Source organism: Hemiscyllium ocellatum, chromosome 27 (genome assembly GCF_020745735.1).
Source record: "Hemiscyllium ocellatum isolate sHemOce1 chromosome 27, sHemOce1.pat.X.cur, whole genome shotgun sequence".
Lineage (NCBI taxonomy): Eukaryota > Metazoa > Chordata > Chondrichthyes > Orectolobiformes > Hemiscylliidae > Hemiscyllium > Hemiscyllium ocellatum.
In genome coordinates, this window is record NC_083427.1 from 5,427,957 (window position 1) to 5,500,045 (window position 72,089).

Sequence of the window (72,089 nt, forward strand, 5' to 3'; positions counted from 1 at the left end):
AGATCATGTTGTGGTTGTACACGACATTGATTCAGCCAGTTTTGGAGTATTGTGTGCAATTCTGTTATATACGGTCGCGCACTGACACACGATAAACCAGAGATCGTAATTAAAATTGACTGGGACACCAGGTAGATGAACTCGTCAAAAAAGAAGAAACAACTGACGAAGGATGACTGAAGGGAAAAAAAGCAGAGAAAGCGAAACAGGTTGCAGTACATCAAAGAAAGGATAAACAGTTTTGAGAAGTATGGGAAAGGAAGGAATCAGAGGAATGTTTCCATTAAAGGATTTTTATTAAGAGACATATTGTGCAAGCATTTATTCAAATCTAAATATCATTCCCTAAGAGTGAAGGACATCTGTTATTTTTAACAGATCTGTGCTATATGTTAATGCTCAGGCACTTCAATGTATTGGCGGTCAAAGATCCTATGAGCAATTAGAAATCGTCAAGCAATGTCGTCCAGTCCAATTTCTTATGGTGCTGAGATAACAAATGCCTGTGGCTATTTCAGCATGTTGTGAAATTGGCTTCATTAACTATATATGAATTTATGACCTGATCTAGTCTGAGTAAAAAAAAACACAATAATGAGCCACAGAACGTGAGATTGAAGCAATCAATTCCAATCATATGCCTCAGGGGTGAAAATTTTCATTCTCCTAGCTATTATCTACATGAGATTCCGTTTACAAATTACAAGTTTGTTATTTAACGATCTCAGCTATGATTACACCACGCATCTCAGCAAGTGCACGTCTGACCTTAGTGTCATACCTGCGGGGAATTCCATTGTATAACATCGCACATCTCACCGCAATTAAGTATTGTACAAACTGACAAATTCGTAAAATTCGATCTTAGTACCTGTATTCCAATCTGACTGCACTTTGGGCGGCAGTAGCAATTGCTTTCTTTCCTGCATATTGTAACAATATAAAGATCCAGGTGCCACTGTCAGGGATGTCTGACAGTGAGATTACAGCATTCATAAGGAGTAGGGTGAACAGCCAGGAGACATCGTACACACTGGTACTGATGACGTTGGTGAGAAATAGATGAGGACCAGAAAAGTGAATATATGGAGTTAGGTTGGAATTTAAAAGTCAGGTTGCACTAAGTAATAATCTCCGGATTGCTACTGCTGCCACTGGCAACTGGTGGGAGTGTGAAGGAACTTTGGATGACAAGACGTGTGAAACATCTTGTCAAGAGGAAGAAGGAAGCCCTTTTGGTTTAAGGAAAGAAGGATGAGACAGGGCTCTAGATGGTTAGAAATTCGCAAGTTAGGAACTGAAGAAGGGACTTAGAACACTTAGAAGTGAACATGAAAAGGTCGAGATGGATATGAAAATGAAAACCCCAAGGCATTCTGCACTAATATGCGGAACAAGAGGATGATCAGAGTCAGGGTAAGACCAATCAGGGATAGTGGAGGGGGATTCTACCTGGAGTCAGAGAAAGTCAGAGAGGTCATGAACAAATACTTTGCTTCAGTATTCACGGTGAGAGGGACTTAGTCGTTTGTAAGAACACGGTGAAGCAGAGGCTGATATGCTCAAACAGGTTGATGTTAAGAAGGAGCATGGAAAGTTCAAAAGACACGAGGATAGATAAGTTCCATGGGTTGGATGGGAGATACCCCTCGTCTTTGGGAAACGAGGGCAGAAATTGCTGTGCATTTGGCGATGAACTCTGCGGCTTCACTTTCCACTGTAATCCTGCCAGATGATTCGAGGTTGCAAAAGTCAATCCCTTGTTCAATGAAGGGAACGAGGACAAACCTCGAAATTCTATAATGTACACAACGTCTGCTTGATAGATCTGGTGTTTGGATCGTGCATTATTGGCGGCCAACTTGGTTTTATTAAGTTCAATCAAATGATTTCAAATCAGAGAGTCGTCCAAAAGGAAACAGGCCCTTCAGTCCAACAAGTCCAGGTCGATAAAAATTCCAAACTAAACTAAACTGGTTCCAACTGCCCGCACATGGTCCCATATCCCTCTAAGCCTTTTTATTCACGTATTTAATTAAATATATTTTAGACATTTTACTGCACCTGCATCCACCACGACCTCTAGAAATTCATTCCATACAAGAATCAGTCTCTGAAAAAACCAATTGCCTCTGATATCTGTTTCAGTCTTTCTCCTCTCACCTTAAATCTATGGCGCCTATTCTTGAAATCCCACCCGAGGGAAAAGACACTCACGAATCACCAGATTTGTGCCTTTCATTACTTTCTAAATCACACAGAGGCCACCTACTAATCTCCTGCGGTCCCATGGTAATGTCACAATCTCTCCACCTTACATTCATAACTCAAATCCTGCATTCCCGGAAAAATCCTGGGAAATTGCATCTGTACCATCTCTCACTTAATAATATCCTTCTTATGACAGGGAGACCAGAACTGGACACAGTACACCAAAAGAGGTCTCACTAACGTCTCCAACACTGCCCAAGGTTGCACCTTTACACGAGCAGGTTTTGTCTTTGTAAGTTTTCCAAAATTACCTACATCTCACTTATCCAAATCATCTCCATCTGCTACTCTTCAGCCCATTGACCTAAGTAATCAAGATCTCTTTGTAATCTTAGATAACTTTCTTCAATGTTCACTGGACCATCAATCTTAGTGTCGTTCACAAATTTACCGAACATGCTTCTTATATTCTCATTTGATATAATTTATATAAATGAGAAATAAAAGTGGGCCAGCATTGTTCCCCATTGTGCATGTTAAATCAATCTTTCTAGAAGCATGGACCCATAACCTAAAATTGAGGATGCATTGTTATCATTCAATACCTTCTTCCTAATCAAATTAAGTGGACTATTAATATGATTACTTGAAATCTAATTGAATGGACAAAGTTCAGTTGAATGACTTGGAGAATCTCTGGTAGAAAATGAAAAATCTAACCTCTGCCCTGATCCTTTGGGTATTCGTCACATTATGCCTTAAACATGCCTTTGAGACTTTGAGGGTCCCTCTCCAAAGTTAAATGTGCTTGTGTATAATTCATAGTTATTTCAAACATTTTATGCACGAAATGGTCATGATTTCCACGAACATTATATCGCTGATCTGAACATATTTCACCTGCAGTCTATATTTAAAAAATCATGTTCTAATGTTTCCAATACTGTGCTAATTGTAATCATCTTTGAAGGAATATCTTCTGACAATTGGTATCATGCCCACAGTGGTAAGGCAACTTTGTTGGTCTGCTTTTGCTAGTGATAATCGCCTGAAACATTCTACTAACACCAGAACGAATTGTAATTCTGAAACAGCAATGGGTAGAAACAGAGTAAACGTAATTATGCATGTGGGTCCCTATAAGAAATACCGAAAGTTGTTTTTTATTAATATAGTGTACAACAAAGGCAAGGTCTTGTTACACTTTGCCATTTTCTCTGTGCAATTTTAAATTCTTCCAACAAACGGCAACAAAGCAATCAAACGTGGAAGTATTGCTATCAAGAACGGCATAGATTATGGCAGAACAAATACGAGACAAGGAACTGGATGGGAAGAATAATCACAACAATGCAACGTTTGCACTTAATGAGCAGTCGGAGTTGGCGAGTTCCACAGATTCACAACTCTCTGTTTAAACCAGAAATCTGAAAGAGCTGACAAAACACAGCCAGACATGCTTGCCACATCAGATAATCTTTTTTTTGTAAACCACAAACTGAACTACAGGGAATTGTGTATATATGAGAGAGATTTTTGACTCGGTCATCTTTTATTGTGAGTGAGTATCTTTTCACCGGGAGCATACACACAACAGCTATGCTGAAGTCTAGTTATCCGGTTTGGCAGATGGCTTGAATGATTCTGGTGACATATGAATTCTCTGAATTAATATGAATTAATCTGAGGATGTGAATGTGGAATATAACTTTACTGAGCAAAAAGAAAATCACTAACCTAACACACATTAAACAAAAGAAAAAAGTAGCAACGAATGAGGGTGCAGTACTGGATAAGATCTTGCAGAACACAACATCTTGCAGCCATCCACATGACACATAACAAAATCCATATGGTTCAGTATGCAAATACACATGCGCCTTTGTAGACACAATCTAATTCTGCTTAACGTCCCACGTAGTAAAATCGATGTACCGAAAGATTGAGCATTGTCAGGAGTGAGATTGCATGGAGTGAATTTTTTTTTCTGAAAAGAATTATATTTTTGAACATATCGTGTCGTGAAAAACGATGTTTGGTACCGACATTCATCGTCTGCCCTTTATATGTCTGACTAAACGCACAATTTGGTTGTTACGTAATATTTTGGCTTTTCCCTTTATTACCATGTCAAACCTCATGAAAGCAAATACATTCTAACGCATTTAACAAAATCTAGCAGGCAGCAGGTGCAGTAATCTCATTGTTGAATTAATTTTAAAAGATTGGCAATCTAATAAGCCCACCAGCACGTGGCCTTAGCAATAATTATCACGATCTTCAATGAATTACGGAATGCGCTCAGAGCATCAGCAGAATTGCACGGAATACCAAACAGTCTAATGCTTTCCATTTGCTCTCCCATTCTTGCTGTTATCGAGATTCCAGTAAAAGTACTGGATTTGCTTAGTAACTATGTTAACTGTCGCTGAACTGCATAATTTGTACCCTTTCTTCAACAGTGCATCCCCCTTTCCCTCACATTATGTGTATTATCTTTCTTCACGGAAGATTTTCTGCGCTCCAACTGGCCTAAGCTATCCTCCTATATAAAATTTTAACGGCATGAATTCATCATTTAGATGAAAACATCTACCGAATGCTGACATCATTTCCCAGTATTAGTAGCATAATTTTCTTCTTGAATATTGTGGCGTAATCACTTTAGAAGTGAACATTTCTTGTGATGCCATTATAATTTCATCCCCTTTCAGTTATATTATCTTGTGTTATTTATATTTTCCTCACTTGCTTCTAACAATTCAACATGAACATAAGATTAGATTTTTATTTTCATTCTTTTTGTGTGAAATTTTCTTCTTGCTATTATCGTGCGAATGCATTCCTATGGTATGCTTGTCATTACTGTAGTGGTCAAGTAATGTAACGGTACTAAAATGTAAGTGCCCAATTACTGAGATATTGGCACTGTTGCTGTCGGTGAATTTTTGGTCTTTTATCTCAATGTAACTGGAATACATCTGCGTTACTGGTGATGTCATTGTATGTGGTTCTCCTTATTGTTATCACTGTATAAATATTGTTTGTTGCATGGCTGTTCCACAATTTAAGTGGGCGATTAACAAACGGTACTCATTGTGTCATGTGTTATTTTCTGCATATTGTGTGTAAAATATCACAAGATTATCACAATGTAAATGAGGAATTACTGCGTTATTCACATTTTGAATTCGTGACACTATTAAAAATAATTAACTGATAGTGAGTTTGAAATACTGAAGTATGCTTCCCTGAATTTGATGTAACAGTTTCAGATAAAATGCTGGTAAAATCTTATCATTTAACGAAGAAATTGTGACTATCCATAGATGACAGAGCACGCTGCATTTTCCTCAATAACTAATTCTCACTTTGAATTCCATTCTCCACTTCCACATGATCCATCACAGGTGGTTCTACTTTGACAACTGTTGACAGTGAGATTTTCTCCTGCTTCCAGCATCTGACAATATGTTATTTTTTTCTACTTTCGCAATTTTTCCAGATTGAGAGAGAAATCATAATTGGGAGCGTCTCAGAAATGAAACGAGTAAAACTTTTATTTCAAATATAAACTGCAGGATAAAGTTAATCAATTGTCACACGAATTGCTGGCCAGCATTAATGAAGTGATTTCAGACCAGAATTCAGGAGGGGCGTCTTTCTCTGTGTCAGAATTCTTCATCTACGGGTTCCAAATGCTTTAAGAGATGATTCGTTTTGTTTTACGCTCCAAATGTCTGAACAATGTTATGAAGATGTGGGTGATCTATTCAGAGAACTAAAAGCAGCAGAACTACCGGACACAGCCACCCAGTGTTCTCGAGAAGGTGTCACTGTAACACTCAGTCAAGCAACTCTATTATCGTGTTGCTGGTTGACAAAAACAAATTCCAGTTCGGCCATTCAGTTTAAATTATACCCCGTAAAAATATATACCAATTTCCAATCAAGTTTGAATTGAGTATAATGACAATCTTGAAAGCCAACGACACAATCCGATGCCCTGGCTTATAAGACTGCGGGAAAAAATGAACAGTTGAGAGGAAAGCTGTGAAACCTAGCACATACCAGACTGATTGAAAAAATCTCTCCACAATGTACCTTTTCGATCAGTAACCTGTGATGCTGAAATTCCGAACAAGGAGAAGAGAAGATACAGAAAGATCCGAAGACAATAACCTACAGCTGCCTTGATTTGTGATAAGAAATGTTGTTTTGTAAATGTTGATTGGGAGCTTTATTGTGCTAGTAATGCAGAGGGGAATGTATAAGATAGGTTAGAGAATGAAATTGTAAATAGTGGTTAGTTAATTATTCTCTGTTTTACGTTCAGAAATAAAGTTGATCATTTTTACTTTACATAGTACTTGGCAACTTGGATTTTTACATATTACTGCATGGATAAATCTTTTCAATGTTGCTGGTTTTAAATTAAGCAGGAGAGTTTGTCACGTGTCGTAACAATTATCAATACCTCAGACCAGCGTCTAAATTATTTTATGCCTGCAGTGTCTGTTCAAATGTAGGTTGCATTCTCACATTCCTCTGTTTAAGAATAATTATAATCAAGTTAACTTACATGTTCCCTAACAGTGATTAGTTTGAGGCCGACACATTGGAATGAATCACATTTGTTCAATGAGATATGATATTGGATTATTTAAGTTTCCCATTCGATGATTACACACCTGCATATTTTTCTGTGATTTATTGATGGATTTTAGATTTCGTGCTCATTGAATACTATAGCTTTTCCATTTAGTGTTTTCAAGACCATTGTATTTTCGTTTTGATCTCTTTGGAATCTTTCTCTCTGCATTTCGCACTCTCTATGAAAAATGATTTTACACTCTCTTTGTCTCCCTCCTTTATTACAGCTAATTTAGTCGTGATTGTGATGCTGTCTCAAAGAACATGTGGCCTCTCTGGCTGTATCGCTTATTACCTAGTGTCAATGGCAGCGGCAGATCTCCTGATCATATCGACTATTGTCCTCGAAAACTGGATTGTTGAGATTTTTCCAGCAACTTTCCTTTCCATCACCCCATTGTGCTGTTTATGCTCTGCCTTGATTTATGCATCTGTAGACAGGTCTGTCTGGTTAACAGTCACTTTTATCTTTGACCGATTTGTGGCCATTTCATGCGTGAAGCTGAAAATATGATATTGCACTGAGATGGTCGCTGCACGGGCTATAGGAGTCGTGTCCACCCTGAGTTGTATAAAAATGCCTTCTTATATTTTGTATATGAACCAATGTACATAATTAGCAATCTGCTGCCGTTCTACAGTGCAAAGTTAATATTTTGCACCTCACCTGTATGGACTGCAAATGACTGGACATGATCCATTGTAACTCCCTGTCTCCTATTCATTTAGATTGTACTGCTCTATTCTCTGACCATCAGACATGTTCTAGCACACAATGGAGCCCGAAGGAGAGTTCGGGTACAGAGCAATGGACAGTACCAGAGAGACCCAGAGGTGGAGAAGCTGTGAAAGACTATTGGTTTACTTTTTTTTTCCATCTCGTGCAATTCATCCCATTCAAGTTATTATTTAAGATAACAATCCTCCATGTTCGAATTGCCAACGTTACTTATTTCTCAGGTTCTGATTCCAATGAGTCAACATTCATTCTTGAGGAATATGGGTTCATTGTTCAGCTTCTGATTTTCTGCATCAATCTGTTTACTTATGCAGGAGTGCAGGCTAAAATTCAGAGCAGAATCAATAAATGGAGTAAAATATCCATTGATGTTCTTACAAAAGTCTCTCAAACTATGACGATTGGTTCACAAAGTTTGAGACCAATGAAATTGACACTATTCATTCCAAGTCATCGACTTCGACCAAGTTTCCCAAACTAAACCCTTCTCATTTGCCTGCATTTGAGCCATATACCTCTAAACCTTTCCTATTCATGTACAATACCTATGTCTTTTAAATGTGGTAACTGCATCTATGTCTACCACCCACATTGTCGCTTCGTTCCACATATGTAACAACCTTCTGCCTGATAAATCTGAACTTCGCATCGCTTTGAAAAATCCCCTTCTCGCAGTTTTGAACACTTCTACCAGATGGAAAAGAGCTTTGCCATTTTCTATTCTAAAATTCTAAAATTCTATTCTAGAATTCTACAAATTCTTTGCCATTTGTATTCTAAGCCCTCTTGATTTTATGAACCTCTACAAGATCTCCTCTCAACTAACAATGATGCAGTGGAAAACGTCCGCACGATTTACATAAAAATAATTCTGAAACCTGCATCTTCACATATTTGACATTTGCTTTCACATGCACATAAAAGCCAATTATATTTTAAGGTTAAGCTTCAAGAATAACAAATAGGCATATTGATTACACTCTTTCTTAAACCAATCAAGAAATCAATACTTTATGTAAATATAGGCAACGTCATGTCATAATTAGAAGGTGAAAGCAAAATTATTTTTTATCATCACACTAGGAACATTCTGCATCAGTCGTTCGCGATATCCTGACGTTTCCTCTCAACGTCCACACTATAGATAGCCAGTATCAAAGGAATCACGTTTCTAATTTTGAACAGTGAAAAATCTCAATGATGTTATTTTCAGTTGTTGTAGCTGGGTAGTCTAATGAGCGTTCAAGGCGCTGACGATCACTGTGGAGTCATATTAATTAATCAAACACATGGTATTATCAAATGATAGCATTCTGTCCATTGTGCCAGCACTGACACTTCATGCAGGGTTGATTTCCTGCTATTTTCCTAGCTTTTCCCATAAACCCGCCATTACAGCATTTAAATATTCATCTAATTCCCATCGCACTGCCTTGAATAATCTTGCCTCGTCCACTATTCCAGAACATGCATTCCTGTACTTGACTACGAGCTGTGTAATGAAGCATATTTTCTTCCATAGCATTTGCTTCATTAGGAAGTTCCATTTAATCTTTGTCCTCCCATTCTCTATCATTTCATAAGTGGGATGCATTTACCACTATCTTTCTGCCCAAACCACATGTGAGTATTAAATTGCTTGTTAGATCTCAGTTCAAACATGTATTCTTCCAGGGAAATTGTCCCAATTTCTCCAACTTCACATTTTAACTGAAGATCCCTGAAAACATTTTCATAAATATCTGCAGAATTCTCATCAATTCATTCTGGCGTGCCCTCAAATGTCCACAACTGCACACAATACTTCGGCTGAGGTATGACTTACGTCTTGATAAAGTGCAACATTATCTCGTTTCTCTTGTAGTCTGTGATCAACTTAATAAAACCTGAATATCAAGCCATTTGTCACTTAATTGAATCCATGCAGAAAATGCTTAAAGACATCTTCCATAAAACAATTGTTTGGTTCTACTCACTTGCTACTTGCTGTTTCCGTTTCTCAGTCACTCATTGCAATTTCACAAAAAAGTAATAATATATTGAAAGGGAGTAGAGTGTAAGTTCTTCTACCTTAATATTATTGCTACTAAATTTTCATTTTGCAGGAGATAGGGTGGATATGAGTTGCCAAAACAAAGTCTGGGGTGGATTGGTGTCCAATTGACAACTTGGCATCTTCTGGCTGCTTTTTGATTTGAACAGTTGTTATATCAATTGTGTGGTGCACGCTGGTAGTGATTTCTCTTTTGATTGGAAGAAAATAAAGCAGCAAACATTTAATCCATGAATTTGTCAACATTTATTTCTTAATTCAAGCCAGAATGAGAAAAAAAAGAATTGTCACTATCTATTCATTGCAATTGTAGAAATTTGTCGTTTTCAAATCGACAAATACAGCATCTTCAATGTGTCACGCATACAACGAAGACCACGGCCAAAAATATAGTGTCTTGCTTCAAAGACATCATTAATATATGTGCAATTAAAATTAACAATTAAAAGTAACAAAGGTGAATAACTGAAAATGCAATTCCATACTTTTCTCAAAGGCATTCCTAATATCAGACATTTCCTCAGTTTTGTTACATTATCTGAAACATTATTTGCCTTTATCCAGCGTCGAAGTGCTTTGAGTCTTTATGACTTTAACTTTTTCAATCTCGATTTTAAGTTGAAAGTACTTGAATTGGACGAGCTTGCCAGGAAAGGTGAAATGTAGGTATAGAATTGGCATAATCACTGCAGTTTTTTTCTGAAATGTCGGTACCTGCTCTGAATGTAAAGCTTCATTGAACGGAATATGCCCTTCAATACGATGAAGATTTGAAAACATCTGTGGAGAGAGAATGACAGTAAACTCTTCAATGTTTCTTGCTGCTCTTTTGGAATGGTAACTGTTCTCATCAGGCATACTTTTGCAATGTTAAGTTTGGCATCCTTTAAAGTTGGGTCCAAATATGGAGGTTTTAAAATGCACCTGTACGTCTTGAGGGATGAGAGTGTCACGAAGGCAGCAGCGGAGCAATCTCACATGGCTGTAGTGGTGGGCGTGTGTCATGGTGTGGTTAAAAAGCTGAAGTGCTGAGAAGTCACAGCAGCGAATCAGTGAGAGAAAGACTCACTGAGTTCACGTCTGATAAAGACAGAGAACATCTTCAAAGTGACCACATTCGAAGAAGTTCTCTGCCTCCCTCAAAGTAAAGTTAGGGGAATTTAGACAGGAGACATATGAACAGGTCAATCCCACTTTATGCAGGCACATGAATTCATAGAACACTGAAAGAGGCCCTTTCATTCAAATTCATCTGCGCCGACCAGATATCCCAATCTGACTTAGTCTTATTTGCCAAAACTCTCTAAATCCTTCCTGTTCATACACATATCCAGGTACCTTTTAAATGATGTAATTATGCCAACCTCAGCAATTCCCCCTGCAGTCTATTCCATACACATAGCATCCTCTGTGTGAAAAAGTTACACTTCAGCGTCGATATTATTGTCCATCATGATTTTGTAAACCTCTGTAAGGCTGAAACTTAGCCGCCCGACGCTCCAAGAGATAAAACATCCCAGCCTATGTCGCCTCATCTGGCAATCCATGTCCCCTATTATCACTTCATCCTTCAAACAGGACAGTCACGACTTGAGCCTTCGATAGTCCTGTAAAAGGTGAGGTTTGCAGATGCTGGAGATCAGAGCTGGAAATGTGTTGCTGGTTAAAGCACAGCAGGTCAGGCTGAATCCAATTTCCTGTTCCTTGAATACTGCCTGACCTGCTGTGCTTTAACGAGCAACACATTTTCACCTTCGATTGTCCTGTCTATTTTCAAGGATTTTGACTGTCTGGAAATAGAGAGGAGGTATAAATTCCCGCTGTTTCTGAAAGAGAATTGTTTAATGATACACATCACACCAATCCTTTTACATTTTAATGATACACATCACACCAATCCTTTTACAATGTGTCTTCATTGCTTATGATGCATAGGATAGATCGTTTTCATTTCCATATTCAGTGTTTTATAAGTTTCACAACCTAAGAGATTGGTATTTCTATTTTCATTTCATTTAAATTCTCTCCTGATAACTGACATGTTTTTTCTTTAAGTCCCATCACGTTTCTAAGTCTTGTATAATGTCCAGGGGTGTGAATTTGTGGGAAAATTCTAGGAAACCCACATTATTCTGTTTAGAGAAAAGAAACCGAGATATTTCATGGGTCTCTTTATAAGGATTGAGGGATCGCGTGGTTTGGAACATTGCAAGGGACAGTTTTCACTTACGGTGAAATGGAATGTGGACAGATCAAACTGTCTCCATTGACCGAGAGTCAGTAATTGAAGAAGTGGAAGATAATTTAAGGAAAAAAATAACCTCGTATCCTTTTTTGTATTTATTTGTTTATAACTATTGTATTGTTTTACACAAATAACTTTCAACTGGACCAGAGTGAATAAGAGGGGGGTCCCAGAGTGAATAGGTGTTTTTTTTTATAATACTTGATATCTATCTGAGTCTCGACACATGGTCTCACTTCTCATTCTTCCTGATGTAAAGAATATTCCACCAATTAGAGGACCATGCATATCTTAATGATCATACAAATGGGTAAAACCTATTGGAGTCTCCAGACTTTTATATTGTGCTAAATGTCAGGGAAATATCACCCTGAGCTTGTTAAGCTCCATGCAGTCAAAGCAGCTGAACACAAGGGCAGAAGGTGGATTTTCTTTGTCTGGGGAGAGATGAATAAAGGTGGAGTGCTCACAGTGGTTGGAATGAACAGGAACATGTCCAGAAGGATTCAGCACAGAAAGGCGAAAATCGGCTTGGAGTGCACGTTTGAATTAGCAGTTTGTATGATTAATCACCAATGTAATTGTCCTCGTCTAAACACGAGGCAATATGACCTGTCCATATATTAGAGTATAAACCCTACAGTTGCACCTCATAGTTAATCGAAAACCTAGTCATTAGCATTTGAAACTGCACAGAGCAACCCAAAATGATTTCTAACCCTTTGATTCAAGAATTGGAATCTGACAACAGGATTTGAATTTGCACCAACTTTGATGATAAAACATTAACAACTTCTTAAAGCAGATATGAAGTATAACCCACTGCACCTTGCAGTGCCAGCCAACCAATATTTTCCTCAGTCACCCTGCAATGTATGCAATCCCCTTTTTTTCTGCCTGCTGAAAGTCAACAATGCACCATCAATTTCTCCGTCACTCGCGAAGTGCATTTAATTGCATGGCCTGACATGGAAGCATGAGAACATACGTCTCCAGTAAGAAACAATCCTAAATCCAATGCAGTAGATTGCAATGCAATGCTACCCGAGCAACTGTTGTATTGTCAACTTTCCCTCCAAGGGCATAATCAAAGATTATTTTAGCTTGACCATTCCCTCTCATCCTTCATGCTTCCTGTCTAAGAAACGCCTCCATTTTAAAAATGTCCATTTTTCAAAGCATGACATGGTCTTGGCCCTCTTTATGTTCGCATTCCTTTCCAGTGATGCAACTATCCCATATATCGATGCTGTATTCAATAAATCAGTGCAATGTTACTCACACCATCATTTGTGTACCTTTATTCAGGTAAAATCCGCAGAACACTGGGATTCCACCTTTAACATTGTTGTCTCTGTCCACTTATTTATCCTTTTTGTGCCCCATCATCTTTATAAGTCCAATCAGGTGAAGAATCACATTGCCACCCGCCCGAGCATGCATTTAAAATTCATTCAAGACTCAGATCATAATAACATGCCCTCTGATTTGCATATTCTGAGAACAAACCCTACTCCCAGAATGTGAACATGGAAATTATGGTTAAAGTTCTAGTGCACAAGCCGTGGTGTGCAGCACTGTTCGAGTTGCTTTGTTTTGGATTAGATGTTTTCAAAGAATACAAGAGATTTGAACTTTCTCCTGGGCAATGTTGAACCTTCAATCAATGTCACAAATGCTCCGTGTCTTTTCATGATCACGTTATAGATTGTGACTGCTTATTATGCAAATACACGGACCGCAATACTGACATTACAACAATGACTAGATGAAAAAAAAACACTTTCAATTCTTACGGACATTTTAGTCTGCCTGATGTTTGTAAAAGTCTCGATGTAGTTGCTTATCACGTTCCACTTTCACCACAACGCTCAAAGTCTTCCTTCACATTCAAATCAAGTCTCAAATAGGATTGGCGTAGGAGACTATCTAGCATTTTCTACTTTCCATCAAAATTATTTCCTCCTTCTATTTCGATATGACAAAATTTATTTTGTTCATGTTTTCGATGACACAAAATCTAATTGACATTATCGACAAAAAATGAATGAGGCAGTGAACATTTCCTATCACCAATATTTGCAGAGATTGTAATGATTAAAAAAAAACCCTTCTAAATTACCGATGCTTATTTTCCTTACACGAATCAGTCAGAAGTGAGAAACTGTCATTAGAATCGGAAACGCACCTGTTTAGTACTCACATACCCTGAACCGCAACTGTCACTGCCAGATTACAGCAGCAGGAACAAGTTCCTCCGAACATAACATCAAAGTTTTAAAATAGATACTCACGTTATGTATTTGTTTTCTCAAGTAAAACATATATGCAACATCATGAACAGTCCATTCATTATCTAAACAATATTGCAGTTAAAGTCCCAGAGTGCAAGAATAAAAACAGACTGAACTAACATTCTCACGAGCAGGTGGTAACTGAGAATTTAATAGACGTATTCAGAGAAGTCAAACTGTAATGCATGGCCATTGGTTAGTTCCTGTGAAATCCATACTGAGAACCAACAGCCTTGACACCTGGCATAGATCTAACACAAAGATAGCATGAGTTAATAGGTGCAAATTCTTTCAGCAAGATATTCAATTCAATTTCATTGATCTGTTAAATTATGAACCGAAGTAATGGAATTTTATCGCTATTTTAATAAAAATAAGAAGGAATACTTCTGAGCGTTTTTCATGATCGTAGTAACTTTATAGTCCCGCCGAGAATTGCAGGATTAAAAATAAAACGTACGTGGGTGCAGGAGTAGGCAATTCAGCCCATCTAGCCTGTTGTTCCAATTGAAACAAACCTGTATGATATTATCTCAGTCTCCACTTTCCAACCGCACTCCATAACACTTAAAAGGGTACAACTTAAAAATGTATCTATCTCCTCCTTAACTTAACTCAATGTCTTGCCATCCATTGCAATCTGGAGTCTTGAAGATTAACGATCCTTTTTGTTCCGATACGGGGTAATCCTCCTGCTTAATTTAAAACCAGCAACACTGAAGAGGCTTATCCCATGTAGTAATCTGAAAAAAAATCAAATGGCCAAGGACTGTTTAAAGTAAAAATTAACAATTTTATTTTTTTAAACTGTGACAGAGAATAATTAACTTACCACTATTTTCAATTTCTTCCTCGAGAATATAGTTTACCTTCAATACTAGAATACTAGTCTGATAAAACTCCCAGTTAAGATTCACAAAACCAAACACACATCTTATCTCAACAACAGGCAGCTTTCGTTCTTCTGTTTGGATCTTCCTGTGTCTTCTTTTATTTTTCTAAGGAATTTCTGTGTCACAGTTAAGAGATCGAAAAGGTACTTCTAAGAGAGCTTTGTTTTCAAGCAATCTGTTCACTCGCTGAGCTTGGCAGATCTCCTCTCAGCGGTTCAATTTTCTCGCGTCTTATTCCCCCAAAACATCAAATTGTGTTATTGGTTTTTAATATTGTCAATATACGAAATATAAACTGGAATGGTGTTTGATATTTTTCGAGGTATAATTTAAATTGATTGATAGAGCTCGATTTTTTTTTGTCTCCAGGAAATGAACTAATCGAGTTGTTCCACCAGGTATTACATTGTTGCCTTATTTATAAGTCTTGGTGCTGTGTCCGGTAGTTCTACTGCGTTGAAATCACTTAAAGTGCACCCACACCTTCATAAAATTTGAAAGAAGTATTCTTTTCCCTCAACTCCGCTTTAAATCTTCTACCCTTGTTATAAAATTACGATTATAAATTTGACTATCACTTGTTCCAAATAAAATCTTTATCCATTCTTGATCTTTAATGGCGGGAGTTTGTGGTATTGGAACACTTATGTTGCCACTGTTAGAGTTTATTGGCTTTATCCCTAAACTAGCGAGAATTATGGCACATGAGAGGGATTTCAAGCGTACACTGCCCCTCGAGAAAAATGGTTTCAAGGAATATCTTGGGCCAGTTTCGACTTGTCACTTGTTTAATAGCACTTACCATGAATTTATTCGGCATTAGCTCCGTGTTTGCAGCCCCTGGTCCAGGTCGTTTTCTAGTGATTGACCGCAAAATTAATAATAGTTCTAAAATGTGTGTTGTCCGTTACTTTGATTTTCATGTGAGCTTGGTCGTGGTTTGGAAATGTCTGTAAAGCAATCATTAACAAATGCGATTAAGGTAGAAAAAAGCATTATAACTTCCAACTGCAAGTATATCACAACTTTGCTTCTGCTAATTGTCGACCCAGTAATATCCGAGTATTGAACAAGAGGAATCGAATTAAAGGTTGTTCTGCTCGGAATGATTTATCCCTTAGTGCTAGATACTGTGAATGGCACCTTCAGTTTAATAATCGTCAAGCTGCAGCTGATGCAGTTCATTTTGACTGGGTGCTGAGTCTCATGGACAGGAAGTATTCGGACCCTCGTCAACTGACTTGTTTGGTTATTTGTTGCTGGGTGATAAACCTTAAATGCGACACTGCAGTGAATGGAACATAACTCGACATTGTGATTTGCTGTGTCTGACGATGGCAAACCATTGCTTGACTAGAAAATGATGCAGCTTTTCTAATTTTGGCACGAGCTGCCAGACGTTAGGTCTGAAAACTATGGAAAAGAAAACAATTGCGATCATTCTGAAGTTTCCTTGCCTTTCAAAAGAACGTTTTTAAGTCGCATTCCATCAAAACACAAACATCAGTCAACTCGTAAACCTATTTCCTTTCAGTTACAGATAATAAGTCTGAAACCCTAAAGCATTAATTATCTCATTCGAACCTGACATGAGGTATAAATTTTAACAGTTCTCAACAGACTGTCAAAAGTTTCCAAATCATCTGATAGAAATGCACAAAGAGCTCACATTGGTGCTATTTGCTGTTTAGTATCTGGTGATATCAGCTGTCAGAGTTTCAGATAAATTATTGCAGTCAGTTACTCAAGGTGTGAACGAAATGTTAGGTACATTGAATCTCCAATTTAATTGTGCCCACCTCCAGTGTTTTCTATCTTTCACTGACTGAAGTGTTCAAAGAATCACAGCATGTGGTCAGAGCTTCTGCAGATTTAGTTTGGGAAACTTGGTAAAAGTGCATGACTTGGAACAAAGAGAATGTATTTCCTTGCTCTAAGATTCTGTGAATATATGAAGCCACCCTCTGCATGATAAACCTGCCCTTCAGGTACCCTTTGCAATCTTTGCCCTCTCACTATACAATATGCCCTTCAGCTTTGCACTCCTCTACCAGGGGGAAGAACACCTTTACTATTCATCTTATCCATCGCCCTCATGATTTCATAGACTTCGGCAAGGTCACCTCTCAACTTCCAGTGCTGCAATGACGTATGTCTACTATCAGTTATGAAAATATTGCTATCTCATTATATATTTGACTTATGCTTTCAGGTGCATGAATAAACGCAATTATGCCTTAAGTTCAAGCTTCAAGGAAGATAAATAGGCAGATTGATAAGTACCTTTTACTCAATTATTCTAGAAAATAATCACTTACTTCAAATTTAGGCAGTATCATGTTACAATAAGAATTTGGAAGGAAAATTAAGTTATTTATCAACACATTAGGAAATCTCTGCATCAGTAGTTTGTGATATCTCGACGTGTTTTTCTCCATGTCAAGGTTTCAGATAGCCCCCTTCTAAAAAAAAGGTTTCTAAGTTCGATCAATGAATAATTTCAGTGATTGTATTTTAGCACTCTTAGCTAGGTCGTCACACCTGCATTCTTATGAGTATTCATGGTAATGAAGATCAATGTAGATTGATATCAAATAATCACACAAATGGTATTATGCAAAATGATATCATTTTCACCATTTTCCTGGCACTGATGCACCGAATAGGGTTTATGACATAATGCCACGTTCCTACTATCTCCCTGTAAACTCGCCATTTCTGTACTTACATAGTCATCCAATGCCAACTCATTGTCTTGAATGATCTTGCCTCGTCCACCATTCTAGAATGTGCATTTTAAAACTTGACCATTAGCTTAGTCAAAAAAACATTATTTCTTCGACAACATATACTTAATTTGCAAGTTCCCTTTAATCTTTGTCCTCCCGTTGCCTATCTTTTCAAAGTGGGAAGTTTATTGCCATTCTTTCTTCCTAAACCTCACATGATATTGCAGTCACCTATTAGACCTCTTTTTAACATTATCCTGTCCAAGAGCAATTGTCCCAATTCCTCCAATCTCACTTTTTAGTGAATCTCTTCTCGCCTGAAAACATTTTCAAAAATATCAGCAGAATTCTCACCAATTCTTTGCTCCCCTCCTTCGAAAGTCCGCGAATGTGCAAAATAATTCAGCTGAGGGTAAACTAATGGCCTGATAAAGTGCAGCATTATCTCTATTCTCGTGTATTGTGTGACCAAATGAATAATGCCTAAGCTACTGAATGCTCAAATAATAAAATATGAATTTCCAGACATTTCTCACTCCATTGCAACCATGTAGAAATGGTTAAAAATATCTTCTATAAGGCAGTTGTGTGGTTCTGCTGACTTGCTAATTGCTGTTCTCGCTTCTCAATTATTCATTGCAATTACACAGAAAAGAACCATAGAATGAAATGAGGGATGTATAATCTTCTTCCTTTTCATTATTGCAATCGAACCTTCGTTCCGCAGTGAATAAGGTGGAAGTGAAGTGGAAACAGTAAGTCTGGGGTGAATCGGTGTCAATGATAATGAGTTTCCAACTGACAACTTGGCTTCTCCTCAATGCTTTTTTGGTTTGAATGGTTGTTGGATCAATTGTGTGGTGTACGCCAGTTGTCATTTCTCTGCTCATTGCAATAAAATAGAGCAGCAATTGAATATTCCACGAATTTGTTAACATTTACTTCTTAACTAAACCCAGAATGCTCACTATTTATTTTATTGCAATTATAGAAATTTGTCGTCTTCAAATGGACAATTACGGCATCACCCATCTTCAATGCGTCACACATGCCACTAAGACCACGGCCAAAATCATAACGACTTGTCTCAAAGGGACCTTTGAAATGTGTGCTATGAAAATTTCCATTCCAGAAAGACGGAAGGTGAATAAATTGCAATTCCATAATTTCCTCAATGTTTTCTGAATATTAGACTTGCCCTCAATTTTGTTATATGATGTGAAACATCCTTTGCCTTTATCTTTCTTCAAAGTGTTCTAAAATATGTATGCCTTTGACATTTTCAATTTTGATTGTTAGTTGAAAATACTTGAATTGAACGAGCTTGCCATAAAAGTTGCCATGTCGTACTAGAATGGACATAATCAATGCAGTTATTCTGAAATGATTATATCATCACTGAATGTAACTCCCACTGAACGGAATATGCTCTATAAAACGATGAAGACGATATACCGTCTATAGAGTAAATTCTTCAATTGCTTTTCCGGGAATAGAAATTATCCTCAATCAGTCTCACTCTTCTGAAGTAATAGTGGGTATTATATTAAGGTGGGTCTAAATGTGGAGTGTTTAAAATGTATTTTTAAGCCTTGAGGGATGGGATTCTTTGCGTGGACAGCAGCTGAGAAATCTCATTTGGCTATGGTAAGGGATTTGTTCCGTGGTGTGGCACTGAGAGAATGGCTCATTGACTTCACGTCTGATGGAGACAGAACGCTTCTTCAAATTGCCCACTTTGAAGACCTCTGCCTCCATTAAACTAAAGCTGGGGACATTTAGTAGAGACATGTGAACAGTTCAATCTCAACCACTGCAGCCACATAGAATCGTAGAGTCTTTCAACATTGTAACGGACCCTTTAGTGCAATTTACCTGCGCTGCCCAGATATCCCAATCTGACCCCCTAACACTTGCCAGCATTTGGCCCATAAAGCTTTAAACTCTTCCTGTTCGTTCTCTCACCCAGATGCCATTTAAATGCTCTAACTATATCATCCTCCACTACTTCCCTGGCAAGTCCTAGCATCAGCGTACCATCTCTGTACAAAAGAGTTTCCCTTCAGGGTTTAAAGAAAATTCTTCCCCTTCCATCTTAAATCGATGCCCTCTAAATTTGAACACCTCCGGCCTCGGAAAACGAGCTTAGCTATTCAACCAATCTTGCCCATCATGATTTTGTAAACCTCTATAAGCTTACCTCTCAGCCTCCGATTCTCCAGAGGAAAAGACCCCAGCCGATTCCGACTCTCCCTGTATCCCATACCCCCTGGTATCAGCTACATCCGTCAGATTGGGACGTCACCACTCGAACCTTCCATTGTCTTGTTTACTATCAAGTATTCTGACAGTCTGGAAAAAGAGATGAGGCTTAACTTTCTACTGTGCAGGAAGGATAATCGTTTAGTGTCTGACATCAGATGCAATGTTCCCTCATTTTAAATAAGCAAACAGCGTTTTGACGGCTTATGGCCCATGGGATAGTTCTCCTCCATTTCGGTATTAAGAGTCTTGTAAGTTTCACAACATAGGAAATTGGGATTTCTAATTTTTATTTCATTCTAATTTCTGTGCTGATATCTGGCAATATTTTTAGAAACTCTCATCACATTTATAAGTTTTGTATGATGTCAAAGCTTGTACATTTGTGGGAAAATTCTAAGAGATCCAGATTATTATGGTTAGAGAAAAAACAACGAGATATTTCATGGCACTGTTTCTAAGGATTGAGGGGTTGGTGGGAGGGTATTGGGAGGGAAAGGGTTTGGTGAAGGTGAAATGGAAGGTTAAAAAAGCAAACTGTCTCCATTGAATGGGTCAGGAATCGGAGAAGTGGAATTGAAGATAATTTAAGGGAAATTAATCTGGAATCTTTATTTGTATTCATTTGTTTACAACCGTTGTATCATTTGTCACAAATAACCTTGAACTGGATCAGGGTGCAAGGGGGCGGGGGAGGGGAGGGAGGCAATATGAATCAGATAACTTTATAATACTTGAAAATCTATTTGCGTCTCTTCACATGGTTTCACTTCTTAGCCTTCCTGACAGAAAGAAAATCCCACCAAATTAGGGGATGATACATCTCTGAATGACTATGTACATGGGTAAAAATTATCCGAATCTCCAGGGTTACATATCCTTGCTAAAGGTCAAGGGAATATCTCCCTGAACATATTACGTGTTATACGGTCAAAGCAGCTGAACAGAAGGGAGAAGATGGATTTTTTTTAACTGTGAAGATTTGTATGAAGATGGAATGCTTGCAGTGGTTGTGGTGAACAGCAACAATTCCAGAATGCTTCAGGACATACAACGTTAGATCAGTCTGACTTCAAGTTTAAAAGAGCAGTTTGAATGATTGGTCAGGAATGGTACTTGTCCTACTCTATAAACTGGGCAATAGAATCTGTCCATACGTTCAATTATAATTCTTAGTTTGAAATCTGAAATAGCGATAAACCTAGTCAGTAGCATTTCAAACCGTACAGTGCAACACAAGCAGATTTCTAATGTTTCGCTTCAACAATTGGAACCTGACAACAGACTTTGAATTTGTACCAACACGGTTGGTCTAACATTTCCAACTTGTTACAGCAGATACAAAGTATACACCATTGTTCCCTCTAGCGTCAGCTACCTAGTCTTTTCCTGAGTCAGCCTACACTCTAGGCATTCCCCTTTTTATCCCTCTTGAAAGTAAACAATATACAGTCGATTCTCCATCACCAGAGAAGTGCATTCAATTCCATGGCCTGACGTGGTAGCATGGGAACCCATGCCTTCAATAAGAGACAGGCCTAAACCAATGCCCTAGACTGTGCAGCCATACTAAGCGAATAATTGTTGTACTGTCAACTTTCCTTCCAAAGGTACAATCGAGGATTATTTTACGTTGCCCATTCCCTCTCTTCCGCTTTGCTTCCTACATAAGAAACATATTCCTTTTTAAAAATGCCCACCTTCCAAATCATGGCTTGCCACTCTCTCTGTCTGTGTTCCATTCCAATTACACAACTATCTGAGATATCAATGCTGTACTCAATCAATCATTGTGATGTTACTAACATCAGTCTTTGTGTCTCTTTATTAGCTCTACTCTGTCCTCTGGGATCCAATTTTTAATTGTTTTCTGCTGTCCATTTAACTGTCTACTTTGTGATCCATTATCTCTATATCCAATCAGGTGAAGAAGCATGTTGCCAACCGCCACATGCATTTAAATTTCAGTCACAGCGCAGATGAGAGTAACTTGTCTTATGGGTAACATATTCTGTGATGAACCCCTACTCCCAGATGTTAACATAGAAACTATGATTAAAATATCAGTGCATAAGCCGTAGTCTGGAACTTGTCTGAATTGCTCTGTATTGGGTAAGGCAGCAAAAGAAATAACCATCCGACATCGCAGCACGAGGTATAATTGTCCATGACAAGGTTTCAAAGAACAAAAGAGAACTGAACTTTGTCATCGTCAATTGTAACCTTCAATCAGTATCACAAGGCTTGCGTGTCTTTTTCATGATCACGTTACAGGTTGTGACTGCTTAGTACATAAATACACTGGACCGCATTTCTGATATCACAACAACGAATAGACTAAAAAATAAATCACGTTCAACTGTAAATGACATTTTCGGACATCTGATGTTGTTAAACGTCTCTATGTAGTTGGTTTCCACTTTCCAAAGTCGCCACAATGCTATGTTTTTTTCTTTCACATTCAAATCGATTTTCAGTTTGGCTTAGCATTTATGGGATTTAACATTTACTATTTTCCATTTAAAGAATATTTCCCTCTTTGCATTTTGAGCTTTCTTAATTTATTTTATTCAAGTCTTTGATGAGAAAAAAAACTTAATTGGCATTATTGAGAACAAAAATAACTGAAGCGGTGAACATTTCCTACCACCAATATTTGCAGACGCTGTAACGTCTTTCAACAATCTTCTTTATTTCAGTCACTTATTTTCTTGACATGAATCAGTTGGAAGGAGGAAACCGCCATTAGAATCGGAAATGCACCTGTCTCGTTCTCACATACCCTGGACCGCAACTGTCACTGCCAAGTTACAGCAGCAGTGAGAAGTTTCTCCGAATGTACCATCAACGTTTTAAAATAAACGCTGAAGTTATGTTTTTTTTTCCTCTCTCAAGTAAAACCGATATGCAACGTAATGAACACGTCCTTCATTATCTCAACAATGTTGCAGGTAAAGTCTCAGAGTGGAAGAGTAAAAATTGACTGAAATACTGTTCTCACGAGCAGGTGCTAACTGACAATTTAACAAAGTATTCGGATAAGTAAAACTGTGTAATATACGACCATTGTTTATTTCCTGCAAAATCCATATAGAGCTGCAAATAGTTTGACACCTGGCATAGATCTAACACAAGGAATGCATGACATAATCAATGTAAATGCTTTCTGCAAGATATCCATTTCCAGTTCATTTATGTATTAAATTACGAAACGAAGTTATGGAATTTAATTGTTATTTAAATAGAAATAAGAAGGAACACTTTTGACCAGATTTCATGATCATAGTAACGTTACAGTTACGCCGACTACTGCGGGGACAAAAATAAAAGCATAAGAAGTCGGTGCAGGAGGAGGCAATTCAGCCCTTCCAGCCTGTTTTACCCGTTGACACAAACATGGCTGATCTCATCTCAACCTCCACTTTCCAACTGCACTCCTTAGCACATTAACTATTACAAATTAAAAATCCATCTATCTCCTCCTTGACTTAACTCAATGTAAGGACATCCATTGGATTCTGCAGTTGTAAAAATTCACAATCCTATGATAGAAGCAATTTCTCCTCTGCTCCATTTTAAATCTTCTACCCTTGTTATAAAATTGTTATGAAAATTTAACTATCAATTGTTCCAAATGAAATCGCTATCTACTCTTGATCTTTAAAGGCGGGTCTTTGTGCGATTGGAAAATTTATGCCGCTACTGGATCGAGGTTACTGTCTTTATTCTCCAAATAAGTGAGCACTCCGGTATAGGAGTGTGATATTAAAAGGACACTGTCCCGCTAAATCAATAGTTTCCGTGAATTTCTACTTCTCACTTGTTTAATAGTACTTGCAATAAAATTCTTCAGCATTAGCGATGTGCTTGCATTACCTGATAAAGGTCATTTTCTGGCTATCGATGATGGGTCAATCGAGAAAATCACCAGATATCTGGTTATAGTTTAACAGGTTTAATTATAAGCACACTCTTTCGGAGAGACGCTCCTTCATCAGGTGATGAAGGAGTATCGCTCCGAAAGCTGGTGTGTTTCCAATTAAAGCTGTTGGACTATAACCTGGTGTTGTGTGATTTTTAAATTTGTACACCTCAGTCCAACACAGGCATATCCAAATCATGACCAGATATCTGAAAAGTGTTTTTTTTCTTTGCGAATCTGACTTTTATTTACTGTTGGTCGTCGTCAGGAAACCTCTGGGCGTCAATGATAAACAAAATCGATCAAGCCAGAAAGAAGCAATATAACTTTCAACTGCACATATGCCACAATTTTCCTTCCACTAATTGCGGACGCAGTGATATCCGAGTATCGAACCAGCAGCATCGAATTAAATACTGTTCTGCTTGAAGTGCTTTATCCCTTAATGATGTATACTTCGAATGCTGTCTTCATTTTAATAATCCTGAAGTTGTGGCTGAGGCAGTTCGTTTTAACTGCTTGCTGACTCTCATCGCTGGGAAGTATTTGGACCCTCGCCAACTGACTACTTTGGTCATTGTTGCTTGGTGGTAAATCTTAAATACGGAGCTGCAGTCTGTCTGTGTGCGGAACAGCACTTGATATTCGGTTGATGTGAGTGGCACAGGGTCAATTCTGTACAAAATTGGAAAAGGTACGGCTTTCTAACTCAATCCAAATCCTCAGCACGTCAACAGCTATAGTGAGATGCTGAAGTGATGGAGTCGATTTTCTTTTGGTGAAGGGTGTAAAGATGAAATTATATTTCTCATGTTCCATTCTTAACAAACCACAAAATAATGTAACTCACGGGAATGTTTTATTTTATAGAATTTCGTTCAAATTAATTTTACTCTTTGTCTATTAAGGGAGTTTCAGGAAGTAATCTCCGTTTAGATTAAATACATTGTCAAGGTATTAAGAAAGTTCAGCAAAATAAATTCAGAACATGGATTCGTCAGCAGTGAGATAGAAAATGTCTCAATGCATATATGCTTACCCTCAAGTTAACATGATACAACTTCAGAGCACGGCCCCATCTAGGACAGCAATGAAAGCTTCGTGAAAGTGCCTGCTTGACTCCGTACGTGACGGCAGTTGAATGTGGAAATTGACTAAATAAACAAATATAGAGTGGCTATTAAGCCAGCCACTTCACAACTCCAGCACTAATTCCATGCTTCTCACCTGAACAGGAGAATGCCTCAGAAATTCCACCATATGTGCGCATTATCATACTCAGTGCAAACTTCAAGGGAGTTTACTTAAGCAGTACTTGTGCAACTTTAATAAAAAACACTGAAAGTAAAATCTGGAAAGCAGAACTGTTAACGCAGCTGCAATGTTTTATATCCCAATCGAGAGAATTGAATTGCAAGTGCAAAATTCATCCGTATTGAACAAGGTATTTCTGATGTCAAGGCCGTTAATTTGCCAAAAGCAATTTAGGTAATTATTGAAGAGTACGTTTTGAGTCTCTTCAATGAGTTGGAAATTCGAATTCAGTCACGTCTCACAAACGATTAACATGAATGCAGAAGATCTTAAATCCGAACTGAATTGTGTTAAAACCATGTGCATTGTGTAGCAAACGTTGCTTGCTTCCCATCATATCTGCATCTGAAATTTTACAAATGAGCTTCTTCAATACAGTTCTAAAAAAATGGAATAAATGACTTTGAGCCCGATTCACTTCAGAACTATCTTCTAAACGTAGCATTCAACAGATTCATTGACTGATATAATCGATCGATTATGGCAATCAGATACGTGAGGAAAGTCATCACAAGAAGCATAACCATTTAATTCATCTCTAGGTAATGGAAAGAAGCAAAGACTTGTAACATGATTGTTTTATATCCAATCATAAAATCACCAGAAGTACCAAACAGGAGGAAGATTAGTTCAAATACTCATCAGGCGTACTCCATCATTCCGTAGAATCACGGTTAAAACTCATTTTGATCTAATTTTAACACTGAAACACTACTGTCTTTTTATTCCAGAGTACTCAAGTAACTCTATTTCAGTTTCAAGTCCACCAGTGGCCAACGTTCTGTAAAGTATTCTGCATTATTATTCTCCATTTTCATCTCGGCTGCAAACAGGCAATCACTAGTGTCCTCTACACTAAAGCTAACAAATCAAAATCAGAGTACGCTATCATGAAATTTGTAAGGCACAGCATATTCCTCCTCAGTCCTGTACCCGGTTCGTCTGTCAGGAACACAATTACTCCACCTGTTTTTTTTTAAAGATAGCATTCTTAACCGAGAGCACCACATTCTAATATTCACTCTGATAAAAGAGTTTAGGCTCGAAACTCCAACTCTTCTACACCTGGGAAACTGCATGACCAGCTGCACATTTCCAGCACCACACGTTTTGACTCATTGTTTTAGCTGTCGGTCTTCACATAGACATTGACCAATCAACGGTAACCTCTGGGCTGTATATGAAAACGCTGGGTTAGCTTTGCAATATTTTTCTCCTCTCCCAAATGCTGATATTGGTGCACGTGGCCCGATGCTATGACTTTAAGTGGAAATTTTCTTTTGTTTCCGGTAAAATAAACAAGGAAATGAGGCAAACAGCTCTCCCCTTTGTTTCTAATAAATGAATCAGTTACTGTGTGGTGATACTTCAATAGTCCTTGTACAAGATGTCAATGCGAAGGATGCAACTGCATTTCAGATGGATATTAGTATGTATTATTTTCATCAGATTTATGACATGTAAGTAATTAAATTAATGGATCATTGAAATAAATTAACAGTTAATTGATAATCATTGGTACTTCAAATGTATGCCTTTTTGAGTCCTCCTTGTAGAATAATCACATCTATAATGAGACATTGTCACGAATAAGGAGAATTGTGTATCCAATTCGGCATTGTTCTTAAACTTAAAGAGAACAGTAAGTGTCAAGATGTACAGAAGAAATCCGTGAATCAAGTTAATAGATTAAATATAAAACAGTTTAAGGGGCGATCTGCGTAAAAGTGAAGCTAATCATCCTTAAATTGTAACCAGAGAAATGAATAATCATAAAGTACTTGAGAGCTGAAATTCACAATACGAAGAGAGTATCGAGGTTCAAAACACAATCAGAATGATAAATTAGAGCTAAGCCTATTCAGAGAGTGATGGGGGGGGGAGGTGGTGACGGATGCGCATACTTCCAAAGATTTACATCTGAGATGGTTTAGACATGATAGATTATCTGCAGTGTCCAGGAAAGTAGAAGCTACATCGGTTATCCATGGAAAGTGCGGGATCCGGGGGAAGGGCGGATCTGGGTTGGATGCTCTGGAGAGCCAGTGCAGGTTGGGTAAGCTGAATGGCCTCTTTATTTACTGTACTGATTATGTGATCCGTTGAAGTAGTGAAACTCAATCTTTATTCTTGTGAAGCCCTTTGAGTAACATTTTAACTTTTTTGTTGAATTCTGGCCACGATATTACAGTAGTCCTTTTTTTTTGCACAACATAAATCAGCAACTCAATAATGGGAATGGAATGTTAACTTACCGGTAAAAGGACATGCAAAGGATAATGACAGTGCGGTCTTCTCACGACTAAAATGCTTTTGGTTAGGGAATAACAGGGATGTTATCTAGTGTGGTTTCGGATGTACAGAACAAAAACAGGCAATTCATTTCTCAAAAAAAATGGGGAGCAGAATATGTTAAACAGGACGCTCCTCTGAAATCTCAACAGCTATCTCACATTATGGTACCATTTCTGTCCTCCTGCATAGCTGGAACCACCTTTCCTGTTCTGATTTTGTTAAACCGCATAGTAATCAGAAGACATTCAAGTATAAACTCTCATTCTTCTCTTTAATGGATAGACATACTCTATATTTCCAAACTCATAGTCCGGGTTCAGTGAGTAACAGCATCATTATCAATATGGAAATTTGAACTGTTCACTCAAGAGTAATGTTTTACATCCTCACTTCGGTATAAGAGCTCTGCTTTTCTGTTAGTTTCCATTATTAATACCTGCAGTCCTTTGGCTTCTTGTGACTTTGATGAGTGTCGCCACTTCCACATAACCATGCATTAAGGTTTCTTTGTGCTCTGCCCTTTTAAGATTTATTTTAGGAACATGTGATCTCTATACGCTTGCATTCGAATTTGCATCTGTTCATTCAGGTAAATGCGAATTAAACTTCTAAAAAATGAGAAATTAAGAATCGAATGATGACCATGAATGAATTATCAATTGTCAGAAAATCTCATCTAATTCAATAATGTCCGTCAGGGAAGAAAACTACCAGATTCTGGATTGGTTGTGCTGGAAGAGCACAGCAGGCCAGGCAGCATCTGAGGAGCAGTAAAATCGTCGTTTCGGGCAAAAGCACTTCATCAGTAATAAAAAGAAACCTACCAGCCTTACCTGGCCAGTAAAATATGCTACTCCAGATTCATATCAATGTGATTGAATCTTAAGTGTCCTCTGTATGAATAAGGATGGGCATTAAATGCTATGTAGCCAGCCACGCCATCATCCTGTGAAAAAATGAATACGTAACTGCCAACTTTTTATCTGTTTTTTATTGTCAGATTATTAAAATCTGGAAAGTTTTGGCAAAGTTTTACCTTAACTAAGTAAAATAGAGCTTTGGGTATTGGAGAGTAGGCGTGAGCTGCAAATCAGTTGAGAATGGATTTAATTTGGAGCACGTCTGAGGACATGGAAGTTAGAAAAACGCTCCTATATTTCGGGGATATAAATCAAAAATGAAACGATTTTTTTGTGCATTACATGTTGATCACGTTGCATGTTACAGGTGAAGAGACAGTTTCACAGTCATCCCCATCTCAGACTCCGAGTGAATGGAAGACTGTATCGATACACTGTCACACAACTATTTCATTCTATGCGATATACTGGTTCGTGCAAACTCCGAATCAGAGCCTGAAGATGTTGGTAATGGTGACCGGAAGCGAGACAGCAAGTAATGGTAGATTTCGAGCCGTCAGTCGAATTGAAGAGAAAAGCAGCTCTCTGACTATGTCAAGCTTGCGTCTAACCGACACTGGAACCTACTTTTGTGCTTTGCACACAGTGTGGAAAGAAGTGACAGTGTCTGCACAAAAACCTCCTCTACTAGGAGTATGCTGTATTTTGAGAAAAGTAAATAAAGGACGATATTTGAACTTTGGAAATGGATGATGAAAATCGGATAATATCCAATGTCTTTATGTCTGTCCAGAGGAGCTTTTATATAGATCTCGATGTAAATTAAAACGGGGATTAGCGCAAAGTGCTGCCAATTCGTTACTGGATAATTTGTGCATACTCCAATTATCGGCCGTTAACTGATGTCGTTCCCCAGAACCTCCACTGGAGCCTATATTTCCAGTGAATTTTTAAAGGGCATATGAAAACAGCTCGAAGCAAGGCGAAGCATTTCAGCTCCAGCATGTTTCCAAATATCATACTGGACATTGCATTCTCTCTGGAGACATTCCTGAGAAACCATGCCTTGATATTGGAGTGGGACAGTGCAGTTAGACAAATAAAGTAGCACGTTTCATGTGATTAAGCTGTCATGTTATACTGACTGTGATTTCAACACCATTTGAAAGTCAGTCATACTTCTATTGAGATTTTTAAATAGAGCATAGAACAGTACAGCACAGGAACGGGTATTTCCGCCCACTCCAAATTAGACTAATCCTCTCTGCCTTCCCTGGGTCCGTATCCTTCCATTCTTACATTATTATATGCTTATCTAAAAGTCCCTTTAACGTCCCTATCGTATCTGCCGCTAGCGCCATCCCTGGCAGCGCGCTCAAGTCTCCTACCACTCTCGGTTTAAAAGTACTGCCTCTCACATCTCCTTTGAAATTTCACTTTCGAGCCTTAGTATTAGTAATAACTTTAGTATTGCTCAGTAGTATTAGAAGAGTTATGGGAACCATCCAATGAAATGAAAATTTAGACGGAACTCATGCAGAGGATTTGGTTCTTCGACAAGGCTGTGGAAAAGAATGTGTGACCTGATCAGGTCATTTAAAGCTGCGAGGATTAAAGTATGATCTTTCTTTGAAACAAGACTCGTGGAAAAGTCGAATTATTTCACCAGGAGAGGCAGCGGTGGTTTTGTACAACTCCATCTGTCAATGTCAATTTCAATAGACATTTTTCATTTGTAAACTTGTAGGGATATATCTGACCTGTGTAATGGTTGAAAGTGCAAGCAAAAGTTTCACGATCAATCGATCAACTCAATTTTAAAATTTGTAGTCACCTGAAGATTTGCAGCTATTTTGGGAAGAGTTAGGGCTTACTATTGCCCACAGGTAAATGACAAACCTTCCCGATTTAATTCTGAACAGTGAGATTTTATTGTGTTATGAAACATTGCAGCAGTGCATCAGGGAGTTCGTACGGTGGACAAGATCTGAATCCGTGTTATGAATTTCCGTTCAGTTGAGGAAAGTTAATTTCTGGTTTGCGCTATTTTTGAAAAATATGGATTTAATCTGATAACAAACTACAGAACTTGCGATTGAGCTGTTATAGGAATGTACAGACATTCCAGTCCCTGTGTTCCCATAACTAACCAGATTTCACTCAGAATCCGAGAATCCCATAGTCATTTGGTCCATCAAGTCTCTACCGACTCTCCAAAAAGCATCCCACTCAGACTAGCCCCGCCTCCCCCATACGCAATCCCTGCATTTCCGATGACTATTCCACCTAGCTGAAACATCCCTGGATACTGCAGGCAATTATCAAGGCCAATAACCTCACCTGTACATATTTGGACTGTGGGAGCTGACCGGAGGAGCACCCAGAAGAAACAATGCAGGCACGGGGGAAAATGTGTAAACTTAGATTAGATTAGATTCCTGACAGTGTGGAAATAGGCCCTTTGACCCATCAAGTCCTTACCGAACCGCCGAAGCGCAACCCACCCATTCCCCTACATTAACCCCTTTTTTTATCTAACACTACGGGCAATTTAGCAAGGCCAATTCACCTGACCTGCACATTTTTGGACCATTTTGGGAGGGAACCAGAGCACCCGGAGAAAACCCACGCAGACACGGGGAGAATGTGCAAACTCCATACAGTCAGTCGCCTGAGTTGGGGATTTAACCCGGGTCTCTGGCGCTGTGAGGCAGCAGTGCTAACCACTGTAAACTCTCCAGAGACAATCTCCCAAGAGTGGAATCGAACCCGGAATTGTATCCCTTGCATCATTTATGAATGTAACAATCTCTCAGTGAATTGCAGGCTGAGATTCTGATAGAAACCCTTGGATGACCCAGAGATAAAGAAGGCTTCATTTCCTGCTCTAATTTAACTCTTTGTATGCATGAATAACAGTAGCCATACGGAAATGAACAAATTTAGGTTGAAAGCCATCGTGCTCAATCGAATCCTGTCAACTCGAAAAGTAAATAAGCAGGACTGGACCTGTACACAGGAGCTTTGTTGCTCTGTGAGAGATTGGGCATTACTGAAAGTGCTCGTTCTGAACTGATTACGACCACAATGATATAATTCACCCAAACTGTACGTTAATCAACTGAATGAACTTGCCTTTTGTACTGTACTTGTCACGATGTTGATTGCTAAAGCTCACAGTAATGGCATGGTTTACGAGACTGAATCTGTCCACACTGAAAGTTGGGCTCAATCTTGCTGACACATGGAGGTGCTCTGAACCGAACACGGCTTTGACCGTAGTGTACACAATGGGATTGAACAGGATCTGACTATATTTAACCGTGATGATTGCGACATGTCCCTGACTGGAGCAGGCCAGTCGTATCGGACTCTTAACCATGTCAAATGGAATGTGCCTAATCTGACCTTTTAATAAACACATGGAACACTTCTATGCTGAGCTTCATCAGTTTTCACTGAATATACAGATGTGGAACAGAATATTTTGACACCAAATATCTAAACTGAACCTCTTTCGCACTGCACGCAAGAACACTTCACTGGAACTACTGGTGTTGACCCGAACCTGTCACTGGTAGCAAAATGGCAGTTGTCTGACGAAGTTCACACTGAGGTACTTTTTAAGAACTGGGCCTGGGGACAACAAAGATTACCAAGCTTTACGGGAGTATCCATACTGAATATAATTAATCAGACTGTACCGTTTGAGCAGGTTTGAATCGCCTCGCATATGAATAATGATAACACTAAATGAATAATGATATTGGTGGCAAGTTGATAGCATTTGGTGTGTGGGTAAAATACGCTGTTTCTGTACACGGTCAGAGGTGATTTTGGTCTGGAATTAAAAATATTGTTTTTTTTTCTCTTGAATGAAGAAATATGACTGGTCTTATGCACACCCTTCAGTATGTGTGCATTTAACAACGGAATCACATCATTTGAGACGCAGCTGCAATACTTTTCAGCATACAAATTAATGTAAAACATTGAACAAAGTAATTATCTCCCTCGAGCACGGCATCACATATGAATATCATCTTCAGTCAATGAAATGCAGAGTCATTCTCAGCTTCACTATAGAAATGCACGCAATACTGGCAAGTCCAGTTTTTAACATTTATTATCCTGTCCTTGCAGCAATCGGAGTTCCTGGTAAATCATCGTAGTTATTTTTAGCTGCGTGAATAATGGGTCAGTTACATTAATTCTCTCACTTTTCAGGGAATGGTACTCCCGTTGCAAGTATATTTCCTCCCATTTACTGGAATAGCATTTCAAGCATCAGCAGTATAAGGGACGAATATTGTTTATTGAATGTTATTTCTTTTCTTTGACAGGATGAATTATTCAACGCTCTTAGCGTGAATTATTATTTTATGATGTCTCCACTTTGCTGACATAGGTTGGGGGCATCAGTGCTCTATCTTCGTCCTGTTACAAAGCATGGTTTCCAGTTCATTCCTCGGTTGCAGGCGTCTCTGAGTGTGCAAGCAAATTCGTAGGCATAGTGAGTTTGTTTTGAAATCATAAGGTGTTTTCGAACAGACTTCTTGAACTACTGCAGGAAACTTGCTGTAGGTAGATCTATAACTACGTGAGAAAGGGAGTTCCACGATTTTGACAGAGTAACAATGAACGAATTTGATATATTTGGAAGTTACCATTTTGGATGGATTACAGAAGAATTGGATGGCGGTGCTCCCTTGTCCTTCTTTGTGGTATTGGTATTGCGTTTGGAAGGAAATGGACACGAAGCCTTGGTGAATATTTGCAGTACATCGTGTGGATAGTACATACTACTGATACTGCGTGTTGGTTGCGGAGATAGTGAACGCTTGAGGATTTGGCGCCAATCATGGAAGTTCCTTTACTTTCTTGTGCATTTTTTTGGAGGTGCACGTATCTGGGCGAATAATTCGTCCCCCGTAGCACACCTGACCTATGCCTTGTAAGTGACGAATAGGCTTTTGGGCAAGCTGGAGGTTAGTTATTCACTGAATGATTCCAAAGCCTCTGACATGCTATTCTAGATACAGTATTACTTTGCTTGTCTGGGTCAGCGCTTCTTGAATTTGCGACTTGAGATATTGGATTTCTCCTGAGGCAATCCCTTTTGGCACAGCGATAGCATTACTTTGCAAAGTGAATGGCATTTTGAATGTGAGAACCAGACTTCATCACTGTGATTCTCATTACTACCAACACTGTTATGGACGGGTGTATATGCCACAGGCAAGTTGATGAGGTGAGATTAATATGATTCGCCCTTTTATTAGTTCTGTCACAACTTGCTGCTCGCCCAGTTCAACCACTATGTAATTTAGAACTTGACAAGGTCGGATCTTTCCAATCCACTGTTTGTCATGGACCTCAAAGCTTTTCACTCTAAGTATGTTCTGTGCTCTTTCCATAATCAGTACCTTGTCCAAGTGGTGCCCAGCATGCCGAAGTACTGACTCCAAAACCAGTTCGTGGAAGGAGGATTGGTGTATTCATCAGCAGTAATTTTCAATGCCTGTGTTAAACCTGGTGTCCTGAAAAGTCACGGCATGTGCAATTAATGTCAACTACTCTCAGCAGGACTCCCTTCCAACTGCTTATTGCCATGATACCACTTCACTTTTGGTCTTGCAGAAAACCAGTGCATAACCAGGGATGGTAATGGTGCAGTCAGAGACTTTGACTATAGGTTATATTTCCTTGATTATTATTTTTGGAAACTATAACTTGACAAGTCTGTGAGACAGATCACTAACATTCACAAGGCGAAGTCATTTAACAACAAACGATCTGAAGGTCAGAGCAGGTGATGTCTGCAGTTTTCCTCTCAAAAGGACATTAGTGAACATGATGCCTTCTTTCTGACAATTGTTCCATGGTTATCATTGGCTTTTTAATTACAGATCTTTATGAAATTCATATTTAGCATGTTGTTACGGTGGGTTCTGAGCCTATGCTTCCAGAACGTTATCTTTGACTCTGGATTACGTTTCTACCGCTAATATCATTAATGCACTTTGTTAACAGCATTGTTTTTCATATTAAAGTAATTGTCACCTTTATGATTTACAAGATTTTTTAGCTTAGCTTCATTTTATCAACATATTCATAATTTCTCCTAAATACTGCTATCATCACAAAATGTATATGTGTTTAACGTTAACTCTAAACCTTAACTATAATTTCTCCTAGTTGCTGCTATTATTGAAGAATGCAAAAGTACATATGACGCATTATTAGCAGATACTGCGGATAACTGAATTTCTTGTTATCGTAGTGTAATTCTAAATTTTAGTTGGAATCATCTTTGGATTATTTTCAATTAGTCATTACATTGCAAATGTTGTTGTCAACTTTTCACCATGTATCGTTATTCGATTACTATATTGAGTGATTGTCTTCTCTACCAGTAATGCATTTTACATCTCTCACTATTTTCACTTCGATTAGAAGTATAAAATTAAGATTACAATTCACGGTAACCTGAGATATATGATCATTTGTGCTGGTAGTCGAATATGATGCAGAGGAATTACTGCAGTTTATGAGACACCTTTTCTTAATGTGACTCACCGAGTTGCAATATCTAAAGGGATGACAGTTTAAGAGCAGAGAGGTGATGCTGGAATTAGATAAAATATTGGTATGTCCACATCAAGTATATTGTTAGCACTTACGAATCAATGTTATTGGGGGATGTGATTGCACTGAGAAGGTGCAGAGAAGACTTAACAGGATGTTGCCTGGCTGTAGAGTTTTAGTTATGAAGAGAGATTGGATGGATGGGACTGCTTTTCTACAATTAGAAGAAATTAAGCGGGGCAATGTTGAAATGCATAAAATCACAGGGGAATAGATAGTGTAAGCATGAAGAATTCTTCCCCTTTGTAGGAGAATTAATGACTGAGAGGTCCGGGGCAGTTATAGATTTAAAATGATGATCTATAGATTTTGTTGATATGATTATTGGGAATCTGGATCTCACTTCCTGTCAGGGTGGAAGGGCACAAACCCCAATAAACATTTCAGAAGTATTTAGATGTACACTGCTGAGGTCAGGGGATAGAAGTCTGTGGGCCAAGTACTGGAAACTAGGATTGGAATGGCTAAGTGAGTATTTATGACTGCTCCAGATGCAATAGGCCAAGTTCATTTTTCTTCTATCGAAGTCAATGAGTCTCTAACGCAACAATGGAAGTATTGTTATATGGTCATGTGAGAAGTTTAAACTCACCATTGCATTCCATGAAAAGAAAAATTCTTCGGCAATTCCCACAAAGAAAATTTCCAGGACCTCTCTGTACAGATGGACGTTTTGCTCTTTTGAGCAGTTGACTATCTAGTGCCTGAAATAGGTAATCGAAAATTGAAAAGTATCACTTTTGATTAATTCCCAGTTACTGTGTTAAGTGCGTTGATGTGCTGGTTTAATCTAATGTCCTGTTGAAACCTTGCCCTTTTTTTTCACTTTCTCACCTTACGTGTCACGACATTACATTGTTGTCCACTTAGTCTGGGTCATATATAAGATTGGGGAACATTTAAAATGGAGACCTCATTTAATCGTGCTTAATAGATCAATTGAGACTTATAATTAAATCTCAAACATTGAACTTATAATGGGATCCTGTACAATACATGATTGGAAAAAGTGCAGAAGAAATTTACAAGAATGTTTCCTAGACTCAAATGTCTGAGATAGGGAGAGATTAGACAAGCTAGGCTTTTCTTTCCTGTGGTGTGTAGGAGACTGAGGCAGATCTTATGGATGTATATAAGAGCATGAGAAGCACCGATAGAGTGAATGCACTCAGACTTTTTTCCAAGGTTGAAGAATCGAGGATGAGAAGGCATCATTTTAAGTCTCAGTGGAAAGAATAAAAGGGAACCTGAGGGGGCAACGTTTTTACACAGATGATGATATGCATATGAAAGAGTTACCAGCAGAAATAGTTGAGGCAGATACATTAAGCACATTTAAAAGGTGTTTGGACAAAAAGATGGATAAGAGGGTTTAGAAGGAACTGGACCAATTGTAGGGAAATTATGTTAGGGTGTGAGAAAATGCTTTTGGCATGGACCAGTTTGGTCCAAAGGTCCTGTCTCCAAGCTGCAGGACGCTATGACTCTATGGATAAATTATGGGTAGAAGGAATAATTTGTCTGAATTAACTCTCCTTTACTAACATATTTGCTACTTATCGTCTCTCCCCTTTTCCTTGTCTCTATTGCAGCCAACTTGATGGTGATAGTGATCCTGTCACAAAGAAGATGTGGTCTCACCAGATGCGTCAATTACTATCTAGTGTCCATAGCCGTGGCAGATCTCTTTGTAATGGTTACAGTTGTTTTACTAAACAGGATTGCTGGAATTTATTTTCCATTCAGTTTCCTGTCTATCACACCAATGTGCAGTCTTCGTTCTGCCTTAAACTACTCAGCCCTTGACGCTACTGTCTGGTTAACAGTTGCTTTTACATTTGATCGATACGTGGCCATTTCTTGCCAGACTTTAAAAATAACATATTGCACCGAGAAGATAGCAGCGTGGATTATAGGAATTATCTCTGCTCTGGCTTGTATAAAAAATGCCTTCTTGTATTTTCAATACGAACCTATGTACATAATTAACAACATACCCTGGTTCTGTAGCATAAAAATAATTGTTTATACATCACCTGGATGGACCGCAAATGACTGGATTGCATTTATTTTGACACCTCTACTCCCATTTTTTCTGATTATACTTCTTAATGCTCTGACAGTCAGGCATATTCTAAAGGCAAATAGGTCTCGCAAGAGAATACAGTCCAAGAGCAATACAGAGAGTCAGAGTGATCCAGAGATGGTGAAGCGGAATAAGTCCATTGTTTTACTCTTCACCATCTCCGGTAGTTTCATCCTGTTATATTTGCTTTGTTTTATATGGATCCCGTATGTCCGATTTTCAAATGTAACTTACACTTCAGTTTCCAATTTCAGCAATTCTACATTTATCATCCAAGAAAGCGGATTTATGCTTCAGTTATTAAGTTCCTCCATCAACCCTTTTATTTATGCTGGGACCCAGAGTAAATTCAGAATGGAATTACGAAATGCCATGAAATATCCACTGACCCTCATCATTAAATCGTTTAAGACATGAAAATAGCATGACTTAGCAATGTCATGTCACACAGGTCTCTTTCACTGTCTACCCAGTTTAAAATCGTTTGACAATTTAAAAATGTTTAAGGAGCTTTGCATTAAAGCATAAATCAAAATCTGTTCTCATTTACTTTACTGCTCTAACGAAGTTTGCTTACTTTCACCTCATGTCTTTCCTATGAGTTCAAGAATGCAAATTGGAACTCAGAGGCAATTCAGAAAACAGTTAACAAATACGGTAGATAATCGATTGGAATTAATTTTGAATTATTAAATTTTGAAATTCAGCACATTTAACATGGACTGTATGCAATGTTCTAAAATGAATTCAACACGTTTCCTTGCTTTTTATACAAAAGACTTTGTTACCAGGATGCACTCTCCTTTTCAAAGACGGTCAAAGACAGGAGTTCTCTAATTACCTAATAAAAAAAAGAGCAAGTATGGACTGCAGATGCTGGAGATCAGGGTCAAAGAGTGTAGCACTGGAAAAGAGCAGCAGCTGAGGAGAAGGAGAATCAACGTTTCCACCGTAAGTTCTTCGGATGCTACCGAACTGGCTAAGTTTCTCTAGCGCCGCACTCTTCGACTCTGATCTCAGATGGCACTAGTGCTAGCCTTACCAGTCACTTGGTGATTGGGTGAATTGATAAAATATTTATTTTGATCGAACTCATTCCTGCATATCTAATTATGTACACCTTCTAAATTGTGAACTGCTCTCTCGTGACTTCCATTGTGATACCAGTAGGTCGTCCAAACCATGGTGGCTCAGTTGTTCTCACTGTTGCCTCACAGCGCCAGGGACCAGGGTTTGAGTCTAAACTCGGGTGACTCTCTCTGTTGAGATTATGCATTTTCTCCGTGTCTGTGTAGATCCAGGTCTGCTGGCGTCACAATGGAAGTCACGAAAGATCAGTTCACAATGTGGGGGCACTAAATAATTACTATGCAGGAATAAGTGAGCGCAAAAGAAATACGTTATCAATTCATCTGATCAGCACGTGACTGTTAAGGCTCGCACTTGGCAATCCTGCTTTTTGTTTTCCACTCTCTGATAGCCTGGATGCATTTATCGTGGACACAGTATTCAAATTTTTCAAAGTTTAATGATCCAGTTGTGGTAGTTGTACGTGACCTGAATGACTCGTGAGTGAACAGCGAGCCATGGTTTATTCATGTTTGGAGCAAAATATGCGCCTCGTTAGAAACAACCAATGTTAATGCTGCTGTCGTGATTGAAAGCAGATTGACTTCATTGACTACGAAGTCGTTGATAAGGGTTGTTACCTTGGATCAATCAGGAAAGCCCTGGCTAACCAATGTAACCGCTGGAAAATATAAGCACTACTGCAGTATGACAACAGTGTGGAGAGACAAAATTAAAAGATAACGAAGAGATTACAACCTCCTCAGCTGAAGAAAACAAATCTATACACGCAGAAGCCTAAATTTGGATGCCCAGTGGCTCAATGGATAGCATTGCTGTTACTTAACACCAGCAACACATGTTCTATTCCAGCCTCTAATGATGATCTATGTGGAATTTGCACGTTCGTGTTGTGCCTGTTTGGGTTTCCTCTGGTTTATCCGACATTCAAAGATGTTTAGTTTACATGAGTTGTCCAAGTTAAATTGCGCGTAAAGGTCAGGGACGTAGGTTGTATCGATTAGTCAGGGGAGAGTGTCGAGTAATGCGTCTGGTTGGGTTAGTTCTTGGAGTGTCGGTGTGCACTTGTTCGGCCTGCTTCCACACTTTAGGGATTTTATGTTTGTGTGTGTGTGTTTGTGTTCATGCATATATAAAACCAGGAGAAAATATAAATGCTACTCCTTCATGGCAGTAGTGAGGGGAAAGAAAAATATATAACCGGGGATTAGAATGTCCACAATTGAGGAAAAAAAACTTGTAACCATAAAATTATAATCTATTCAGTTCAATGACTGAAGCCGAGTTGGCTGGCCATGGCCAGTGTACTGGGCACAAGTAAATAAATGGTGACTTGGTGACGGGATACTTGGCTCTGTGCAGTAATTTCAGTTTTAACATCTCACCAGAAAATTAGACTCTCTTCAGTTCAGGAAATTGAATATCAAGTGGCTGGCCATAACCAATGTACTGTGCACAAGGAAATAAAAGGTGATCTGGTGATAGCATACCAGCCTCTGCGCAGTCATTTGGGCTGCTTTTCGCGTCTCTTTGTCAATCCCTTAGTTCCTGATGCTTTCATAGCTTCCATGCCCATTTCACTTTTAATGATGATTACCTCCGACTCCAAGATTTGCTGTTCTATATCTATTGCCATTAGGATGGTTACATACAAGGGAACCTGGCTGATCAGAACGAGATGGGTGGACAGTATTTCGTTCGGATGATCGATTATCCGATTAATCAATTAAATGCCCATTATCTGGAGCTCGGAGATTTTTCAAGACTGCTATCTGTTCAGGAGACTGCAGCAGCACACAGCACGTGTGAGCCCTGAAACCGTCCAACACTGCCACCGGCCTGCTCTCCATACCCCGTCCAATGCAGCTCTACCAGCGACACCATGCCCAAAACTGCACATTGCCCACTCCCAAACCTCCAACCCGTCCGACCCCAATCCCATCCAACACTGCCCCCCGACGTTCGCCAAACTCTTTCCAACACCACTCCTTGCTCCCTCCAATTTCTCGCACGCCCGTCCAACACCATGCCACGCCCTTATCCAATACTGACCCCCGCCCGCTCCAAGCCACCCAACCGGTCCAACACAGCTCCTGCCCCATCCAACACCAGCCCAATGCTCAGTCCTCTGCCCAACACCGCCCCCAGTCCGGCACTGCTCAACACTGACACTCGCACACCAACCCCATCCAACATTACCACCCGCCTGCCCCAAACGCTGTCCAACACCGCTACCTACCCCATCCACTATCGTGCATACTATCCAACACTGCCCCCGCCCCCAATCCAACACTTACCCCCGCCACCCACCCTCGTCCAACACCACCCCGCCCCGTCCAAAACCAACACCACTCCGCCCTCCACCCAACACTGCGCCCTGCCCCGCCCCGCGAAACACCACCCCCGCACCCCAACCCCCTTCCTACCCCAACCCTGTCCAACCCCAAACCGTTCCCCAATCACACGCCCACCTCCAACACCGCGTCCCGCCCCTATTCAACACTGACCCCCGCCCACCCCATGCCACCGAACCCCATCGAACAACTTTGCCAGCCCGAAAACTATCCAAAATCTTGCCCGCCCGCCCCCAAACACCGTCCAACATCGCCCCGGCCCAACCCCATCCAAAACCTCCACCCACTCACTTCTCAACTCTATGCAACACCATCCCCTCCATGTTTGCCCCAACCCCGTCCATCCCATCCCCTCTCTGGGGCAGCCAGACTGGACATCAGCAACACGACTGCGCCTGCTGTTGCCTTTGTGGGGTGAATCTCCAATCAGCAAACATACAGACACACAGCAACAGCCACACACACAACTTTTTACTGCAACTTTTTGACAGGTTTCACGTTTTTCCTGTACAGGACAGTGTTGGAGAGATTATCTGGGGAAGGGGGAGTTTAGGGTACATGCCTGTGTCGAACTCCAGGGAAAATGAGGAGGAGAGAGAAAGGACGGGAGGTAAGTTAATTGGAGACGTGCCTGTTTAATCACTGTAAACAAAAGACGCAATCACTGTTGGAAACACACATTTGATGTATCATTTCTATCAAGACCTCGAGATCTCCTTCGGATAATCCAATTTTTGGATATTGGTATTCAAATAATCGAATTTCCTGTGTATAACACGCATTCAGCAATTCCTGTTCCACTGTTTTTGTGAAAAATATTGTCATGTGATCACAGATTATTGTATTATTGTGCAACCGCCAAAGATATCTCAAATGTGTCCCAGGTTGACAGCTGATGCATCCACCATAATTCAGCAGATATGGTTCCTGTTTACAAACATTGAGAACTGACTCCAAATGAGTCACAGCTGCCTTATCAGTTTATAGCATAGAGACATTCCAACTCTCCCGACAGTTAATCTTATGCAAAGGAACGTCTTAGTTTCTATTACACGTAGTAAATTTGTCAGTTCATTATTGCGATGTGCCACTATTTGCTACATTGCTTAACATGATCAATCGTTTTCCAGCACTGCAGGCCAATAATTGACTGCATGAAGTATAGCGGCACACCAAGATTTTAATTTTAGAGAAGATTTCCCTTGGAAGGAAAAGAAAGTACAGGCATTTCTCCATAGAAGATGGAACAGTACAACTGAGGAATGGGCCCTTCGACACCCAATGGTTGTGCACATTCATCTACTATCTTAAATTCCCCTATCCTATATATCTCCAAAATCACCCGTGGCAGCGAGTTCCAGACCCCTACCACTCTTGTCGAAAAAAAACTTGCCCTTCATACCTCCTCTCTACTCGCCCCCCCACCCCCACCTGAAATGCAAGTCTCCTTGTGTTAGACATGTGAACTCTGGGAAAAAAGAAAGACTTCTCAAGCAGACAGACTTGAAAACCTATTTTCCCGTTTTTGCAATGGTTTGAGCAGATAAAACGTAACTTCTGGCTGAAGGCAAAATATTGAAACCTGTGATTAAGATTAAATTCAGTACGATTTAAGTTCACATTGTTTTGGAATAATTCCTATTTCATCGTTGAATCAAATTTGATTGTTCACGAAATTTACTTGCACGAGTATTAATATTATTACTAAGTTAAATAGGCCCAGCTTCTGGATAAAGATCGATTGTCTTTTTGTCTTTAACTTAATCTGGAAAATCAGGAGTTCACACTATTGATGAAAAGATGTATCGTTACCTCGAGACAAAAATGAATATGAACTCCAGTGGTGCAAATAGATTGGTGGATTTTGCAAGAATGGAGAAGGAAATAATTATACTGGCCGTTTCTGCTCTATGTATATGCAGTTTGCTGTACACAATTTTTGGCATCTTGAATACATTAACTAACCACTACAGGCAGGTAATTGAATATCGAGCAACAACTTCAATTATGCTCAAACAACATGTCATTGAACATGTGCCTGTGCTGCATAGATTACATAATAATATTCATAAGCACAATAGGACTTTTCCATGGAAGTTAGCTTTCTGGTGTATTTGCTTTTCGAAATTTACACTAAAGAGGAGATCAAATGTTTAATTTTATCTCAAATCACTTAGTTGCTGTGTTGATCTATGAATGACTGCATACATTTATTAAGCATATATGTTTTGAGATAATTAAGTAAAGGTCTCGTGACGCAGTGAATCTCAGAATCACAGAATTGCACCAAAAGCAAAGGATCCTATTCGGAGCACGTGCTGTGAATTATAGCCAGCTGTGTCGTCTGATCATTTTGACTGTGCTTTTTGGATCTCCATTTTGTGGTCCCCACCGTGTAACAATTGATCAACATATCAACAATGTTAGGACCTCTTCTTTTAATTCTTATTTCTTTACTTTATATGCATTTATATTTCAGCTACAAATACAAAAATGCAGAAATGTAGAAATTTGCCGATATGTCTGCTTTTGTAGCTGCCCGTGTCATATGTATTTCTCATAGTTTAGACCGTCCAATCCAGACACAATAGTAGTAGAGCTGCTGTGCATCCTCTTCAGTGCAATCCCAGTGTGAACGTACTGATGAACTACCTTTTGGAACTGTTGAAGTTTATTTGGTTCGGTCAACACAAAATGCTGATTTGGAGGGAGTGAGGTGATTTTTGGCTGACTGTCATATCAGATTGTAGTTGTGGATGGGAAACAGTAATGAGACCCACGTCTGGAATGTAAATCAGGCACTACAATCTATTTCATTCCAAAATAACTATTAGCTACTTGTACATCAAGGCTCATCTGACACCGACTTAGCAATTCTATGTAGAGTTGTGACCTTCTTCAACTATTTCTCATATTAAAGTTTGCAAGAAATCAGTGTATTTTCCCCAGTAACTATTGTAAAACAATAACCTTTTGCAATTCAGTTGAGACGTAGGCTGCACTCATATTTTGGTATCGCAAACTAATTTATCTTTGCGATTAAATCAATGTAAGTTGAACTTTAAACTTGCTTGAAGTATGGACAATGCCATTCATTTATCAAGTCGAGTCTCACAAGAGAATGCGGCAATGATTTTGAGTTTAACGAATGGTATATGTTGCCTACACTGTGAGTGGACAGGAGATTGTGATCGTTTCATTGTTTGAAGATTTAGATATTGTGATCTTCGTGTAACTTTATCTCCAGTTTCGTTTTCTCTAGTCATCGGTAGATGATTTTGTCTGCCTTACAAAATTGATCAAAGAATATCTTGTCCAGACGATGCACAATTTCTCCGTCTTTCACGCATCATCTACAGTCCCTCTGTATAATCCTTTCCCTCCTGCAATGAGTATTAATTTGGCTGGTCCAAACCTCAAACAATGCACGTTGTACCTTTTACTGTAATCCATTAATTTTGCATCCAATGATTTCTCACCAGTCGAGAGAGATATATACTTTCCATTTCAATTTAAGCAAATGCTGCAGATGTTCTCAAAATACGTAGTACCTTCGATTCAAGATGAACATTGTTTTAAAAAATAACTTAATTTTCCTATGGTCCTTCTACCTTGGCAACATTCCACACTGGCCCCATCTCTAAGATACCACACTTTAATAACAGAGACATTATAGTAGTTGATTGAGATAAATTATCAGAAGCAATAAAGATAGCTGTTAGTATGAGTTGATGCACATGAGTAATATACTTCAACAAGCATGCTCTTACTAATGTAATAATCAAGCAAGAACATCAATTTCTCAGCTGACAGGTGTCCCTTTAAAAATCAAAACAGACAGATTTTTCTGATTTTTTAATATTTCCACTGAACTGAAAAACGACAGCACATGAGAACAATTACAATGCTGTTGTCTATGCTAAGCGTATGTTTATTGGATGCTGCCTATATTAGAACAGTTGATGATTACTAAGTACATAATATATTATCCCATTAAATATTTAAATAGAATAAAGTTATGCCAATTCTTCTTTTTTACATATTTTAACTGTGTTGTAAAAATAAAGCGTGTGGTGATTAAAGTTTCCTGGTAGACTAATCGAATCATACCTGAAACAAGAAACCTACACGTTCCTTAAAAAAACTATATATATAAAGGTTAGCATGTCGGCTATGTGCATATTATATTTTGGGGTCTTGTCTCGTCCACAATAAAAGCAACGCGTTAATTGAATATATAACTGTAGAATTTTGCCATAGTCTTAAAGCATCGTGTTTCCTAAATGCATAAACATGAGACCCGCAAAAACTTCAAGAAACTTATCTTGTTAGAGCAATTAAAATAAAGGATAAAAGCATCCAGTTGTTTCATTGGAGCCAGACGTCAAAAATACATGAAACAGTTCCCATGCTTATTGAAGTACACCCGCTGACAGAAACGCATGCATGCTGGCCTTTTCTATTTACTATCCCATAAATGCAATAATCATGTTATGAAAAGTGGGTTGGTTAATGACTCGTTCAGAAGTCATTTCTTGGCTATATTTAATGGTCGTCATCTGTGCCTTTTAACGAGAGCTTCTCTTCCAAACAATTGACCAAATTCGCGATTTCACTGTTCTAGTGATTTCTCTTCACCATATCATGACTTGCACTGAACAATATTGATTTGGTGTGATAATGGCATAGTTTATTTTATTTACAGTAAGCAAAAACCTTGGCATCACTGGTGCACTTTCGGACGTTAGTTGGTTGTATTACTTTCCTGTCAGTGTTTATTCTCATTATGTGATTATTTGAGGTAAGAGCGACAGCCTTCGGCATCAAGGCCGCATTTAAACGACTGTGGCATTATGATTCTGAGCAAAACAGAAATTAATGGGTATCAAGGATAAACTCACCACTGTTTGGAGTCATAACTGGCACGTCAGACGATGATTGTGGTGGTTTCAGGTCGGTTATCTCAGCTCCAGGAGTTCTTCAGGATTGTGTGTTGCTTCATGAATGACTTTCTCCCCATCACCAGTTCAGAAGTGGGAATATCCACCGATTATCACACTATGTTCATAAGCATTCGTGACTCCACAGACACTAAAGCAATCAATGTTCAAATGCAACAAGATCTGGACAATATCCAGGGATGGGCTAACATTTGACAAATAATATTGCTCCACTTGGCTGTCCATCATCTGTAGGGATCAAATGTGAAGTATGACACAATGCTTCCCATTTGTCTTGGTAGGCGCAGCTTCAGCAACACTCAAGAGGCTTGACACTATTTAGGACAAAGCAGCCCACTATAATGGTATCACATCCACAAATATCCACTCTCTTTTCCACCGACGCTCAGTACCAGCAGAGCGTACTACCGGCAATATGCACTGCTGAAATACACAAAAGATCCTGAAACAGCACCTTGCAAGCCTTCGATCACTTCCAGCTAAAAAGACAATGGCATCAGGTGGGGAAATACTACCACCCATAAATCCACCCCCCCCCCCCCCCCCCCACCGCAAACCACTCACCATCCTGACTTGGAATTAAATCATCATTTTGTTGTTGGGTGAAAATCCTGAAATTCGCTCACTCAAATCATTTTGTGTTAATCCATAACAGTTGGGCCGCAATAGTTAAAGTAGGCAGCTCACTAACACCTACTCAGCGGGAAAGAAGCATGAGCAGTAATTGCTGACCAGCCAGCAAAGCCCATTTCTCACAAATTGTCTTTTTTAAAAAGCACCTTCAATGAGGAAACATCTTTCATTGCCCCAGAGATTACCTCTTTTTTTATTTTGCTTTCTGGCTTGTTCACATAGAGTCTCACTGTTCAAGTGCATTGTTTAATTATTAGTTGCATTCTTGCTTTTGGCGTATTATCAAATCAATGCAATTACATGTTATGACCCATTGTGTCATTTTGGGTAATTATCATACTACAAATGCAGCTCTCTTGAGTAATTTAGAGGGATTTTTTTTGTCCGACAGCACATGTTCTGCGATTTCAATTGCGAGCAGCTACTTTTGAATTGTGTTCCTTGAAATTACCATGGTCTTGAACTCCTTGTTTATTTGTCTTTAAACATGTAATACATGAAAACATGACAAGTTTTATTCGCATGGCAAGTTTTATTTCTCATCATTAAGTCCATTGCTAAATTTTGGAGAAACACCTTAGTCTTTCTGATAGCACTACCTTGTGTTGAGGGATGTCTTCACATTTTGGGGACATTTCGTCAACTAATGCATAAATGTAAATGGCCAGAAATGGTAACTTGATTTCCCTTTCACAACTGTTGCTCTACGTAGTTGTGTTTCTCAAATTGACATTTCTGTCCTTTCAGTTCCTTGCTTAGTCAACATGAGCATGTCTGTTCCATAGCTAAAGTCGCAGTGATTGTGATTTACTTTCTGCGAAGATGTGCTCTCGCCAGATGCATTATTCATTGTCAGAAATCATGGTGCTGCCGAATCTTCTGTTATCAGTACAATACAGCATTGTTGGCATTTATTTCCCGGTCAATTTGTTGTTCATCAGTCCGGTGTGTGACGAACAGAGATTGTCAGAGATTACTCTGCAGGTATAACTGTCGCTTTCACCCTTGATTTGTTTGTACCCATCAGGTACCAGAAGTTTAAAAGTAAGTATTGCATACATAGGACAGCGGCTGTGGTGATCGGAGTTGTCTGTGTTCTAGACTATGTTCAAACTATACCTTGGCACTTTGATAATGAGCCTTTCTTTGTAAATGACAGTGTTCCCTTTTTCCTGCAGCATGAAATTAATGTTTTATAGGTCCAGTGCGGACAATTTCACTGGATTCTAGCTGTTTCAACTCCTTCACTCCATTAATTTTGACTTTCCTGCTCAAAAAGTTAGAGAATGTCCATTATTTTACTACTTAACAGCTTAAGAATTTTCATCCTGTTAGTATTTGTTATAATTTATACTTATCAGATCACATAGGATTCAGGCTGAGCGTGCAAAATGGATAAATATACTGGCTTGGCAGTCGGAAACAGAGGGTGGTGATAGAAGGTAATGTCTTTTGAGTGGACGCCTGTTCCCAGCAGCAGTCCACAGGGATTGATGCTGGTTACGTTTTCACGTGCCATTTATATGAACATTTTGAATGAGAATATAGGAGCTATAGTTGTCAGATGACGTGAAATTTAGTGGTGTAGTGGATAGTGATAAAGGTTGTCTGAGATTACAAAGAGATCTTGATCGATTTAATCAATGAACTGAGGATTGGCACGTGGAGTTTAATTTGCATAAATGTGAGGTATTCCATTTTGGAAGAGCAAATAAGGTAGGGCTTGCATAATTAGTCGTAGGGCTCTGGGTTATGTTGAAGAACAGAGAGACCGAGGGGTTATGGTATATATTTCTTTGAAATTTGTGTCACAGGCACACAGATTGGTTGAGAACGAATTTAGCACGAATGCATTCATTGTTCAGACGTTGTGCATAAAGGAGCTGCATGGTTATGTTGAGTTGTTTAGAATGTTGATGATGGTTCTTCTGGAGTAAAGTGTGTGCTTCTGATCGTCCTGTTATGGCAAAGATATGAGAAAATTGTAAAGGGTTCAGAACCGATTTACCAGGACGTTGCCAAGAACGGAGGGTTTGTGTTACAAAAACAGGTTGGATAAACTGGGATTTTCTTTTTCACTGGAGCATAAGAGGTTAACCTGGTGGACGTTTATAAAATCTCGAGGGACAGAAAGACGGTGAATAACAAAGGTCTTTTCACTCAGGTGGTGGAGTTCGAAACCAGAGGGTCTATTTTAATTGTGAAAGGAACATTTTTCATAGAGGACATATGGGGCAACGTTTTTACACAGAGTGGTTCTTGAATAGAATGAACTGCCAGAGGAGGTGGTGGACGCAGATACAGATGCAACATTTCGATGAATTCACGAACAGGAAAGATTTGAAAGATTCGGAGTGTTATATGCAGGCAAGTGGGAGTAGATTAGTTTGAAAACGTGGTGGGTGTGGACTAGTTGTACGGAGATGTCTGTTTCCAAGCTGCATAACGCTATGAATCAAAAGACAGCTCTGATAAATCTATCCCTTTTGCCAGACATTTAAATTCTTGTCAATCGACTGAAATTCAACACTCCTTCACTCCTACATTTGGTTTGTTTGGAGAGTGGTTCACAGACCTTTCTTCCCCAAACATTGAAAAGGGTAAAGTCGACAGTTTCTGACCTGTTCATCCTGTGAGTGTCCATTGTTCCAATCTCCCATTGTGACCATCTTAAATTGTTCCACGACTGTCGCAGAAGGATGACTGGACCCAAAATTTAACTGATTTTGGTTTTGCGCTGAGAGGTGCTACCAGACTGACTGGATGTTTTTCGCATTTTCACTTTTTCTAACTGTCTCAGTATTATTCACTCTCTGAAACATAATAAAGTCTGGAATTAATACATCAACATTAATGCTTATGCACTTTGCATTCCTTTTACTTGTGAGCAATTAGAGGTTGTTTTGACTCTCAAAAGCAGAGATCAGCTGGTCCCCGATGTATCCTAACATTTAGATTTGGCAGCATTAGGCCTGACATTTTCCCAGAGAGCGACTGCCTTCATACAGCAAGAACGACCATTTCCCCCAGTGATTAAGAATCAATTCATTGCTTCCAAAGATACTTCAAATTGCATCTTCGCTTTGAACATGATCAGCCTGAAGACTGAAGGCACCACCATCTATTACTGTGAATCTGTGTCACGCTGCAATTATGGTCAATAAGAGAAAAAAGAAGCCATATTATTTGAAGCTGGGTCAGTCCTTCATTTACAATTGTACAATCATCTGGAGTTTATGTGCCAGGTGTTCGAATAAGTGTTACTATGAACTTTTTATTTCTTTATTTATGTTATATTGTTATTTTTTCTAATTGTCTTCTTCTATTATTTGGAAATCTTAATCTTTTATTTTCGCAGGATTTATATTTAAAATTTGTACTTAGGTACCTTTGTACCCAACAAGCGCCATTCCTGAAGACTTGCAAACTTTTCACTGATTCAACATTGAACAGCTGTATTGTATCTGGGCGTTGTTACGCAAGTTTCACACTATAACGTGTAAAAGCGGAGATAATTATTAATTTACGAATTACCAATTGTCTGAACAAGTTCATGAGCTACTGTGTGAAATATAAAACGGCAAATTAACTGTTACCAACAAGCAGAAAAATAATGTAATGAAAGTCTATTGTGATTTTTATTTATCTTTGGTTATGAACATTTAAAATGCTGGTGGGTTTATGTTTGTTTAGTGCAGAGCCAGTTATGATGTGACCCATACAGTCATATGGCTATGCAACAAGAAAACAGACCCTCTGGTCCAACCAGTCCATCCCGAACAGCTGATCGAGTCCCAATTGCCAGCAATTGGACCATGTCCCTCTAAACCCTGATGAAGGGCTCCAGCCCAAAACGTCGATTTTCCTGCTCCACGGATACTGCCTGACCTCCTCTGCTTCTCCAGCATCCAAATGCTTTTTTAGTCGTTGCAACTGTACCGACCTCCACGACTTCCTCTGGTAGCTCGTTCCATACAGACATCACTCTCTGCTTTAAAAAAGTTGCCCCTTATGTTGTTTTTCAATCTTTACTCTCTTGCCTTAATTCTCTGCTCTCTTGTTCTGGATTCCCATACCGTGGGAAAAGGATTTGACAATTCAACCTTTTCATGCCCCGCATGGTTTTGTAAACCTCTATAAAATTACCCTTCAGCTTCGGAAACTCCAGCAAATAAAGTCCCAGCATACCCAGCCTATTTGTAAGACGACATTCCCGGCAACATTCTGGTGAATCCTTTTTCAACCTTCCCTAATTTAACCTCCCTTACAGCAGGGAGATCAGAATTGAATGCGATTTTTAAAAAGTGGCCTAACCAATGTCCAGTACAGGCGCAACACAACATCCCAACCCCTCTGCTTAAAGTGCTGACCAACGAAGACAAGCGTACCAAACGACTTCTTCGCCTCCCTGTTTATCCAAGACGCCAATTTTAAGCAACTATGCACCTACACACCCACGTCTCTCTTTTCAGCAACACAAACTCGAGGGAATTGTAACACTGTGACTATCACGCATACTAGGAAGAAAGAACTATGGTGACAGTGACTGCAAGGAAGAATTATGCACATTTTTGGCAACTGTGACACTTGTTTAAAATTCCTAATTATATTAGTAATTCGTTAGACAAATTACATTTGTGCTCAGTGGGTCCTGAGTTTGGTTTGTTTCCAATTGTTTTTTTTTATGAAAAGTAATTTGAGAACTCAAACTCAAAGTTGTTGGTGAGGAATTCAATTGCCAATCGTTTTTCCTCTGGTATTTATCTGTTGCGCATACTACGTGATCGTTTAACTTGAAACAACTCGTTTCTTTAATAGTTAGGTATTTCAACTATCTCAGTGGCAGCTAGCATCTGCGAGTTTTAGCAATAACAAGCATGAAGCTCTTAATGAGGTTCGAAACATTATCACAATATACTAAAATACCACTATTAATGTTTTGAATATATTGCAACTGCTAATAGCACAGTTGCCATTATTGTATACTGTGGTTTAGTTCGTTCATTCCACTTGATAACGATCCCTGTATTAAGATTTTCCTGAAGTGTTACATCTGAGTCTGTTAGTTTGAGCTGACTGGATTTTGATTCTCTTTCATCTGATCCATTGAAAGCGTTTGCAAAATCAGGCGGGTTTCAGGTTTTTTGTAGTTGGTGGTTTTTTTTCTGCCGAGGAAACTGGATGTCAATCTTACTTTACATTACAAATCTTTGTTATGATATTTTTCTTTATTCCTCGTATGGTTTCTGCATGTGTTCAACTCGTGTGGCACTCACGTCTGATTGTTTGTGAAGCGTATGTTATTTTGTAGCCCAAGAAACCAAGAGTAGAACCCATAAAAAACGAAAAATGAGAGAATTGCATTGTTTGAAATTCTCAGTTGTAATTTTAGACTGGTCAAGCCATTTTTTTTATTAACCTCATGCAAAATATAGCTTGTCATTAAGGTTTAAAATTGCCTATGAGTTAAGACTTCATAGCTAATACCAAAATTATTGCAGTTTAGAACATAGAAAATAGAAGATAGAATAATACAATGCAGTCCAGGCCCTTAGGCCCTTAATATTGTGCCGAACATCTATCATACCTTTTATGCAATTATAATAAGGTTAAATGTATACATCAAACTAATTATACTTTCATAATAAGGTGATTAATTAGCATTTTCCGGCATGTTTTACTGTACAAAGTGTGCTATTGACGTGAACAGGATAATGTATACGGTGGAAAGAATTTGTGAGTATTGCTGAAAATGTCTTAAGATCTAAATATTTTATATCTGTTCTCTCCAACATATAAAGCTTCTTTCATGACTCGTCTGATTAAATGAGTAAATTGTTTGATGGTGAGGGCTTTGTTTGGATTCTAATTTGAAATTTTCTGGTTATGTTATACTTTTGGTTCTGTTGAGAGCGTTTGTAGAGCGTTCTCCTGGGAACGTGTTGACATTTGATGATTTTTGTTCTGTGGTGTTTGGCTTTTAATGAATTCGTAATAGTTGTAAAGTAATTTTCTGCATTGTTTTGTCATTGATTACGCTGTCTGTGACAGTCAACTGTTTAAATTTCCTCATTGATTGCAAAGAGCATGCACTTTGCAATGAATTAAATTCCAACATAAGGCGAGTTGTAGAAATAAAGGAAAATCAGAGAGCTTACATATTACGTTTAAGTGTAAATGATAATCGCAGATTATTTTAAACCATGGTTTACATGCAATAGTCAGGCCTCAACTTCTTAATTCTATCCCAAGTTCTGTAGTCAACCATTTTGCAAATCACATAGGAACATTATATATTGCCTTCAACACTTTTGATGTTGAGCAAAGTGAAAAACCTAGAGTCAAGATCTATATGTTCCTGTGGAGGGGTAAAGGCAAGTTTGATAGGAACAGTGAACCCTGGATGACAAGAGATATTGAAGCTTTGACCAGAAAAAATGAGGTATGGCTCAGGCACAGTCAGCTGGAATCAATCAAACCCCTGGAGGTAGATAGGGGATACAGAAGTTTACCGAAAAAGAAAATCAGGAGGTCCAAAAGAGGGCACGAGGTGGTTTTGGGCGAGAAGATAAGGGGGAATCCAAAGAGATCCATTCAGTATTATAAGGGAAAAATAGTAGCTATAGAGACAAGGGGACACTTCAAAAACAAACGTGAACATGTCTGTGCAGATTATAGGCGACGGTCGAGGTCCTCAATGAACATTTCTCCTCTGTTCTGACTGTGGAGAAAGACATGAAGACTTGCGAATTTATGTATGTTAGGAGTCATATCTTGGAGAGAGACCATGTCAGCGTAGAAGATCTGATGGGCGTATTAGAATGTATGACGTTTGCTAAATCTCCTTACCCTGACTAGATATATCCAAGAACGCTACAAGAGACTAAAGAAGAAATTGCAGAAGCCATAGCTGATATTTTGGCAACATCGTTAGTCGCTGATGAGGACGCGAAGACTGGAAGTTAGCGAAAGTTGTGGTCTTATTCAAGGAGGGATGTAAATAAAAACCTGGGAATGACATAGCAGTACGGCTATATCTGTGGTCGGTATGTTACATGAGAAGATACTGCCATATAAGATATACGTGCATTTTAAAAAACAGGGTTTGATTAGGGATAGTCAGTATGGTTTTGTGAGTGGGAGATCATACCTCACTAATTTGTTAGAATTCTTCGATGAAGTGACCAGGAAGATTAATGAGGGCAGGGCAGTAGATATGGTCGAAACGAATTTCAGGAAAGCCTTTGATAAGACTCCACATGGTAGACTGCTATCGAAGATTAGATCACATAGAATCCAGGGTGAGGTGGCAAATTGGATAAATAATTGGCTTGATGATCGGAAGCAGACGGTAATATTATGAAGGATGCTTGTTGGACTGGAGGCCTGTGAATGGGGGAATGTCTCAGGGGTTGGTAATGGGGTCATTACTGTTTGTTCTCTATATCAATGATTTGGATGAAAATGACCAATTCATGATTACTATGTTTAGAGATCACACTAAAGTAGGTGGTACGATGGAGAGTGAGGAAGGTTTTCAGAAGTTCCAACAGGACGTTGATCAGTGGGGGAAGTGGACTGCAAAATGCCAGATGCAGTTATAGGTAAGTACGAAATATTGATTTTGTAAAGTCAAATCAAAATAAGAGTTTTGTGGGGATTTGTCGGGCCTTAGGTTGTGTAATGGAACAGAGGGATCTTGGAGTTCAGGTAAACGGTGGAGTCGCAGGTAGACAGGGCAATGAAGAAGGCTTTCACATACAGACCTTCATCAGTCAGAGCATTGAAAATAGATGTTGAAATGTTATGTTGCAGTTGTTCAGGATGTTGGTGAGGCCGCACTTGGAGTATTGTGTTCAGATGTAGTCACCTTGCTATACGAAGAATGCTATTAAACTGGAACGAATGTAAAGTAGTTTTACAAGGATGTTGCTCGGATTCCAGGTCTGCGTTATATGGAGATTTTGAAAAATTAGGACATTTTTCTTGAGAACGTAGGACAGTTATGGAGAATCATACAGAGATGTATAAGATCATGAGAAGCATGGAGAGGATTTTTTGTTTCTCGGTGTTAGGGAATGAAGGACTGGAGGGCATCAGTTTAAGGTTAAAGTGGAAAGAATAAAAGGGAAGCTGAGGGGCATCTTCTTTACACAGAGGGTGCTACGCGCATGGAATTAGATGCCAGCTGAAGTGGTTGAGGTGTGTATTTTAACAACATTTAAAAGGCATTTGGACAAATACACGGATAGGAAAAGATTAGAAGGTTATAGGCCAAACTCAGGGATATGGGGTTAGCATTTATGCACATTTTGGTCCGCATGGTCTAGTCCGTGCCTAAAGGCCTGATTCCGTGGTGTAGGACTTTGTGACTCAATGTAAGGATGTCATTGCATTAATTTTATTAATCATCAATCAACTTCCAGTTTTGCTGATAACTGTGCAGAATTAATCAGACTGGAAAAGGTAATTAGCATAAAACATTCTGTCATGAATATTTTCACTGGGAACACATGGTTTTCAGCGATTCTTCATTTTCATGACAGATCAAATTAATTAATTGTTATATCCCTGACTAAACCAGAGAAATGAGAATAAAAATGAAAAATTAACGAAGTGATTCAGTTAACAGGTGTCACAGTGGCACAATGGTTAGCACTGCTGCCTCACAACACCAGGGTCTGAGGTTCGGTTCCAACCTCGGGCAACTGTCTGTGTGGAGGTTGCACATTCTCCCAGTGTCTGCGTGGGTTTGATCTACTTCCCTCCCGCAATCCAAAGACTTTCAGGTGAGGTGAATTAGTCAGAGGGAAACAGGTCAGGGTGGGTTACTCTTTGGAGGGTCGGTGTGGACTTGTTGGGCCGAAGGGCCTCCTTCCACACTGTAGGGGATCTAATCTAACGCAGTGATTTCACTGTCTCTAGTCCATGTAATTTATATGTAAAGTGTTATGGTTTTCAACTGATTGTGCGCTCACAGCAAGCTTTCAAATAAATTCATATATTCTCCCCACATAAAATCATCTTTGTGAATACTTGCTGATAACATAGAAAATATATTAAGCAACCATGCGTTCAGTAATATTCAGAGGTTACAAGCTTGCAGAAGGCAGCATCTAGAGGACAATAGAAGATGTTCTTCATTTAAAAAATATGAAAATTTAGTATTTACTTTAATGTAAATGACTGAGTATTTCCATGTAATAATCAGAAGTATATTGCTCACATTTGTTCAGTGCCATGATTATTTAATTATACATCATTAAGGTCGTGAAGTACCTGGCAGAAACATATTTCCGATTTTTTTTTGCATTTTTATTATTCTTCACTACAAACTACAAAGAAATTAATTTACAACAAAATCACCTGACAATAAATTCTACTGAATATTAAAGCGTTGTTACAATAGGATTCTATGCTAAGTAGCAAAATCTATTCAAAATCTCCGAAATTCAGGAGCAGTTTGAAGAACATATAAAATTAAATGAGAGAATAAGATTTTTCTTACTGAAATAGTCTCTGATTGGTGAATAAAACCTGAATGAATCTGTATGTTACTTAGAATTATTAAGTCAGTAACTTGTGTTCAACGTGAAAATATTCTTATTCTCATGAATTCTTACCCTCTGGCTCAACTCATTTTATGAACATGAAGTTAGAATGTACTATTGCTATCAGTATTGTCATGACTTTGAGATCATGAATCTGCTTGAACAACAGTAAACTTTAATTTATGTCAAACGGAATTCAGTTTCTTCTGTCGATGTACAAACACTTTTCCTTGGCAGATATATAATCTTTGACCATGTGCCTCAAAATGAGATCCCTGATCAAATTGCAACAATCTGGGAGAACAATTCATCAACACGGGATAACTTGCAGGGATTTTGTTTGATTGTTCGCAATAAATAAATCTGCCATGGAGCTGTTTAATTAAGTACAATAGAGGGAACCATGTTGTGCATTTAATCCGTGACCCGACTGTGATGGACATATTTAATGGCACAATATGGAAACAGAAGTTATTCTTGTTATTTGAAAACGTATCATGAGCTGTTAATACTATTGAAACGTGGCAAATTATAATTCAAACATGGTAATGCATTTTAACCAAAGCAAGCCATTTGGTGTATAAACCCCACAGAGCTACTAGGGATGGAATTGCAAAACCTAATCCCGTAATCTTGACATTACAGCAATGTAGTTTCCAGTTAGGATGGTTTATGTCATGGAGTGAAACATTATAGTGATTTTGCTCCCCTGCAAATTCTAGCTTTCTACTTCGAGGTAGTAGAAGTTTTATACCTTGCAGGCATGAAAGAAATTTTAAGGAATTGTTGAAATGTAACCTGCATAGCTTTTACACTATCGATTGTTGTTACACGGGCTTGATGTATAACAAACTTGATTGTATTCCAATAGAAAGTGTCGAGCTCATTTTCTTCAGGACTTTTTCTGGCGCTGAGCTAGCCTAAACAGTCACACAATGACAGGAATTTAGGAGGGTGAACAAAGGACTCGGGCATTCAGTGTGAGGCATTCGGTCTTTACAAGGCCCTTATCTTGGAGAAGCAGCCAGGAGGTAGGGAGGGACACAGAAACCGATTAGTCAGTAAATATAGCACAGTGTTGATTTGGGCTTGTTCTTTACAAAGCACTTCTCTCAGAGCAGTGGAAGCTGGAGGATGGGGAGGAACGCAGTATCTGATAAGGCTATAACTCGAGTCCGATGCAGATTCAGGTCTAGTCATACAAAGTATTTAGCTTGGATCAGCAGCCAGGCGGCAGGGAGGGCCACAGTAACTGGCAAGCCTATAAATCGAGGAGTAAATTATTGCAGTTGCTGGAATTTGCCCTTAAAATGAAAAAAAAGTATTGGAAATCACAGCGAGTCAAGCAGCATTAGTGGAGAGAGAGCAAGCTCAAGTTTCGAGTCGAGATAACTGTTGCCACAAAACTAATCCGTTTTTTCTTCTATATCTGTTCCTTTTCTCAAGGATATTGTGTCCATTTTTTTGAGTGGGGTCGTGAACCACTCAGGGTCCAAATCGATGCAGCTTGGGCGTCGCGGCCTCCATTTGTCGAAAGGTAAGATCGAGAACAAGAGGGCTGCTGGGAAGTTGAGTGAAACCGTTTCATTTGGATGGCCACCATGGCTGTCTCTGCTGTTCAGAAGGGTGGGGAAAAGAGCAGGAGGTCGATAGTGACAGGGGATTCAATTGTAAGGGGAGTAGACGGGCAGTTCTGAGCTTGAAAACGAGATTCACTAATGGTATCTTGCCTCACAGATATGTTTGCCAGGGATATCTCAGAGTCGCTTCAGGACATACTCAAGAGGTAATGTCAACAGCCAATTGTCGTTGTATGAGATCCCACAAGCAGAATTTATGGAGTTAGGAGCTAAGTTAATACGTAGGACCTCAGAGTTAGTAATCTCAGGATTACTATCAGTGTGACGCCCTAGTCAGAGTAGGAATGATAGAATAAGCAAGATGAATGCGTGGCTTGATATATAGTGCAGGAAGGAGGGGTTCAGATTTTTGGGACATTGGTTGTGGGGGTGATGGGACTATTACAAATTGTCGGTCTCCACCTGGACCGAACTGGTACCAATGTCTTTGGGGGTGCTTATGCTAATGCTGTTAGGTGAGGGGGGGGGGGTGGAGATAAAGTTGTGTAGCAGAACGTTGGGAACCAAATGAGGTCAGAGGAGAGTAAGGAAACAGATACTAAAGCCGGTATGGAAATAAATAATGAAGTCAGCGTGAATAAGGGGAAGCAGAGGCAGGGAGCAGATGAACAATGCAAACAGACTGGTGGTCTGAGATGCTTTTGCTTTAATGAAAGAAATACGGTAGGTGTGGCAGATGAACTTAGGGCTTGGAATAGTACCTGGGAGCATGATGTTGAGGGAATGTCATGATTGGCAGAAAAACATCCCAGGATATCGATGCTTCAGGCGGGATAGAATGGAAGGTAAGAGGCATGGGAAAGTTGCATTGCCGGTCAAAGAAAACATCAGTACTATGCTGAAGGAGGGCACGATGGAAGACTCAAGCAGTGAGGCAATGTCGGCAGAACTTAGAAAAGGAAGGATGCAGTAACATTGTTGGATAGGTACGACAAGGCTCCCAAAAGTGAACATGATTAGAATATGTAAATACGTAAAAAGATCGTGGAAATGTAGGAGCAACAGAATGGTGGAGAATTTAATTTTCCCAATTTTGGGGTTCACTATGTGTTAGACGTCTAAATTAAGCAGAATTTGTATGGAGCATTCAGGAAGGTTTTTGCGAGCAGTTTGTAAATAGTGTAAATCGGAAAGACGCCATACTGGACACGGTATTGGGAAATAAGCCCGACCATATGGTTGATGCTTCAGTAGGGGATTACATTTGGCATATTGGTCTCAATTCCATAAGCATTAGAATACTCATGGATAAAGACAAGAATGTTCCTCAATGAAGGGTGCTAAATTGGAGGCAGGCCAACTATACCAAAATTCGGCTGGAGCTCGAATTTGTAGTTTGGGAGCAGTTGTTTGAAGATAAATGCACATTCGATATGAGGGATGCTTTTAAAGAGAGGTTACTTAGAATTAAGGAGAGGTATATTCCTGTGAAAAATTAGGGATCAAAGTGGCATGGTTAAAGAACTATGGATGTCAAGTGAAATTGAGAGATTAGCTCAGATGAAAACAGATGCAGACATAAGTTCTAGGCTAAGGAAGACAGACAAGGCTTTGGAAAAATATCGGGAATGTAGGACCGATCTGAAACGAGGCATTACGAGGGCTAAAAGGGGTCATGAGGTATCTTTAGTAAACAGGTTTAAGGAAAATCTCAAATCCTTATTTTTCTCAAATGTAAGGAGCAAGAGGGTAACTAGAGAAAGAGTTGGCCCACTCAGGTACAAATGATGAAGTTATGCTTGTTGTCAGAGAAAATGGGTTAGATTCTTAACGAGTACTTTGCATCAGTATTCATTGAGGACAGGTACATGAGGAATGTTGAAGTTAGGGATAGATCTTTGAGTACTTTAAGTCAAGTCAGCATAAGGAAGAAGGAAATTTTATGCATTAGAAAAGCATTAAGGTAGACAAGTCCCCAGGTCATGATGGGATCCAACCCAGGTTACCGAGGGAAGCGAGAGAGGAAATACTTGGGGCTTTAACAGGTATCTTTGCAGCTTCCTTGAACACGGCTGAGGTCTCGGAGGACTGGAGAATTACTAATGATTTCCCCTTGTTTAAGAAACGTAGCAGGGATTATCCAGGTAATTATACACCAGTGAGCCGGACGTCAGTGATCGGGAAGCTGCTGGAGAATATATTGAGGGATAAGAGTTATTCCCATTTGGAAGAATATGGGTTTTTCTGTAATAGGCCGAATGGTTTTGTGCATGTCTTACAAAATTAATATTCTTTCAGGAGGTGACAAATTTGATTGATGGGGGCAAGGGCTGTAGATTCATATACATTGACTTTACTAAGTCGTTTGAAAAGAATCCTCGTGATAGGTTGATGAATAAGGTGAAGTCGCATGGGGTCCAGGGTGTTCTAGCTAGTTGTATAGAGAGCTGACTGGGTAACAAAAGACAGAGAAGGGAGTTTCTCAAAATGGAGAAATGTGACCAGTGGTATTCCCCGGGGACCCTTGCAGGGACCACTATATATATATGTGTGTGTGTGTGTGTGTGTGTGTGTGTGTGTGTGTGTGTGTGTGTGTATTATATATATATATACACACACATACACACACACACACAAATATATGTACATACTATATATACACACAAATGATTTGGAGGAAGGTGCCAATTGTCTGATTAACAAGTTAGCAGATTACACCGAGATTGGTGGAGTAGCATATAATGAAGGGGACTGTCAGAGAATACAGCAGACTTTAGATAAATTTGAGAAATGTGTAGAGAAATGGCAGATAGAGTTCAAACCAGGCAAATGCGAGATGAAGATCCAATTCAAGAACGAACTATACAGTAAATGGAAATGGCCTGAGGAAAATCTACGTATGCAGAGATCTGGGTGTTGCAGATCCGTTGTTTCTTGAAGGTGCCAACGCAGGTTAGTAAAGTGGTCAAGAAGGCATACGGCATGCTTTCCTCCGTGGAACCGAGTAATGAGTACAGATGTTGGCAGGACATGCTACAGTTGCATAGGATTTTGTTTCTGCCACATTTAGAATACTGCGTACAGTTCTGGTTGCCACATTACTAAAACATTGTGGATGTGTTGGAAAGGGGACAGAGGAGGTTCGCCAGGATGTTGCCTGTTATGGAGGGCGCTAGCTATAAAAAGATATTGAAAAGATTAGTATTATTTTCGTCAGAATGATGGAGGTTGAGGTGAGACCTGATTGAGGTCTACAAAATCATGAGATGTATAGACAGGGTCGATAGCAAGAAGTTTTTTTTCCCAGAGTGAAGAACTCAATTACTAGGAGTCACGAGTTTAAAGTGAGTGGGGAAAGACTTAGGAGAGATAGGCGTGGAAAGTTCGTTACGCAGAGGGTAGTGGGAGACTAGAACGCGTTTTCAGTGGAGGTGGTACAGGCTGGAACGATAGCATCATTTAAAATGTACCTAGACAGATACATGAATGGACAGATAGCAAAGGGATACTGATGTTTAGAAAATAGACGGCAGGTTTAGATAGACGATCTGGATCGGCGTAGGCTTGGAGGGCGAAGGGCCTGTTCATATGCTGTAATTTTCTTTGTTCTTTGTTCTTTGTTCAGTGGTACATAGATGAAAGGCCTTTTTGTTTATACAAAAACAGGTGGGAATTTGGGCCAAAGCTTGTGTGTTTGAAGTGACTGTATAATGAAAGGGGTGTGGTTAGTCCTCGAAATTGAAGCTTTGGTTGAGTCAGTGGAGCTGTGTGGTAACAGACTGCTAAACTCGCTCTCCTTCTGCACTTCTAACTTCGAACTGTCAGAATTTGTTTCATTTTAACTCTGTTTAAGGGGTTTGTTCACTGGGACTGTCGTGCATATTCAGAATAGCGTAATTAATTCTATTTTCGATTGACTACATAGGTGTTCTTTAATTTTGTTCTATGTGTTTCATTCCATACATTTGGAAATACATTATTGTCCATCTTAAAACGTGGTAGTTAATCTAGCTAATTTATTCTATGTAATTTTCACAGTACAATTAACCCAAACAAATTGCAAAGTTGCGGTCTGGGATGCCTGCTTAAGAATATTTTAAGTGGTCTGGCCTAGTCTACGAGGCTGTTCATCACATTTCTTTGGCGAACATCATGCCGGGCATTAGCAATGAAACGGGAAGCACTGAAGATCTGAGCGGTGAAAAAGACAAGTGGACTATAAGTTGATGATTTTTAACTTTGTAAATCCCAGTCCAACAACGGCACCTCCAAATCAGGAAAATGAGACAGTGTAGGTTGGATGAGCTTCAGATTGGCTTCACAGCTTGGCGCAACATCGAGCACCGAAGGGCCTGATATCACTTTAATGTTCTATGTTTTATCCCTCTCAACGCTTCATATTAATATACGCATCCAGATGCCTTCTAAATGTTGCAATTGTACTGGCCTCCACACTTCCTCTGACAGGTCTATCCATACACGTACCATCCTCTGAGTGGAAATGAAGCCCCTTAGATCTCTTTTATATCTTTCCCCTCTCACCCTAAACTTATGCTCTTTAGTAATTGACCCGCCATCCCAGGGAAAAGAGCTTGCATATTTACGCTAACCATGCCCCTCATGATTTCGCAAACCGATATCAGGTCACCCCTCAGCTTCTGATGCTCCACAGAAAGCAGTCCCAACCCATTCATCCTCTTCTTATCGCTCAAGTCCTCCAAACCTAGCAACATCATTGTCACTCTCTTCTGAACCCTCTCAAGTTTTACAATATCCTTCCGACAAAAGGGAGACCAGAATTGCACACAATATTCCAAACGTGGCCAAACCAATGTCCTGTACAGCCGCAATATGATTTCCCAACTCCTATACTCAATGTTCTGTCCAATAAAGGAAAGCAAACCTAAGGCTTTCATCATTATTCTATCTACCTGCGACGCCACTTTCAAGGAGCTATTAACCTGCATCTCAAGGTCTCTTTGATCAGCAACATTCTCCAGGACCTTACCATCAAGTGTACGAATTCTGCTCTGATTTGCTTTTCCAAAATGCAGCATCTCACATTTATCTAAATTTAATTCCATCTGCCACTTCTCGGCCCATTTTAAAAAGATCCCATTGTACTCTGAAGTAACCTTCTTCATTGTCCACTACACTTCCAAGTTTGGTGTCGTCTGCAAATTTACTAACAGTGTAAATTTACCTCCTACGTGCACATCCAAATAATTTATGTAAATGACAAAAAGTAGTGGATCAGCACCAAACCTCGTCACACACTGGTCACAGGGTCCAGTCTGAAAAGCAACCCTCCACCAGCCCCCTCTGTCTTCTACCTTCGCTGAAGTTCTGTAACCAAATGGCTAGTTCTACCTGTATCCCATGTGATTTATTCTTGCTAACCATTCTACACTGCAGTGTTTCTATGATTCTATGACAGTTGCTGATGACACCAAAGTTGCACGTGTAGTGGACAGCAAAGCAGGTTACCTCAGACGGGGCCTTAATCAAATGGGCCGAGAAGAGGCAGATGGTGTTTAATTTAGAAAAGTGCAAGCTACTGCAATTTGATAAGGCTATTCAGAGCAGGATTATACACTTAATGATAAGATCCTGGGGAGTGTTGCTGAACAAAGAGATATATGAGTGCAGATTCATATTTCTTGGTATACTTTGGAACTAATGACATAAGATGAGAAAAATACGACGTTCTGAGGGGAGAATATGGGAAATTAGGCAGGCGATTTAAAAAGTAAGTCCTCGAGGATATTAGTATCTCGATTATTCCCGGTGCCACAAGCTAGTGAGAATAGGAATTGGTGGACAGAGTAGATGAATGCGTGGCTGAGGAGCTGGTGCAGGGGAGAAGGATTCACATTTTTGGATCATTGGAATCCCTTCTGGGGTAGACGTGACCTCCATAAGAACGACGTTTTGCATCTGCATTGGAAGGAGGCTACTATACTGGCTGGAAGATTTGCTAGATTTAAACCAGTAAAGATTGGGGGTGAGGGGCCGTGTGGGGATATCGTATCCAACATAAACTGGGACTGCCATAGTGTTAAGGGTTTAGACGGAGAGGAATTTGTTCAGTGTGCACGAGAAAGCTTTCTGATTCAGTATGTGGATGTACCTACTACAGAAGGTGCAAACCTTAACCTACTCTTGGGAAACAAGGCATGGCAGATGAGGGAGGTGTCAGTGGGCAGCACTTTAAGGCCAGTGATCACAATTCTATTAGTTTCAAAATAGTGACGGAAAGGGATAGAGTGGATCTGAATGTTAAAGTTCTAAGCTGGAGGAGAGCAAATTCGATGGTATTAGGCAAGAACTTTCAAATATTGTTTGGGGCGGAAGTTTGTATTTATAGCTGGAAACTGGGAAGCCTTCAAATCTAAGATTACCTGAGTTCAAAGACAAAATGTTCCTCTTAGTGTGAAGGACAAGGCTGGTACACCTAAGGATTGATGGGTAACTAGAGCAGTTAAGGTTTTGGTCAAGAAAAAGGTGGAAACATGTGTTAGGTATAGACAGCAGAGATCGTGTCAGCCTTAGAAGATGATAAAGACAGTAGGAGTATACTTAAGAGGGAAATCTGGTGGACCAGAAGGAGACATGAAATAGCTTTTGCAAATAGGGTTTAGGAGAATTCGAAAGGATTCTACAAATACATTACGGACAAAATGATAACTGGAGAGAGAATAGGCCTCATTGAAGATCACCAAAGGCGCCTATGGGTGGAACCACAGGAGGTGGGGAAATACTAAATCAGTGTTTTACATCAACAAGGTTGCACATGACAGATTGGTTAGCCAGCTTAAATCACATAGCACACAGGCAGATCTGGCCATTTGGATACAGAACTGGCTCGAAGGTGGGAGACAGGGAGTGATGTTGGAGGAGGATTGCTTTTCAAACTGGAGAACTGTGATCAGTGGTGTGACACAACCATTGTTGCTTGGTCCACTGCTTTTTGTCTTTGATTATAAATGATTTGGATGTGAACATTGGAGGGATGGTTAGTAATTTTCCAGACGACGTCAAAAGGGATGGTGCAGTGGACAGCAAAGAAGGATACCTCGCAGTACAATGGGACCCTGATCAGATAGGGCTGAGGAGTGGCACGTGGAGTTTAATTTAGATAAACGTCAGGTGGTACGCTTTAGACACACAAATCAGGCAGGACATATACACTTAGAGATAAGATCCTGGGGTGTGTCGCCGAATAAAGAGACCTTGGAGTGCAAGTTCATAGTTCCTAGAAGGTAGAACCGCAGACAAATAAGATAATGAAGAAGGCATTTGATATGCTTGTCTTTATTTGTCCGAGCCTTGAGTATCGAACTGGGGAGGTCATGTTGCGGCTAGACGGGACATTGGTACGGCCACTTTCAGAAATCAGCATTCAATTCTGGTCTGCCTGCTGTAGGAAGGATATTGTGCAATTTGAGAGTGTTCAGAAAAGATTGACAAGGCTGTTTCCAGTGTTAGAGGGTTTGAGCAAAAGGGAGAGGCTGAATACGACTCCCTGGAGCTTCAGAGGCTGAGGGGTGAACTAATAGAAATTTCTAAAGTCATGAGGGGCATGGATAGGGTGAATAGCCACGTTCTTTTGCCAGGGTAGTGGAGTCCAAAACTAGAGGATATCGATTGAAGGAAAGAGAGGGAGAAAACTTAAAAAGAACATAAAGTTAAAGGTTTTCAAGCAGAGGGTGATGCATGCATGGAATAACTTCCCAGCGATAGTGGTGGAGGATGGTGTAATTACAGTGTTTAAGGGGCAAATGAGTGGGTATATGAATAGGAATGGTTTCGAGAGATATGGGCCAAATGGGAAAAGATTATGGACGAAAGTTTGCTCGCTCAGCTGGAAAGTTGGTTGTCAGATGCTTCGTCACCATACTAGGTAAAATTATCAGTGGTCTCCGGTGAAGACTGACAACAAACCTTCCAGCTCAGCGAGCAAACTTACATTCAGAAGCTCAACCTGAGCTAGATATCTTCTCCAAACTCGCTAGGATAGATTAATTTAGAATACCTGGTTGTCATGGAGGGGTTACTCCGAAAGATTTCTTTCTGTGCTGTGCAGCTCTATGACTCTTTCAGTTATATGTAAGAATAACAAGGATGCAATAGTAGGTGATTTTGTTTGTCGAAGCATTTGCTAGGACTACCACAGTGTTAAATGTTCAGATGATGAAGAACTTGTCAAATGTGTTCAAAAATTTCTTTTTCTCATTATGTGGATGTTCCTACTAGAGAAGGAGCAAATATTGGCCTTCTCATTAGTATCTCATGAGTAAGCAGTCCATTTGGCCCATTGAATCCACACCAATTCTGCAAACAGCATCTTCCCCAGACCCACCCCCAACAGTCTACCCTATCCTATCCTTGTAAACTTGCTTTTGCCATGCCAAACCACATCGCTGGACACTACAGACAATTTAGCATGGCGAATCCACCTCATCTGCTTTTGAAGCGCTGCCACTTCATCAGATGTTTGTCGCAACCTGATGAAGAACCACCTGATGAAGGAGTAGTGTTCCAAAAGCTAGTGCTTCTAAGCAAACCTGATGGATTATACCTTGGTGTTGGGTGATTTTTAACTTTGACCAAGATTGATGGCATTGTTGATAGTGAAGAAAGTTAGCTAAAACTACAAAAAGTTCTTGATCAATTGTGTCGATGGGCTGAAAAGTGGCAGATGGATATAATCGAGATAAATGCAAAGTGTTGAATGTTGGTAAAACAAACAGGACTTCTACAATTAAAGGTCGTGCGTTGTTGGTGTTGTAGAACAGAGAGACCTAGAGGTTGAGGTGCGTAATTATTTGAAGTTTTTTTCACATAAAGAAAGAAGTTGGTTAAAAAGGCATTTAGCATACTTGCCTTCATTGCTCATCATTTTAGTAAAGGAGTTGGTACATCATATTGAGAGTTTACTGGATACTGCTAAGACCAGGTTTGAGAGACTGTATCCAGTTCCAGCGTCCACATTATAAGAAGAATATTATTAAGCTGGAGAGGGATTAAAAGAGATTTAACAGAATGTTGCCAGGAATGAAAGGTTTGAGTTATAAGGAGAGGCTGAATAGAACATAAACAATTACAGTGCTGTACAGGCCCTTTAGCCCCCGATGTTGAGCAGACCTGTGGAATCAATCTGAAGCCCATCAATCCAATAGGTTGGGGTCTTTTTTTCCCAGGAGGTTGACGGGTCACCTTTTGGAGGTTTATTAAATAACACAGAGTGTAGGTGAAGTGAGTATCAAGTGTATTTTCCCTCGTGTAGATTTCATGATTAGGGATATACTCGTAATGTGAGAGGAAAAACATTTCATGAAGACGTGAGGGGCAATTGTTAACAGAAAGTAGTTATGTGTGGATTCAACTTCCTGAGGAAGTGATGGATGCAGATACTTTCAAAAGAGATTTGGATAAGTAGAGGAATAAGACTTGTTTGGAGGGATATGGACCAGCGTACGCAGGTGGAACGAGTTTTGTCTGGGATTTTGGTCGGCATGGACTGGTTGAAACGAAGGATCTGTTTCTATGGTCTATGACTCTAAATCCCCTGACCCTAATGCTTTGCATTCTAGGATCTTAAAATAAATAGCTGCAGGGATAGTGGGTGCATTTTCTGTCATTTATCAAAGATGATTGTACTGTGCAAAATCAACAAAGGATTTATAAACTGCTACTGTGACACCTCTATTCAAAACGTAAGTGAGTCAATAAGTGAGAGAGGCACAAAATGGTTAACTCTAATCCGATTAGACAAATATCTATTGTAGAAAAAATATTGCAATCGTTTATTAAGGACGTAATAACATCACGTTTGGAAAATCATTATCTACTCAAACAAAGCCAGCAAATCTTCATGAAAGGGAAATAGTCTGGCTCAGTTTATTTGAAATTTTCTAGGAAGTCTCAACGAGAGAGGAAGGTCTCTGAGGTTTGAGTGTCCTTGGGACTCCTTCCCACAGAGAGCAGAGTGACTGTGTGTAATTAAGTCTGAGACAGTTAGATTCTTGATCGGTCAAGGATTATGGGGAGAGGGCGGGCAAGTGGGCGTGAGGAATGTCAGATAAGGCATGAGGGACTGAACAGCCTTCTCCTGTATTTAGTCCTTATGTTATTAGCATTGTAGTTTTCCTGAAGGCAGATAAAGCTCTACTGACTTTTTCTCAATAATGTGCATTTGCTACTCAACGCTGCTGCCAAGGCTGTTCCAAGTCACCTCAGAATCAAACCAATGCTGAATGTCAGTGCAGGCTAGGAGCCATTGGGTAGATGTGTAGTCATTGACCTCGACGTTGACGTGCAATGAGTGGACAAATGCATGTTCAGTGGATAGGGAAGGGGTTCGGAGATGATGCGAGTTTTGGAAAGCGTACATTCTGAAGGAGTCCCACAGTAAAGAGTGGCCATTAATTTACAATTACCCCATGATATCTTTTTTTTTTCGTCAGTTTAGATCATTTCAAACTGTGGAATTTTGCTCTGTGACTTGGTTGCAAAGAGTGTGGAAAAGGCTGCCAGTTCTGTGGCCGACACTTCAGGGAAGAATCGAAGCCCTGGAGAGAGTGCAGAATTGTTCTTATTTTTTTCTCTTTAATGACGCTGATTAGGGTCACACTTTTTGCCCATCTACATCTGCCCTGCAGATGGTGGCAGGGTGATGTCGAACTATTGTCATCCTTGAGGTGCAGATAAACCTACATTGCTGTGAAGCAGATCCAGAATTTTGACACGGCAATACTGAAGGCACGGTGATATAATTCCAATTCACAGAACTGGTGCAGCACACAAAGAAGCTATCTGGCACATCATGTCTGCACTGGCCGTCAGAATGAGAACCTAACCAATTGCCATTCTCCTTTAACCGTGAACATTGTTACGATGAAACGGACAGGTGATTGAAATACCCAGATTGCAGTACGAATCCTGCGTTGTCCTGATGGGAGTTGATTTTAGAGGCGTGGAGTTAGAGAGGCATACAGCACGAAACATGCCCTTCAATCCAATTCTTCCATGTCAACCAGGTTTCCTCAACTGATCTAGTCCCATTTACCTTAGTTTGGCCTGTATCCCTGTAACTCCTTCCAATCCATGTACATGCAACGTTTTCTAAATGTTGCAACTGCACCCACGTCTTCAATTTCCCTGGCAACTCACGCCACCCTCGGTATGAAAACGTTGCACCACAAATCCCTTTTAAGTCTTCCCCTGTTGATTTGAAACTAATGCCCTCGAGATTTGACTATCTTATCCTGAGGAAAAGACTTTGTCTATTCACCGTATCCATTCCGATCCTATTCTGTAAACCACTATAAGGTGAGTCCTCAGCCTCCTATACTCCAGGAAAAAAGTTCCAGCTCATCCAGTCTCTTCTTTTCATTCAAACTTTCTAGACTTGGTAACATAGTCGTAAATACTTTTTGTTTTGCATTGCAATCACTGAATCCCTTATTGTTAACTTCCTGGAGTGTTATTGTTGTTCTGAAAATGCACTGTCCTGACCATATACAGACGGCACAAATCGTGTCCACTGTCTACAAGGCAAAGACAGGAGTGTGATTGAAACTTCCCAAGTTGCCTAGCTCGAGTAACACTCAAGACGCCTAACACCACCTAAGAAAGGAACATCTCACTTGATTGGCATCACATGCAAAAACAACTGTTCCCCTCACCACCGATGCACAGTAGTAGTAATGTTGAACCTATATCACAAATATATGATGCCTTGCAGAAATTCAGCAATGTTCTTTAGACAACATCTTTCAAATACACAATTGCTACCATCTAGACGGAAAAAATAATTGGAACACCATCATTTGCAATTTCTTGTTTTATGCACTCATTGTTAGCTGACTAATAGGGTGCAGCAATGGGTCAGGGTGGCTTACTCTTCGGAGGGTCGTTGTGCACTTGTTTGGCCAAATGTCCCATTTCGTTATTGCAGGGATTCAATGTTTCTATGATAGTCTTAACTTGAAGTTTTATTATTATGTCATCAGTGCCATTGGATTAATATCCTGGAAGTCCTCTCCTTTCCCCTTTAGGAACATCCTTGTTGAGTTTTCTTACTATTTTTGGAGTTGCACACATCTTGGTAAGTGCGAAGTCTTTCGCCACACTCCTGACTTTTGTCTTGCAAACAGTCGACAGGTTTTGAGCAGTCAGATTTGAGAATTAGACTCTGCAGAATTTACATTGTTGGGGTAAATTACCACAATATACCTTTAAGTGAGCTACTTATTAATAAATTTCACAGCCAAATCAAGTACTGAAATTATAATTAACAACCAAAAATTATACCCATCAAGTCAGTAAAATTATAAGTCTGAGTCCCAACTTAGCAATTATCTGATGAATAGTGATATCTGGCCAGAACATCAACCAACATTAATCTAACACTCGGGGGGCATTTTCCAGGTTCGATCCTTTTACAGTGTTTTTCTTCAAAGTTCTGCTGTTTGATTATTATAAAAATTACTGTCCTTTGATCTTTGAAGAGTTACATTGATGTTTCTTTCAATGCCCTTTCGGCCAAATTACTGTGTCTGCAGCAGTTTCCTTATCAATTTCTTGTTTCTCGTTTCATTTGGCACTGATTCTGTGCCCGAAGCCACAGGATTTCTGTGACTAACTCCTGAAAATCTTCTGCCGTGTAATACTTGTCTTCTGTGAGAATAAAACATTCAGTTTATCAAGCAGGTGTGAAATACGTTTTGTTTATTTTACCTTGTTAATACATGGCTAATTGCTTGACACCCCGTCTTACACTTTGTCTTTGTTTCCTGACAGGTTATTTATTGCTGTGTTGTTATGAAGATTTCGGTGTACTTTAAAAGAGTTTTAAAAAAAAGCAGAACTAACGTACCACATGAAGTGTTCTCCAAAAGGTAAGACGGTAACACTTGATCGAACAACTCGATCAACTCGTTGCCTAGAGACAAAAACAAATTCGAATTCGGCCAATCAGTTTAAATTATACCCCGAAAAATACCAAAATCCAATCCAGGTGAATTTGGTATCTTGGCAATCTTAAAAGCCAATGATACAATCCTGTGCGTTGGGGGTATAAAACTGCGAAAAATTGAACAGTTAGGAAGAGAACTGTAAAAGACTGCCTGAAAAACAGCTCTTTTAAAAGTAAGTTTTTCGATCAGTGACTTGTGAAGTAGAAATTCCTAAGAAGAAGAAAAGAAGATAGAGGAAGATCCAAATAGAAAAAAAAACCTTCCAAAAGATGTTCAGATAAGCAGTGCTGCTTAGTAAATCGTAATTGAGGTTTTTATTGGACTAGTATTATAGACAAGAAGGTAAAAGATAGGTTAAAGTAAGAACTTGTACATAGTTCTTAGTTAAATATTCTCTTATACTTTAAGAAATAAAGTTGTTAATTTTTACTTTAAATAGTTCTTGTCTACTCAAATCTTGACAAATTAATTCACGGGATAAATCTTTTCTGTGTTGCTGGTTTTCAATTAAGCAGGAGGTTTTACACTTCGGGGCTCGGACCCGGGAACTGAACTGGTTTGGACAGATTTGATTAGATTTGGGGGTACGAAAAATCCCATCAGATTTAAACACTTGCACGTTTGTGTCCTATATGTTCAAATGAAACATTAGTGAGGTTTTGTTTTTAAATTTTCGGTGACTTGTGGTTAATTAAATTGAAAATGAGAGAAACGGCTCTTAAAATTCCAAAAGAGATTCTGGGATAGGAAGATGATTCTCAAATTTGCCAAGAAACTTTGGAAAGAAAGAAAAAGACCATACTATTAGATTTAGCAAATTAGTTAGATTTGGGTTTAGCCAAGGATAAAAGTAAAGCTAAAGCTATAATGGGGTTACTCAAAGGCGTGTCAGAGAAACAGACAAGTGTAGTCGAGGTAGAAAAACTTCACTTACAATTCAGGAAAATGGAGTGAGAAGATAAACAAAGCGAGAGAGGAAGGAGAGAGGGAGAGAGAAAGGGAACGAGATCGAGAAGAAAGACAGAGAAAGGAAAACCAGAGAGAGAAGGTAAATTTTAGCTGAGCAAAGATAGAGAAGAAAGGGAGAAACAAAAATACAGAGAATTTGAACTTGAGAAGTTGCGACTTAGCCAACAAAGTCAAGGAAACACGATGGGGATAAAAAGGGAAGGTAGTGATATATACCAGTATGTTAAAAACTCTGCCACATTTTGATGAGAAAAATGTTGAAGTCTTGTTTATTTTATTTGAAAACTTGACGAGACAGATGTTGTGGTCCGAGAACTTATGGGTAATGCTAGTTCAGACTAAACTGGTAGTCAGACCTCGTGAGGTATTTGCCAAACCCTCAGAGGAGGGGTCAAAAGATTTTGAAGGGATTAAACAGGCTATTTTAAGTGCTTAGAAATTGGTACCAGAAGCATATGGCAGCGTTTCAAAAACACAAAGAAGGAACCAGATGAGACTCATGTTAAGTTTGAAAAAATTAAACATAGTCATTTTGATCTATGGGTTCTTGGTTTGTAAATAGATAGGCCATTTGAGGCTCTCTGCTGGAGGTGTTTAAGCACTCACTTCCAGAGATAACAAGAATTCACGTGGAAGAACAGAGAGTTCAGGAATTAAGAAGGGTAGCAGAATTACCAGGTGAGTACATGCTTGTGCATAAGAAAATCTTCCCGTCACAATTTCATCCTGTGAGGGATAGAAGTTGGGAGGAGGGGAGATCCTAAA